The sequence below is a fragment of the Poecile atricapillus genome, chromosome Z (genome assembly GCF_030490865.1).
Source record: "Poecile atricapillus isolate bPoeAtr1 chromosome Z, bPoeAtr1.hap1, whole genome shotgun sequence".
In the NCBI taxonomy this organism is placed as follows: Eukaryota; Metazoa; Chordata; class Aves; order Passeriformes; family Paridae; genus Poecile; species Poecile atricapillus.
This window is the reverse complement of record NC_081289.1, coordinates 145,984,078-146,048,226: the sequence shown is the minus strand read 5'-3', so window position 1 is coordinate 146,048,226 and position 64,149 is coordinate 145,984,078. Positions and strand designations below refer to the sequence as shown.

General features: G+C 42.5%; 1 protein-coding gene across 4 annotated transcripts; it reads right to left on the bottom strand.

The window, feature by feature from the left end:
• Positions 1–3,978: 3,978 nt before the first annotated feature.
• Positions 3,979–46,780, bottom strand: ST8SIA5 (ST8 alpha-N-acetyl-neuraminide alpha-2,8-sialyltransferase 5). 4 transcript variants are annotated; one of them, XM_058826249.1, is made up of 9 exons: positions 46,689–46,755; positions 45,802–46,510; positions 30,891–30,998; positions 19,746–19,838; positions 17,232–17,318; positions 13,822–13,966; positions 11,489–11,601; positions 7,980–8,072; positions 3,979–7,008 (listed from the first exon to the last, which is right to left on the bottom strand). In XM_058826249.1, exons 2-9 carry the CDS (start codon positions 45,930–45,932, stop codon positions 6,546–6,548), a joined length of 1,233 nt encoding a protein of 410 aa, XP_058682232.1. In that variant the 5' UTR covers positions 45,933–46,510; positions 46,689–46,755; the 3' UTR covers positions 3,979–6,545. The 4 variants fall into 4 exon arrangements, with proteins under 4 accessions (XP_058682232.1, XP_058682231.1, XP_058682234.1 ...); XM_058826248.1 differs by having other exon boundaries at positions 45,802–46,780; XM_058826251.1 differs by lacking the exons at positions 45,802–46,510; positions 46,689–46,755 and adding an exon at positions 45,104–45,283.
• Positions 46,781–64,149: the final 17,369 nt, after the last annotated feature.

Here is a 64,149-nt window from a genome sequence, read left to right as displayed (position 1 = left end):
CCCTAAATATACTTTCATATATATATATATAAATGATGCTGTATCATAATATAATTCCACAGTGGCATTCTCTAGTTTTGTGAACCAATTTCTACCAGCTGAGCTTCCAACTCCCCCTGTTCAGAGACACAGAACAGCAGAAAATACAAAATCAGTTTGAAGGCACAATAAGTGGCCCAAAGATTGCCTTTCCCAGAAAACTGTTAAAGTGGTTTGTTTATTCAATAGAATTAAATCATCTTTCAAACACAGTGACACAGACCAAAAAAAAAAAACAAACCAAAAACCCAAAAAAACCCTGATTACTGTTCTAGTTATGGCTTACAGCAATTGATAGGCTTTCTATCACAACCATAGTACAGCTACAGAAACAATAATAAGCCAAAATTACAGGGTGTAAGGTTGACAAAGTAAAGGTCAGTCAAAGGACACAAAAGATTAACATCATCATAAAGCCAACATTACTCTGCATGGATTTCTCCACCCCCGCTGCCCCTGGCTTACAGAAACAACAAACATAAAACAACTTTATTTTTGTCATAGCCCAAGCTCCCCTAAAATGGAGACACGAAGTTTTGCTCCAGTATTCCCAAACGAAGCATTTGTTTCCCACCAGGTGAAAACCAGGCATATATTCAAGAAGCAGCAGTTGTTCAGTACACTTTACATGGGCTCAATGCAGAGGCTTCATCAGGAACCTCATGGTTGAGAGCAAGGCCCAAAAATGAAGCAAAAATCACCAGACTTTAGTCCTGTCCCAGACAGGGAAGGGAGTTTTCCTCCTTTCCTCATCTCTAAGGGGACAGGTTCTAATGCACACAAGATTGTGTATCACTTGGCCCAACACAAGGTCAACACAAGGTCAACAAATAGGAATTAATTCTGCCTTTTCCACACTGCTAAGGCAATATCCAGAGTCTTCACAAGTCATATGGAGCACTGGAGATATTTCAGTGTCTCGGTCTCTCAGACAGTTTCAGGTACAACAAACATCTCGAGAAGCAGCCAACACAGTATCTGATTTTTCTGGCTTAATTTGTCACTGTTTTACATGCTAACAGATTTTACAGTGATTAGTACAGTTAAAAATGTACATCAGCTTACCCAAAGATCAAACACTGAGAACATCTATGGCTTCTAAATAGAAAGTCAGACACATTGGTAACATATTTACATCTTTCAATCCTTGAAACACTGAGGCAGATTTGTCTTTCTTTCAGCTTCCCACTATGGCCCAGTCCCTCACTTCTGACATTTCTTGGATGCTCAGAGCCTTGGGGAGCATTGGAGGTGCTGACAGCCTGGGACAACCTAACGCCTCTTGTTACATTTGGATTTCTCTTAAGTTTACTTTAAAAAGCACTTAAGTACAATTTCAATTTTGAATCATTTTTTCCTTTCTTCTTTTTTTTTTCTTTTTCTTATTTTTCTTTTTAATACCATGCAGACAACACAGGATGCCAAGCAGGCTCACCCACATTAGACAGGATGATAACAAGACACAAAATGATGATAATCTGGGAGGTTTTTTTGGGAGATGCAGGTTATTGTATTGACTTACAAGCACAGACATAAGGCCTGAATTCTCTTTCTGCTGAACTCAAATGTGAATATTGTGGTGGCTTCAAAGGTAGTGGGCTGCATCCTGCCTTGAACACATTCATACCACTGACAAATTCCATGCTGGTATTTTAAAGTAAGCAGAAAAAACCCCTCTTTTCCTGAGGCCTGTGGTTTACACACATACTGTCAGGTACAGAGGGTTCGTGTATGATTTACAACTACCACGATGAAATGCTTTGCATAGATGAGTTTGAAAAGATAAATTGATGAAATCTGGAAGGGAGAGTGACAGTCACAACACTTCTGCTTCCAGAGAAGCTTGTTCTTTACTCACACCATTAAAAACGTGGTATTGCAGCTGCACTGTCTCTAAAGCATATTAAAAAGTGTATCTGAAATGAAGTGAGGGGGAAACAAGAGGCTGCTCTTCTTGCCCATGATTAGGGCCCATTTCTGGAGCACATCAAAATTTCCGCATGCTTCAGTGGATTTTGTAAAGGCCCTAAGCATAAAAACTGACTTCTCTGGAGTGAACTGAAACCTCAGCTCACTCCAGAATTTCCCAGGGAACTTGGCCCTTTAGGGATTGCTGAATTTCGCTATTTCCTTTTTCCTGTACTTGCAAAAGCTCCAAGGCTCTCTGCACACTCAAATGTGAGTGAGGTCAGGAAAAAGGCCAATTTCAGAGCGCTCACAAGCGGACAAGCCACCTGGGCTCAGAAGATCAGAAAGCACAGATTCCTTCCCTCTCCACCTCTGTGCTTTTTGAAACCTCAGTTTCCCTCCCAGACAAAGCAGAGATTGCTCCTCACTGCCAGGGAGGGCTGAGCACGGGCAGCCCACCCACGCAGCTGCGTCACCACCAGCGCTCCTGCCTTCAAGGCTTGAGCAACGCTTCCACTGATTCACCAAACTCCCACAGCGGGGACTATTCTCAGAGCTGGTCTCTTTCCATCTGCTGCATCTGGCCATCCCGAGTCACCTTTAATTCATCATCAGCCGAGGCCGCAAGAGGGTAGATTTTTGCAGGACTGGAGGAGCTACCCCTGATTGCTGCAAGATGTGAAAGTTCATTTGTCATCTGTGTTATTCCACAGCACTAAAGGCTCTGGAGCAGCTCTGTGCTTGCAGTCACCCGTGCTCCCTTCACATTGTTTCTTCAGGAGACCACAGACCTACTCAGCACAGTGCCTCTTCTCTTGGAGACAGCAGCAGGAGGAGCTGTCACGGCATGGTTCTCCCTTTTGCAATTCATGAGCTGGCTTTGGCAGCTCTCTTGCAATCACAGGAAATATGCTAAAATATTATAATGGCCCTATCGCCATTGATGCCGTTCTGTCCGACAGCAAAGTTGGATTTCATAAATCAAAAGCAATCAGCTAAACTATTCCAGCTAAATACTTCCTTCCCTTTGATGACAGCACTGCCAGATTCATAAGCCTCCTCTGTTGACCTGACAATAAAGTCAAAGCAATCCTAGTTATGAATTCCAACTGAACTTGCACTGCCAGTGTATGCAGATATCAGGAACTTCTTAAGGGATTCTCCTAAATAATGTGAGGAATTGGGGATTAAACTACAACATTTTCTCTCTCCCTGTCTCAGGCTTCATATCTTCAGGAGCAGAGCTGAGATTACAGCCCAAGCTCAGGATGTGGTACCAGACAGCTGACAGCCTTTCTTCATGGACAGATCAGAATTATTGGTGGGGGGCATTTCTCTGCAGCCTGAAGCCTTTTCTCTGGCAAAGCACAAAGTGCTACAGACATCCTTTACTTGCAGCAAACACACCTGACAGCAGCAAAAACACACTTCTTATCAGTCAAGTATCCAGTTGTTCAAAGGCTAAGATTGGATATTTGGAGCTTTGACTGAATGGGAGAAGGGAAAACAAAAACAGCCCCAAACTCAGACAAATGCTTGACTCAGTCAAAAGAATATTTTCTTATGCTTTACACACAAAAGAATGATGGCAGAAAACAAGGAGGGCCCTTCTTTCTGCAAAAGCCCTTCTGCATATGGCATTTCTGACAAATGCCATAGCTTTGCAATCATTTTTTGAGCAAAACCTGAAAAAGGAATCAGAAAGTGAGCATGCTGCGATATGCACTTCATCTCAAGGACTATTTTATATATATTTCATTAATCATCTTTCTGGCTTGTGAATCCCTCCTTATATCTAAATGTACACCTATGTACACCTTCACAGAAATATCTGGGCCTGTTTCTGCAGTCCCTACACAAATAAAATACCCACCCACCTGAACGGGGGCTCTTTTCAGATAAATGTGGCAAGATTGGGCCTTTGGTGTATACGTGCAAGTATCCTGCACACACTTCTTAAAATCATTAAAAAAATATAGTAGCTATAGATTTATAAGCAATCAAAATCTAAACACAGTAAGACTGCACTTATTACAGTGAATTTACATTGCTCATCTACATGAAGCAAACAATGGAAAGGAAATGTCTGTGACCCTGTAATTACAGATTAACTGTAAATGCAGTTTTGCTTATCCTTTTGTCTGTCCAAAAGGATTTCTTGCAACTAAAAAGAGGGATTTGCACTATTTCTGTCAACATATGGATGCTTCTCAAGTGCTTTCCCATCTTTTTTGAAGTGCCTTTTGCAACGTCTCAAACTCCTTTCAGTTGATTTTGTTCACTTCAATCACCATAGTAAAGAACTATCTCTTACTAAAGAGGGTAACCTTAGCAGAGCAGCAGCAGCAAAGCAAACCTGAAGTCACTACTAGTCCCAAACTCAGGCAGAGTAAGGAGTAAGGGCTCTAAGTACCAGCTTCAGTGTCATTAATGTTATCATAAAACTTAATGCACAGCGAGACGGCCAACCTGCAGTGTCACATTGCTCTCTAAAAAGCACTTTCATCACAGCACTTCATTGTCAAAGCCCTTTGCACACAAATTTACAGAACACAGCAAAGACAAAGATCTCTTTTGCATATTGAATCAAGGAAACCATTTCACCTGCAGGTTTTTGGGTGTGCTGCCTATTTCACAGGTAGACAATACGAGGGGGTGCTCAATAACACACAGTGTAACTCTAAGACCTAAAACACAACACCACAAATAATATATTAAGCTTAAGCACTGGTCCTTCACCTGCCCCTGGCTGGTGCTTCCCAGGTGAGTTCTGACACCTTCATCAAGGATATGGGTTACTTCTAAGGCAATCAGACCTTGGGAGTCTAGTGTAAATTAAATACACTCTCACACACCAGCCAGGTTACTGCTGGCCAGCAGGGACTTTTGAAATGGTGACCATCGTGCTTTCACTTTCTTTGTGATCATTTTATCTGTAGTGTGAGCAAGTTGCACAGCTCTTAGCACAGCACAGACGCTTTTAAAAGAAGCTTTGTGCATTCATGCATTGTAAAATCAAAATCCAAGTCCACATTTGGATTTAAACCCTCTCCCGGCAGCGCAAAAAAAAGATATCCCTCATACAGAAATTTAAACTTCAAATCCTTGATCAAAGATCTTGTAATCTACATAAGACAAGACAAGGCAACAGCCCTAGTGCTTCAGACTAAGAACTTAGACAGGGAAACTCTGTTCATTTAACTATGCCAGCACAGCTGAAACAGCAAACCTCACCCCCTGTGTATGCAGCCATACCAGTATGAAGGGGCACATACCGGTGGCCTACTACAATAAAATAAACTCCAGCAGCTTATGGCATCTTTTCTGCTTCAGGATTTTGGCAGCTGTAACAGGTGAAAAATTAGCTTTGGCATACCTCACAGAGCTACACTGATGACATTTAAAGAATATACCACCAGCCCTTTTACTATCCTAATAACATTCTCAATATACTAAAACACCACGTTAAGACATTTGATGTCTCAAGATGCATTATTTTAAAATAAGCATCATAATCTAAGCCACAAAATAACTTCTCTGAATTTTAACTTCATTTCCTGACATCAACTTATTACAGATACCTGAAAGTGTTAACCCCACCTGCACAACAGAGAATCAACATTCAGGTACTTTTACAAAGTCTTCAATAAAAGTCAATGAGGAAACGGGTTTTTCTCCTATCTTATGCTGAACCAAAAAATCAACTTGTAAAATATAACCATGTAATCCCCTTGCTCTTCATCTCAAGAAAACCTTGTGAAGGAGCTTGCTTCTTCAGCAAGGACTCCAATGTGATGCTGAGATGGTGGCTGTAGGAGGAAGTGCACACATTGCCATGTGTTAGCCAGAAGGAAAGCATCACAGACAAGGAGAAAGGAAGCACAATCAGCAGAGGAGAACAGAAATGCAAGATGCAAGAAGGAAGAAGAAATAATCTCTAAAACAATATCGCAACACAATTCACACAGTTACCTGATGCTGTGAATGGGAGTTCAATGTTCTGTTCTATCCTGACTGAAAAAATTCATAAAGTGATTTTGTTTATTCCTAACGCATCTATCTGCTATTTTTGATCAACACTTTGTGACATTACAGAATAAAGATTTTAAGTTATATATCCCCATTAAGCTATAATGCTAAAGAGTATTTTCAAAAACCTAAAGGCCAGAGAACAGAGTGTTCAATAAAATCTGGCAATACCCCAAGGTACTCGATTCAGAAACCTATGTAAAGTCATACAGTCTATGCTAAAATTCTCCACCACTGTTTTTCCTCAAAAGTTTGGTGCTTTTCTCCATAGTGAAATGGTAAATATATTAATGTGCTCTATTTATCCCTAAATGTATTGTAAATGTGCTTCTAATCCGATTTGCTTTCTAGGACAGCGTGTACCCTGGGGCACGGGAGTTTTGCTTCTCCTACACTGTTATGGACCCAACTCTGCTAGCAGGAAAGATGCTGGTGTCCTAGATCTTATGGGATTCTATGCCTTGAGGAAATTTATATCAAACAATTATTGCATAATCTCGGGGTGTAACAAAACCTCCTACACCTTACACAGGCCATCGAGCTCCCGCCACACCTTCTCAGTGTCCCTGTCAGCTGCAGGTCCCCGTGTGAACCCGCAGGATCCCCTTGCTGTGCATGTGGAGGAAATTGAATATTTCCGAGGGCATGGCGTGGAAGCCGGGGCGAGGCTTCACGTTGTCGTAGTAGTGGTGAGTTATAAAAATCCCTGAGGGGTTCATGGGGAAGGCCCAGAAGCCGAAGAGGTGCACCTCCTGGCAGAGCTCCATGGCCGCAGTCACCAGGATCAGCCCGGTGCTGACCCGCTTGGCCCGCACGCCCTGGCCGAGCCAGTAGCGCGAGACGTTGATGAGATACTGGGGGTGGAAGTAATAAACAGCCTGCTGGGACTCGAAGTCGTCCAGGACGTACTTGACCCGGATGGACACGTCCGTGTTGCGCGTGTTGTAGAAGGCCGGCAGCAGCACGGACGCGTTCTCGTACACCTGGAGCACGTCGTAGAAGGGCTTCCTCCACTTCTCCAGCTTGTGGAATCTGAAGGAGAGAGGGTGCGAGGGGTGGTCAGCCCATTCCCAGCAAGAAAACCCCCAATGGGCTTTTATTGAGATATTGCTGACATGGAGCAATTGAGATAATAATTATTGAGATAATAATAATTGAGATGATGCTTCAGTTATCAACGGGAATGTACTTAGATTTGTAGCTACAGCATCAGCATGAAATGTAGATTGAAAATTCAGGCCATAAAAAAATTCACAATAACCTTGTGGGCATTTCTGATCATGTCTCAGTTCTCATGGTATTATTAGAAGTATGTAATTTTTCCACACTACGCAGTGCACCATGCAGTGCAGAGCTGTATAAAGAAGTGCCGAGCACCAAAGCTAGCATTTAAAATATCTAAGTTTAACATTTTTAATAGAAATCCAAAATCAAAGAAATTATTTTATGTTGCTTGAGAAAAGAAACATATTCCCCCATCAAAAAAGGAAAGCAGTCATGGTCCCAGATACGTCACAAGGTAGCATTGGGACATTAACAAATTCAAAATTAAAATCACCTAGGCAGTCTTGTCTACAGTAAAGTTTCACTGACATTTCTTTAAAACGTGACAATTTGTGCTACTTTATTTACTTCATGATCTTAATTTTCCAGTGTTTATGACTCTGATTCTATGACTTCAGCATTTCAGGTGGGATCCAGTTTCTTTCACCCTGAATGTTTCTAAGACATTTGACTGGGACTTGCAAGCAGAGCAGTGGAAGGATGGATCAGTTATTTCAATTTTAGCTCACTGCCTTTCCATTTTCTATCACCAAAGTGCAGGTTTAAGTGTTTAACACATTTCTACAACTTGTTACTTATTCAATTCAGGATGAAATGTATGATTCATAGTGATGGTATAAAGTAGGATTTGGGAAAAAATATTGTGTAACAGAATGAAGTTAAAGGTAAATTTGGGAAATCAAGAGAAATGGAAATAATAAAAAAAATCCAGAAATAACCTCTCAGTGATTATACTGGGATTGACAGTCACGACATCTGTCTTCACCCCAACGTCCATGAAGTATTTCTCAGATATAGGAGGCAAATTGCATCTATAAAAGAGAGAAATTAGTAAAAAAGTTAAAAATTTCCTTTCACCCTTTCAGGACTAGAAAATATAATTTATTTAAGCATTTCTGTCAAGCGACAAATCTACAAACAGAGTGAGAATTTAAAATTGTATCAAAGCACGCTGATGCCCAAACTATGCAATAATCTAACAAATTCTTGAGGGCTGTGCAAAGACCTCTCTTGTTCCCTCACCAGTGAGAGATGACCCCTCTTTGCAGGTGTAGCCAATGCTCATTTTGCCTCCTAAATAGCAATTTACCTATTTACTCTGGCAGTTTAGGATGTAAAATGGTTTGAAGCTCCAAGGCCAATCAGCCCGTGAAATCAAAGGATTGCTCTGCAGTAGCTGAGATGTATTCAATAATTAATAAACTATATCTAAAACACTGCCTTTAAGATGTTTTGGTTTATACCCAGGAGAATTTAGGGGAAATGTTCCACAAGAGACAAATCAATCCAGACCTAATTAATCCCAAACTATCTGCTTCGTTTCCTTTTCCATTTATAAGCATTTCCCAACACGGCAATAATAGCAGCAATTCTGACTCTACAAGTTCACCACAGGACATCAAAGTTATTGGAAGCAAACTGGAGAGATTTGCAAGCCCTGACTTTGCCCAACCTCCATTCACCTTGGCCTTGTCCTAGATACAGCATCTCACAAAATTTAGAGCATCCCTCAAGAGATGCTGAAGTTACTGAAACTCACACTCACAAGCTACCACACTGTCTTTGCTTCCAAAGGAAATCCAGCTGAGGAAAAACATCACCATGTGCTTTCAGGGATAAAACATGTGGCCTGGAAACTGGTTTTAAACTCAGTTTAAGCTCGAGTTAGGCACAGAGTAACATTTTGAAAGCTTTTTGAAGTGATCTGCAAGCCTCCATGAAGACCATCACTGTCAAGAATGGAACATATCAAAAATACTGCTGTGCCTAATTCTCAAAGTTGTCCATACTTCTGAAGAACAGGGGTGAGCAAGACAGGGAGCAAACTGTGATGGTATTTAGGATAAGAGATGCTTACTGTTTTCACAATACCACAGTTCAGCTGTCAGGATAATATCTCAGTCAAAGACAGAGGACAGTTTGGGGAGCAGAAGAGTGCACAAAATTCCTTCAAGGTCCTTCTCACACTCAGAAGGTTCACATCCACCGTACAGACAGTCCATCTCTGTCAGGTCAGAGAATTGTTTTTGGCTCTCCTTTTCACAGACAATACCATTTCTAGCACTTTCCTCTGCTGCAATTCAAGTCCTTGGGCACCCAAGCACTGGGCACTGTGCTTATTAGATTGTATTTGAGGAAGGTTTTCAAATAATCAGCTTCAATATTTCTGAACAGGAAATTCACACCAGGAGTGAGAGTGACTGAGTTTGCTGAAGGCAATAATGCCTTATAAAAACTGTCCCATCTGCACAAACTGTACTTTTCTCATAAAACTACAAAATCTCATCCCCTCCAAGCGGAATCCCATCTCTAAATTCAGTGTTTCACCACAGAGCTCTGCTCTGGCCAGTAGATGGAGACAGACAATAACTACTAGTAAATGCAATTCTAGTGTGTATTTTATATATTCTATTGTAGTATATCTAATTGCTTTCAGAATTGACTTCCCAGAACAATTCTAGTTGCATGCTGCTGGCTGCAAGAAATGATTTCCCCAAGTGTCCTGAAGGTATTGCTGAATGTAATCAGGGCTGCATAAGCAGCTTGTGAAATGTTTTAAATTATTTCACTGGTGGCCAGGATGATGATTTCTGATAGTTTGTCAAGTGGTGACTGGAAAGCAGATGTGTTCAGACCTGACCTTGAACACAAGCTTTACTTTAAAACTGATGTCAGCAGACCTTAAGATTTAAAATACTGGCACATATTTGTGTATAATCCACATCGTGGAGATGGCAAACCAGGGTTTTTTTTATAACTGATATATTTATTCATATTCCAGTTCTGACTAAACCTCTATTTAATTGTTACTGTTACCAAACACAACTAAATTTCTAAGTTCTGTAATAGTCTCTTTTTTTTACCAGTTTTGATACAGTTCAAGGAAGAGTAGCAGTAGTAAAGCAGGACATCTATTAAGAGTCCTTAAACATAAATGATATTTGCCAGACATATTTCAGATTCTGCTTAAAAACTTGCCATCTCCATGTGTCACATGGGCTGCTCTTTTCATCCTTACTTATGGTTGTGGTCCAACACAACAGCAGGGAATCCACAGTAATTATTTAATGCATATGGAGTACATTAGGCTTTTAAGAAAAAAAATTATGTGAAGCCTGGACTTTCCTGCAGACTTTTTTTTTTTCATTGAAAAGTAAGGTAATAGTTTTCTGTAAAGTTGAAGTAAGAGGCAGACCCAAGGGTCTGAAAACAATGAATGCTGAATGTAGGACCTGTAAAGTTTTTCATATGATGTCAAATTAAATTAAGACTGCACTGAACCAAAATCTGATCTAATTTTTGCTGGTGTGAAGTCAGAGACATTGATTGTTTTATGCATAGTTATTCTAAACTATGACAACAACACAACCAAGATCAGAAAATAGGCCAACTGAAATAAAGAGATTTTTCTTTTCTAGAGAACAAGTCATGAATCTGTGAGCTAGTGGTCATATGCCATGACCCAGGCAAAGAGCTTAACAGGATTTAGAGAGAGATTAGTCATGCATATGAATAATAAAAAAATCTTTCTCATATATATTAAGGATTATAAAACTGCTGCTAGACTCTCTTATCCAGGGACACTCATCATGGGACATCCCAGTTTGTGCAAAACCTGGATAATTCCACATATAGTGAGGAGCAATGAAGGCTCTTAAGCTTTAAAGTTATTCTGGTGACTCTGGAGGCTCTGGGTTGATTATTGATTACACCAAGTCCTGTTACTGAGCACCTGAGCTCTGCACCAGTCCAGAAACACACCTCTGAGGCACATCAGCTGTGAGCTATTAACATCTCACCAAGCTGCCTGTCACTCAATAGAGGCTGTACCTCTGGCTCAGGCCTGCCCCAAAAAATTATGCCCAGGTTCATGGGACACTGCTTATAGGCTAATATCCATAGAAGGATAAATCCACAACCTCAGTGGAAGGGGATATCCTGAAAAAAAGCAACACACTTTGCCAAAATGTCAGTTATTAGCCTTATGGAGTTAGGGAGAAATAATTCCTCAAAGCTTATTAAAAAAAAAAAAAATAAATTGTAAATTAAGACGATTTGGGGTTTTTGGGTGTTTTTTTTTTAAACATGTCTTTTTGTGCAAGAAGCAAGCTTGACATAGCCAATTTAGCAAATGTCATGTTTCCACGTGAGAGAAAATAGCTTTTCAATGTTCTATTGTCGTTAGGAAAGGCAAAAAAAAGGAGAACACTGGAGCTGTGGTGGTTACCGAAAGACGAAGTCTGCACTGTCAATCTCCCGGCCACATCTGCTGTTCTTCAGAATTCCTCCATTCCCAACCACTGCACATCTCTTAAACTGGGAGCGGTGGTACGGCATGTCCTGCAACAGCACGGCAAGGAAACAGTTAAAGACCCCAAAACATGCAGCCAGAAATTCTCTTTTTCACTTTTTCCTTTTTTTCCTCTGCAGCTGCACCTTGATGCATTCACCACAGGATGCTGGCATTGGTTCTGGGGTGCAATATTGCCTGTACACAAAGTGATGGGATATTTTGCAGCACAGGCAGCAAACCCAAGTGGGAAGAAACCCATAACCTGTTCTTTTTCCCCAGGTTCAGTAGCACAAGGAGTAATTTTAGACATTTGTTTTCCCCTTTGATTTCCACCTCAGGGCACAAACCATAAATTAGTGTAGTTCAGCTGTTTTCTGAGCTGCTTGCAAACTGCTGGCTCCTCAGGCTCTGTTGTCCTGCTTTTGGGAAGTCTGTGCACAGAGCTTCAGGAAAGCCCAAGAATTCTGTCAGCACATCACAAAAAGCAGCCCAAATTTTAGTGCTGACCAACTCTAATTGCACTAATAGCATTAATGATTATTAATTAGCATTTGCACTACCAGCACTTTGTTCAGGCACCTTTTTGGACTCGTGGAGGAGGAATCATTAGGCAGAGTCCTGCCTTTTACACACACAGAGATGCAGCTGCTGCCGAAGCCAGAGAGAGTGAAAATCACATCTTGAGAACAAACTGGGCTGTTAGGGTGAGAGGGCTGTGACGCAGAACTGAGCCACGCTACACCTTATGAATATGTAGGGATGTGCTTATATAAGCATGAGAGTGCTCGTTTTTGGTACATACATATTTTATCAATAATCTCATGCTGCAAACTACAGAGGGATGCAGGAGTGGCTTGACATTTCTGGGTGATTATTCCCAGGATCTTTCCACGGCATCCATAAGCCGTGAGGCAAAAAGGGCATGCAATTACACCTGTCTGAGAAAAGCAGCAGCTGTCTGGCAGAGAGGAAATATGGAGCTGTCTGTGCTTTATGCAGTGATTTCTTAACACAAGGTGCCTCAGCAGCCCTGGAAGGGAAATCAGAAGCCAGGTGCCCATGCTTAGCACAAGGCTCTTGCCTGTAGAGCATTGCTTCTGTGTTTTTAGCCCTTTATTTCCTACATGTGCCAGGCTGCAGTCCTGCTCCTGTGCAGGGAGGTGGCTCTGGTCACTGCCCAGTGACTCCCAAAGGCATTTTGGCATGTAATGACACCTTCACAGCATCCTGATCACACCTGGACAAAAACCACATCAGCTCTAGCACACTCCTAGCAGATCTCAGGGATCCAGACTTTCATGCACTCATCTGCCTAATCAGGCAGGGTTTTGAGGATAATACTCCTGGACTTAGATGCATCCATTATTTTCATGTCTCCAGATGCCAAAGTGCTCTCCTGGATCCAGGCCTTTCCCCTGCTGCTGCCCCAGTTCCCCAGGAGCACGTTCAGATAGCAGCACTTCCCTGCCTCTCAGCAGTGCTCGGAAAGCCAAAGGATTAGAAGTGGTTGTACCCTGAAGGACAGGTTAAACATCACAAATCTAACTGCTTAACCTGAATATACATCTGACTTTTCCACAGGGATAAATTTCAGCTAGCCCCTCCAAGTATGCTGTTGCAAATTGAAGGGGTGTGCCTTGTGATGAAGCCACATCAGCCCATTCCTGCATATTAGTCACTATGTGCAGAGGGAATTGCCCACTGATTATAACCTTGAATACCCCTGGAGGTCAAGTGTTATTTGCTGGAAAGGTTTTGAATAATAATGATGAATACATTTAAAAATTATGAAGCCTGTTCACAGATAATCTGCAAACAGAAGTATAAAAATAGTCACTGTGAATATGTATTATAAAATAAACATGCCAAAAAGAAAAGCAGACCTACCCCCAAATGTTGGATTTATTATATGTGAATATTATACTTTAAAAGAGTTCTGATCAGTAAGTCTCTCTTTTATATAGCTTTCTTATTTCATTATCCACTTTGCTTCTAAGTCAGCAATATTCTGTAGGAAATTACACACACACACACATATATATATGTATGTATGTATGCATTGTATGTATATATTTTGCAGATGACCACCAGAAAACAGGATAAGCATCTAAAGTATTTTATCAAAAAATAAACATTTTCAAAATACAAGCAGTGAAAAAAAATGTCAAACAAGTCCTAAATGCCTGGCTATAGGATAGTGCCTAATGCACTAAGTGTCTAAATGCCTGAAGTACAGTGAAGCTGATGCTGCAAGTGGGCAGAGGCACCTTTGGAAACATTTTGAAGATTTCTTGGTTGATATGAAAGATTCCACTCGTGTCCACTTCATATTTCAGTTTAGTTCCCAAAGGAGTATTTTTCTGGGTGGTGAACAGAAAGGATGGGGCGTTGCAACACCTCGACAGAGTAGACCTGTGAAAGGAAAAAGAAATAAGATCAAGGAGCTGATGGCATGATATGGGATTTGTTGCTACTCCTAACAAGGTATTTTTCACTAAAAAGAATCTTTTAGCTCTAGGATGGGTAAAATGGTGGTTTGCTGGATTTTAATTTAAAAAACTTCAGATTCAGGGAAACTTTCTTTGATTGAGAAAATTATGGCAAAACAAAAAGAAAAGAGAGTAAATGAGACACCTCATTTGTCTCTTCTAGGCTGTGGGAAATACATGTGCAAATTCTGCCCTGCTCTAGTCCCTAAAGATGGGGTTCTACCTCCAACATCCTGGCAAAACCACTTAATGAATTAATCCCTCTCTACCTTAGAGGTCTTCAACATTTTATAAATTATATACTTGTCTCTGGGCAGGAAATGTAGGGGGTTAAAGAGTCCCTCTGGGGATGTGGAAATATGGCAGGGCAGTATTTAAACACAGCAATACCCAAAGACACTGCCCCACTTACCAGATTGCTGTGGAGCACAGCATGCTTTGATTACAACAAAAAAACTTTCAAATATCTTAGTTTTGCCCTTGGCCTTGCACATGTGTGTATCAGGAAGGTGATGTGGCCCCAACAGATGGGTACCAGGCAAACTGGTCATGCCTAAAACTCCAGATTCTCAGACAAATTACCAATATTTTCTTCATCCCAGGGACAAAATGGAAGAAATTCCAGTGCAAACAAGAGCAGAACAAAATCCCAACCATGGGATTCAGAGTAAGAGAGAAAAAAAACATTCAGCTCTGATCCCTTTGCCATGTTCCATGTGAAATGTTAATGGGAAAAGCAGCTCTGCAAAGAAGATTCCCTTTGCCAGGTTCCATCATTCCCTGAATGCTTTAGTTCTTTTACTGGTGGCACTGAAAGCCCTGACTTCTGCTCACTCTTATTCCAGAGATGGTTTCTTTCTCAGTCAACACATTTGATACCTTTAACGAAAAATACATGTCATGCTGAATGTACAAGCACATGAGGACAAGGCCAAATGGCTCTCAAACAACCCAGATTAAATACCTTGCCTCTAGGGTGTGTGGCCTCATATTCTAAGTCAGAAGACTTCTTTATGGGCTTTATTACAAGCACAAGAAAGCAAATAGAGAATTATGCAAACATTTCAGTGATGTCCAATTACTCTCATATACTTGAGTCATGCAGGATGGCACAAAATGACCGTCAGATCAAGGCAGCAAATGAGACTGAGAAAGTCAATGAATAATGTCTAACAGCAAAAATAATTACAAGCAGATAGTGGAATTGAATTGTTATAGTTGGGATATGAGAAAAATCTCTTCACTGGCTGCTCCTTAAGGAATTGAAAGAGATGTTCTTCCTTAATGTCCAGCTGGTTTTCCAGAGGCACAGTCCTTTACGTGAATGCCTAATATCTGATGGAAGAAGACTCTCAAGGAAATTGCTTTCCTTAGTCTCCAGATACAAACTCTATTGTGACTTTTGCCCTTCCTCCCTCTCTGCTGCTTAAGTAGCTGCCATTTAAAATCTGCTGGATTCTCCCCATCTCACATGATGGTCCAGGGCTGGCAAAGCTCAAAATCCCACAGCTCAGAGGGTTAGACATTTCAGCCTCCTCCTAAAGAACCTCCAAACTCAGAGACTTTGGTTTGCTTTTAAGGGACAGCAGCTTCCCCACACATTCACACACTGATGTCTCTGCCCCATTGAACACAGATGAAACAGACTTTAGACATCTTTTTCTTTTTAATTACAAGCACTACTGTTCCTGAAACCAGCTGACAAAGATTATGTTAGATCTGGGTGCCAGTTCCTGGAGCAATGATGTATCAGTCAGGCAGGTACAGGCAGTGACAGGAGTCTTTCATCTCTTTTTTCTTTCAGTGCACAGGGTGGAGAGGGGTTCTTTGTTTAATGTGCTGGTGTTGGTGGCCTGAGATAGATTGATGGTCCTCCTGGTGGTCTTTGGATAGTTCTTTCTCATTGCTCCCACCTCTGCTCTGGCCCCCAAACCTCAAAGGGCACTTTCCCATACCTCAAAGGGCTGCTTGCTCTCTGGGCACAATCATTACTCCTCTCACTCCAGCTGTTTTTTAAAATAATGAGCTATAATCCTGAATGACTCCTCTCTTTAAAATGGCTCTGATAATTGCCTATCAAGTAATTTCCAGGAAAAATACAGAAAAACAACAACAACAACAAAAAACCCCAACCAAACAAAAAACCGAAAATAAAATAAAACAAACCCTCCTCCCCCCAAAACCCCCAAAAAACCAACCAAAAAACCTCGAACACCTAAAAAACTTAGGTGTGGAGATCATGTTGGAGAAACTGTTATAAGCCTGAGACTATACATGTTATTTTTAAAGATGTCAATGACTAACTTAGCACATGCATTCTCACATTCTCTCATTAACTCCTGACAGCTATTTCCTGGAATCACGCAAGAGAATTTGGGATAAAGCTGTGGGCCTTATTATAAACAACAGCTCTGAATTGTACCAGTGACTTGCAGACTTCAGTCTACAGCACTTTTCTTGAAATAGTGTGTTCTCTCAAAACCTACTCAAATATGCCACTGGAATATATAACATTCAAAAATTGTTTTGGCTTCAGTCTACTGTTGCCTTCACAAGGCCAGTTTCAAAAGCTGTGTCTTGAGAGGATGATGGAGGACCTTCAGCAGAGAAGTCACACAAAGAAAGACAGAACACTACAGAAACAAACTGAGAGGTCTCTGAAGACCAGAAAAAAATATGTAGATAATCTGTGAGTAATAGCTGAGAAGCCATTAAAATAAAAACAAAAACCAAACAACAAGAGGAAGTCATTAACAAGGTCTGACAGTACCTAAAACACCCAGAAGAAAACCAGTTTGAGTATTTTGTAGGCCAAATTTTCAGTATCACCAGTGATTTTACCATTCCAAGCCAGAGTTAGGTTGACATGTTAGGTGCAGCCATTAAACCTCATCTCCATCCTCATTGCTCACCCAAATAACACTTGGAAATGTTCCCCACACCAAATTCCTTGCCTTTCCTGGAAGACTGTTCCACATGCCAGAAAAGCATTCTTTTACTCCTGCTGCTGTTGTTTGTTTTTTTTTTAAAGTAGGGGGAAAAGTCTACATTTATTCAAAAGGATGGTACTCCAAATGTTGTCATGCTTACTCTTGCTATCCATAGGAAATTTTGATCTCTCTCTGCAGGAAGCTAAACTCAAACTAAAGTAAATTTTAGTCAGTCTCATTAATGTGAGCTATTCTTACTTGAATAAATTGGCTTCTGTGACATTCATCTCCCATTTGCACATCTGTAGGCTCTTCCATCTGTCAAACAATTCAGTTTGTTTCACCCTAAAATATAAAAAAGAAAGAAAAACATAAAAATTTAGTTTATTACAAGGGCTTAATTTCCTAAAACAGCTGCAGATAGAGTACCATGCAAATTGATGGGGCAAATCAGTCAGTCTAGACAGTACAAAATTTATAATTTTTCTTCCTTTTTCTGCTCAGACATAGCCACTCTAAGCCCCATGTATGCAAGAATTGATGTTGGGGACTGATTTCTTCTCCCTGAAAGGCTTTCTCCATTTTTTTTCAGGATAAAAAATGCAATATTGAGCAAGAAGCATGTACTCTACCAAAATCTGCTGGAAAGCAAATGGGTTTAGGAGAAAAGGTGCACAAAGCAGCAGAGCCCAGGAGAGGATTACTAGAAAAGGGGATTAATTTGGCCAACACATTTTGGTGAGGTTAACTTAATCTGTGAGATCCTACAGCACAACATTGTAGGTAAATTTATTTTATGAGCAATTTATGAGCTCACATGCAGGGATGAGTCTGTGATAGTAAGAGGAAATGAAAAGATCTTTACATAAGGATCTCTACCACCTCCTCTGCTAATCAATATACCTGTAGTCACATTAAAAAAAAAAAAAAAAAAAAAAAAAAAAGAAGAAGAACATTCCTATTTCAGCTAGGCTGATACAGGATGACTCATTTTTTGATGATATCACCAATTCCAAGAACTTCCACACTGAAGTTCGCACATATTCTTGTGCGTTTGGACAACAGAGATAATGAAGGCTTTGCAAATATCTAGAGGTAGGAAGCAACTGCATAATCTGGCTAAGAAATTTGGAAGTGTGTGATTTCTGCTAGATTGATAGGTCTTAATGCGTTCTCTTCAGGCTTGAGGGCTTTTAATGTTTGAATAAAGCAAAGACTTTTAAGATAATTATATATTTAGTGTGAGTAGAACATAGCTTTTCCCAGGCTGAGGAAGTTACAGGAAAGAATTAGGTCATATTGTACTTTCTGTAGCCCACCAGAGCACATTAACTTGGAAATCTTCCATTACCATAAGGGCTGACTTGGGAAACATAGCACATTTGAATCAAGAACATCAGAAGAGACCAGCAGGGTAGAAGAGTTTAATGTCAAGTGGCATCTACTGTGGAATTAACTCGTATCTAGCTGAGCAGGACTCCACAACTTTCCTTGGGCCACTGGGTAAGGTTGAAGAAAAATTAGGAATTCTCTGTGTCCTCTGATAAGTATGTGAGGGGGAAAAAAAAAAAAAAAAGCAATTCAGAACTCCCCATCTTCAGCAGAACATTGGCAGAAGTGTGACATTCTCGCCCCTCCTATTTATTTTAAGTGCTGCTAGTCAGCAAGCAGTGCAGTGTGTTACTCGTGTATCCTTCATCCAGTGCAGAAGGCAAGGACATAACCTACATTTTGCTGTGCACAAAGTCAGTGAGGGAGACATGCTCAGATTCATGCAGACCTGGAGCAACAAACTGTATTTTCTGTAGCCCTGGCTGATTAATGTTAAGCACCTGTGGAGATGCACTTTGAACTGACGTTCCCAATGCACTTTGCAGACCTTGTGTGTTGCCTGTAACATTACTAAACTACTGGCTTTAGACATGGTGAGGGATTAGGCATGATGTAAGCACCTCAGCTCAGTGAAATGCTGAAAATGCAAAAGGGTAACACTAAAATTACCCAGCTGTGCACTGATGCACTGTCAAACTCACTTTTTTCACCCAATTCCTTTGCTTTGGCTTCATGTATATATCTCATTCAACTTATTGGTTTCCTGACATGCTTGTTGGACCACAAGACACAATTCAGAGATATTTTATTGTTTCCCAAAATCACATTTTCTTACCTTTTCATTGAGGGGTTTTGAGTTGTGAAACTCTCTGCTGTTTGCAGAGGTCAAAAACAAAAATACTCAGAAAATATTTAAACAAATTAATATAAAGGTCTATTGTCCACTCTGATTACTCCACTCTGGACTCCTTCTACCAGTCCACAAGTCCCCATGCCAGTATTTGTTATCAAGAAGGGCTGAGAGTTTTCTTCTTTTCTTACCCTTCACTACTGGCCAATGCCAATGAAAGAGCCTTAAGCTAGATGAACACTTGCATGAGTCAGTCTGGCTGTTCTTACTCTTTTATTACTGGAAATATGATCTTACAAATGCTGTATTTAATTCCCAGCAATACTTCTGGGCCTGAACAAAATGCCTGAATGTATGGGAAAAGCTTTTATGTTTTGTAAATGCACTTCAGATCAAATTCAAACACTGCTTGCACAGGAAAGAGAAGGTCAGGGATCCCTTCTGAGGTCTCTGTTGACATGATCTCTTGAGCCTTGAATCTTTTGACAGTGTCATTGTAAGATACCATTCCATCCTGCCTCAGAATTAACATTCTTAGCAATGCTTTTATTGCTAAATACTTCTGCTTTTTACATTTAGTTCATACTTACATAGACAAGACCTTCACCTCAATGATGTCCTGCCTTAATTCCAGGCATTTTGTAGAGTTGTATTCCAAAGGCCCTTCATAAAACTCAAAATACCTGAGGAAGGATAAGAAAATATATCATAAATAAGGTTTAGGCTAGAATAATTGTCTTGGACATCAACATAATTTTGCTGAAAATTGTCATTTATGACTTTTGCCAAACTTGAGGCTGCACTGCCTGGCCCACAGGCAGCGTTTTGCTTCATAGGAGAGCACAGATGACCCTGCTGGTCCCAGAGCAGTCTCCCACGCCCAGCTTGTCCATTCCTACAGGAGTTCACCTATCTTGAATCAACAACAAGGACCAGCTACCTTTTCCAGCAGTCAGCACTTGACAGCTGGAACTGAAAGTCACAGCAAAAGCACTGATCATTCAAGGAACACCTTTCCCATCTTTTGGGACCTGACTGTGCTGGGTTGGAAAAAACACTACCATAAAAGTGGCAGAGGTTGTATTCTGTCAGTGGAGGCTACTCCATAGCTCCTGAGCTTTTCACTGGGATTTACTCTTTTGGTCTGTTTGGAAGGGAATGGAAACAGGGATTATATTCTGGGGAAAAAAAATTTGAGAACAAAAGGATTTGAATGCTCGGACACAGCACAAGTAACACTGATATTCTTGATTAAAATATAGGCATAAATATTTACTTTATTGGCTAATTTCTTTACCTTAGTCACTGGACTGAAGGGGAAGAAAAACACAATGTTTTTACTTGTGTCTGGGGAAAAAAAAAAGCCCAAGCTGTCAAGTAAACTCAATGAGTCTGTGTTGAAATGACAAATAAGATTTAGAGTTTAAACCAAGCTCTGCAGCAGTTTCACTCCTAATCATTAGAAGTCTGTATTAAAACCTAATTCCTAAGAATATATACATATACATACCCATGAAGCACTTGAGAGGACAATGAAAACTTAAAAGAAGATGACCTGGAGGAATAGGCAATATGAACAAGGCTAGAGGAAGCTCTTTTGATAGATCCTTTAAAATCCTGGAAGTCATGAGGTTGTAACTCCAAGAACTCCATTTTTGAATCTTCATTGAGAAATATAAGATTTCTGGAAAAGCTTAATTTAAGCCATCACTGGAAATGTAATATTTGAGGTTTGTGTCACTGCAAAATAATTTCAAAATTCGTGTTTGACCCATGTGTGACTTGAAAAATTCCACAAGCCTCCCAAAGCAAAAACAAAATTTGCTTTCAACTGGGAATGTTTCTGTCCTACCAAATGCTGCTTTAGAAAGTGTCTCCTCCACCTCTCCCTAAGGTTTTCACCACCTCAGCTTTGTCAAACCCCAAATCAAACATTTCTGTGATCCAGTGAGAGGCACAAACCTTGAGACTGAAAGGAGGAAGCCCATGCTTAAAAGGTGGAAGAAGTAGAACAAAAACATTCCTAATAAAGAAGTCGGAATAACCCAATGGCTCATCTTTAAAAAATGTGGCTATTTGTAAATGTGTTTGTATAGCCTTCTAGGCATTAAATATGAATTTTTATAAGTTTTATAGAGGAATGTAGTTAAAGTATTCCAAAATCAGTGAGAACTCTATGGAAATACTTTCTTAGCCTGCTGAAGGGAGACCTAACATGAATCTTCACCTGGGCTTTCCAAAAAGCTCCCACTCTCCCTCCCTCAGCTGAATTATTCACCTGGACATTCAGCAATTGCTAAGGAGCAGCTGAAAGCCACTGCCCTGACACGTCTCCCATGTGCTTGTCTTGTTGAACTGGAGCTGAGCAACTTGTGAAAAGGTTTCAACTGGGTTTGGATTAAGAGCCCACCTGCTTGCACCAGGCCAAAGCCCTGTGTGGATGTAACTTCCCCAAACTAAACCAAAATATCTCTTTACACAGCACCAGAGAACTTCTTACCGATCACAGAATTTTCCAGGGCTGAATGAGTCCCCGCTGGCTACCAGTACAGACTGCATTTTAATCCTCTGAAATAATAGTTTTTCTGACTTTCTTTTGCAGTGTCAATCCTTTTCTTTGGCTCTTTGAGTCAGACAATGTGGCACCCTGGATGTGCGTGTTCTACACAGTAACTAGGGGCAGGTCACACCCCCACACAAAACTCAGCACCTTACACACCCCTCCTGCTTCATAGGGTGTGCAGAAGTGAGCAGTGCCTATCAGCCTCATCCTCACCTGTCACCTAACGCTTCATTTCAGTACCTTGAATGTGCCTCAGGACAGATAAGCGGAGCAAAAATCTAGATTAACATTTATTTTTATCTTTCCTGTGCACTTCTGGCTGTGCTGCTAAGCTAGAGAGCGGCAGCTCAGATGTCAAACAGCACATGCTGTCACGTGGGAACACCACAGCACGGGAAAAACTGCCTTCAGCCCGTGGCATTGGAGTCAAATATGTCATTTTATGAAATGGAGATGAAATTTCCTGCGTCCCAGCCATTCCCTTTGATCGCTGCCTGTTTACTCAATCCACAAACCAAAAATAGAAATGAAAAATGATGTGTTACCAAAGCAGCAGAAGGTTAAGGAGGAAAGGACTGGGTCAAAAATAAACCACTTCTGGATCTGAAAGGAAATCAATCCATGAAACAACACTGTGTTTCTAGGAGAGCTATTCCATGAGCCTATAATTGAGAAAGCACAGGACTGTCCTGCAAATCTCTAACTCTCACACCAGCTTCAGCTTTCCCAACAGAGGCACTAGGAGCACTGAATTCACCATTTTCTACCTCGTGGAAGTGCAGAGGGAGGACCCATGGGCCAGGCTGGATGGCACATTGCTGACAGGACACGAGCAGCAAAGGCAGGGGACACCAGTGGCAGTGTCACTCTGCACAGAGAGGGGAGAAGACGCTGCTGGCCATGGCTTCATGATGACTGAAGAGAGCTCAGTGATCCCAAGCCACTGAATAAACATCCTTTGGGCTGTCCTCCATCAGTCCTGAACCTGGCTGGAGCAGACAGACAGCCACTAAACCCTCCTTACTCGTAATGCCACAGATGCCCCTGCACGTCGGCTGCAAGTGATAACGGTGCTCCAACAGCATTAGGAATTTTTCAAGACAGTGGCTGGTCAATAGACTCAGGGGAAAAGGGTTCCTCTTTTCCTCCCATGAGTGTTCATGCTATTTATTTGCTTCAGAGAGATTCCTCCTGCTGCAGACATGGTGGGATATTAGCAGAGGCCATTCCCTGGAGCACTGGACAACCTCCTCCCACAGAGGTGCTGCACATTATGCTTTCCTAGAATGCAGCTTTTGCACAACACCAGGCCCTAGCACAAGCAACATGGGCTCCCTCAACCTCCAGAGATGTCCTTTAAACCCACGTCCTCATCTTGCAAGGGTCTGGTCCTGCAGGGAGTGTTTGGAGATCAGGCCCCCGCACTTTCCCAGAGGAAGCATCAGTCTCACCCACTCGCTGGTCTCTGAGAGCTCTTTCTGCCTATTAACTCCCACTCTAAAACATGTAGTTCCCTTTGAGCAAAGATACATTTGCCTGTCAGAAAGCTTAATTAGCAGGAATGGAGACTGTCCTCCCCATCATCCTCCTCAGTCTGGTCTCCAGCTAAGAAACAAGGGTATAGTTCAGTTTATTTTGATTTATGTTCTTGACTAGATCCAAGTGACAAACCTGACTATACACTTACTCCTTTTGCTAAAGAAAAGGTCTGTGTTTTGTCTTGACAAGAATGAAAGTCAAGTTTTATTATCCATAAAACAAAGTTATCTGTCACCACCATAAGGTCCTCTCCCTGCATTTTTCCACTTTCCCAGATGAAACATAAATAACTTCTATCCCTTCAAAGGTCACAAGCCTACAGGAAAACCAATACAAGAATTCATGATACTTTACCTTAAGAACACAACTGAAAATGAATTACAACACACTGTTCAATTGCATGTAGAACTGTGCTTTCCCAGGGCACTGGGCACTACACACCTCTCACTGCTCTGTGTCCACTCACGTCGATCTCAGCTTTCAAACCTAAAGCACTTTTCCAGGATCAAATCCTGTGCCTGAACACCACACAAACTGAAAGTGCTCAGAGGGGACTGGTTTTTTACAGCCCACTGCACTGAGTGCCCTGAAATTAGATGCTACTCACTCTGTAATTTTCCATTTTTGACTGACTGAAACTTTGTTCTTTTCTAACCTTCATGTCCCCTGTTGCAACCTCACCTCCAGCTGAGCTGCCTACTGAGCTCACTAGTGAGAGACACATTTGGTTTCTCAGTACATCAGCTAACACTTAGGTCTTTGATCATCTGCAGTTGGGCTGCTCCTGCTTTGATCAGAAGTAAGCTTTTCTTGATCATACTACATGAATTAAAAAGCCCAAGACTTCAATCCTGCCTTCAAGTGATGCTTGGGTTGAGACACTGATTTGTCTGATATATTGAACAAAGGTTTTAAAGTATAATTTAGTGCAATGGTCAGGCATCTTTTAACCAGGACCATTTTCTCAAGCTGCCTTCCCATTCATTCTGCCTGTTCCTGCAGTGCCAGCTCTCGGCACTGCAGCGAGGCTGCAGCGCTTGCGTGGCAAGAGCATTGCAGGAAGGATTCCACCTACCCTGCAGGAAAAACAAAGATCTTTCCAAAAATATACATTATCTAGTGACTAAGAAATGAGAATAAATGAACCAAGCCCTGCAGGCTTCTACTAAATGCTTATTAAGAGTGCTGTCCAATTAGCAGTGCCTGCGCTCATCAGTATGGGCTGATCTATGGATCTATGGATCTGAACTTGGGTGGAGATTCACCTTCCTTACCAAGGAACATTCCAAATGTGCCAGAGCACATTCCCCAAACACAGGGGTCTCACATCATCTGGCAAGGCCTTCATGGAATCTTCAGGTTCCTGGAGCAAAAATACTGCTGGGGTGGAACCTACCACAGCTAGAGAGGCCCTGGAAAATTAATCCAGAGTAGAACACAGTAGGTGTTGACTTCATCAGAGCCCACTCTGAGAGACCAAATCCCTCTGGCCTTTGCTTCTCTTAATGCTCCTTTGTGATAATATCAAAACCCACAACAGCTCTTCTGAATAAGAAGAAGCTCTTCTTACTGCATCCAGTTCTGACATTTCATCTTTGGGAGTCTGAGACACTGGTGAGTTACAAAAGGACCTGCAGAAATTATCTGGATTCTAAAACATTATGAGAGGCGTGTGAAGCTTAATCTAAACATATGGTGACTGAGTAAGGAGATACTGCACCAGGAAGCAATTACCAGTGGCAGGAAGGTTCTCAATACAGTATAGCAAGGAAAAATAGTATTCAATGCCTGGAAGCTAAAGATAGAGATGGCATCTTTAGTTGAAGACTGGCTTTCTTTCTAGAAGTACCAGAGTAACTAAAAATCAGGACCTGGAATTCTTGTACAGGGACTCAAGTTTTCCAGGGGATTCTTGTAGCTGAGGTTAAAAGTCATTGATTCATGAACCCAGTGATCATTCACTTAGGATATTTTGATATGTTTAGTCTTACAAAGTTGTAAGTTTTTCTGGGGTTTGATAATAGATGACATTAGATAGGTCCATCCATCAAGACAAGGACTGTTTACCAAGGTACTGTGCCTGTCTTCTAAGTTAAAATTTTTGCTTTCAAAAAACCAAAAGTGCCATGGACCAGCCCTAAATTCCTAAGTTTGGTCTTCTACAGAGGAAGAGTGGCTTTTATACTTCTGTCCTTTAAAGGCTGTTCATGGATAGCTCACTGAACATCCCCAGAAAAGTGGAAAGTGCACAAATTCTTTTCCTCAGAGGTGTTCCTTTTCTGGATTCTTTTTTTGACCTGCTCCCATGACTCCACAGTATCTTACACATCTGTGCAGCCAAGATTATGGTTGTGATGACCTGAAGATATATTGTTCATCACAACTATGGAAGCTCCTGGCAAACTGGCACTGGCTGTTCACTGCCATTCTGATTATGATCTCCCATTTCCAAGTCTCTACACAAACAGATCACTTGGAATTGCTTGGCTCTGCTTCTCATTACCTCATTAGCAATGTGAATTGACCAAGCATCCTGCCAAGGCCACGTTGATCCTTTCCAATCTGCCCACTGGCTTGGGACACAAGCCTCTCCCCGGTTTCAGCCAAGCACAGCACCACAGTTAAGTTGCAAAACACAGCTCCACTGCAGCAGCCGTGGGTGTAGCAGCAGGAGCTCCAGCAAAGACAGCCCTAAATGGCACAGCAAAGTCCAGGCTGCCTCCTGCTTCTCCCTGGAAGAAAGCCCACCTTGCAGTCCACCAACACCACCACTGCCTGTGCTTCCCAGCTCCTCTCTGACACAGACTGACACTCATCTTCATTTAGAGGTTTTCCCACTGTGCAGTGTGTGAATGATTTATTGGAGATTACATTGAAATCGAGTTTCTTGTCTTTCACTGTATCAAGCCAACGCTGTCTGCTGACAAGCAGCAGTGGAGTATGCTGCAGGAGGCCCTATTTTCCCAATTTCATTTCAAAACTCTCCAATTTTTAATAAGCTGCTACCTGGGTGTTTTAATCAAGCCCTTTCCCATTCACTCTGACTGAAATAATCTGCTGATGTTGTTATCCATATGACCACCCACCTAGAAGGCATAGCAAAACTCATGACAACACTTACACATCTGTGACATCTCAAAACCCACATTTTAGTTTATTGCAAGCAACTGCCTTTTTTTTTCTTTTTTTTTTTTTCCCCCTTGTGAATTTTAGATTTTAGGATCTTTGTATGAGGAACTCAGAAATGTGACTTAAGCAATATTCTAAGCCCTTATGTTCACTCTAGTAAGATACGTATTTGATAAATCAAATTGATTCTACTTTTTATTTTTTAGTCCGTGGGAACAAAGCTTCAGATTTTTCATACTGGAGAATTCAGTGTACAAACTGACAGGCCTGAAAGTATAATCTCCTCTCACCCATCAAAGGCTTCTGTGGTGTCACCACAAAAGCTCTACGCTGAATCTTGTCTTCAGCTCCAGTAGAGTGAAGAGAACACCAGAAACCAACTAATATGGCAGATAAGTCGTCCTGTCATTAAGGCAGCTTCCTGCCAGTGAAAAATTATTTAAGCATGACGACTCACAATCTCAGTAAGTTGCAAAACATATTAAAAGGAGAGCAGAATAATCACGGCTCTGGGAAGGCGTTGTATATATCACTTCTCATAACCAGCATTAGATAAAACCTTTTACCTGATTTTCCACAAGGATGCTGTAAGGTTTAAAGATGCTTTGCACAAGGTAAAATGTAAAAGAAATATGATTAATGGGTGATGCACAAGAATCAAAAATATGCCAGTGTTCAACAACTGGTTTTTATTGCATCTGTGTGGGTAGTCATTCTTTGGATGAAATCCCTATGCTTTGGGGGGGGGGTCCTATGTTTCACTTTTACTTCTTGCTAGTATTCACAATTTTCTTGCTACCTTGAAGGCCCTCAGCAACGTAATCTGAGTCGAAATGAAGGCTCTGCTGCCCAAAAAGACCCAGCAAATGGACATCTGTCAAGTGTCTGCCCAGAGAGTTAGGTTTTAGTATTCGGTGACACAAACAGGATCCACACTCTTGGTTGCACCACATATATGACGTAAGATTTTATTTCCATGGGCTGCTTCTACACAGTCTGAAAAACTGTCTTAAGCCCTCTGATGAAAACCTGAGTTAGCTGAGTTATCCCAGCACAGCAGAGCTGTCAGAGCAGGGCTCAGTGACAAAAGTGTGTTTGATTTCAGACCTCAGCCACAATAGGGCTGGAGCCCCTCTGCTCTGGAGCCAGCCTGGGAGAGCTGGGGCTGCTCCCCTGCACAAGAGAAGGCTCCAGGGAGAGCTGAGAGCCCCTGGCAGGGCCTAAAGGGGCTCCAGGAGAGCTGCCCAGGGACTGGGGACAAGGCCTGCAGGGACAGCAGCCAGGCAATGGCTTCCCAGTGCCAGAGGGCAGGCCCAGCTGGGATATTGGGAAGGAATTGCTGGCTGGGAGGGTGGGCAGGCCCTGGCACAGGGTGCCCAGAGCAGCTGGGGCTGGCCCTGGATCCCTGCAGTGTCCAAGGCCAGGCTGGACAGGGCTGGGAGCAGCCTGGGACACTGGAAGGTGTCACTGCCCATGGCAGGGGGTGAAATGGGCTGAGCTTCAAGGTCCCTCCCAACCCAAACTATTGTTTGTGAAGAGTGACTCAGTGTTTACTGAAATCACATAACACGATAATCTTCATCTCTTTCTTACCTGATCATTTTCATGCAGTGTTTAAACTTCACTGTTCATTGGTTTCCCCTAAGGCCATGATTGTCATGAAGTTTGGCTGACTTGCAATTCTAATGCACTCATTCTTTCAGCGTGCCTTTGCTTTGAAAGCCCCTCATTTTCATCTAAAACTTCACTCCTACAGGATGAGTTGTCAACATCTCTACACCCTGCATTAAGTTATGTAATTAAAAGATAAAGAGTAGTTCTAGAATATGTTCGAGTTGATACCACACATGCATGAATAAACATGTGTCTCTCTCTATATATATAAATGGTACAGATTAATGGAAATCATATTCATATCTATTTCAATTAATATCTTTAATCACCAAACCTTTGACAAGAAGGTGATGACACAGAAAACTGCAGAGCTGTGCAGTGAAAGGTATTCTCTATGCTTATGCTGATATACAATTAGTTTTGTGCACTTCAGACATCTCTCTGGAGTCCTGTAAATATATACAAATAAAATCAGTTCTGTGAAATGTACTCTGAAAGTTTTCCATTCAGTGGGAAGAATTATTCATTAGAGAAAGACTTGTTCTCATTTTATATCAACAGCCTAAAGTTGAGTGTCAGATTAAGATTCTCAGGAGATGTCTGGTGACAACACAGGCTGAAAGGTGATCAAAGGTAAATAGTAAACAATTTTGACAGAGCTCTGCAATAGTCACAACACAGTCTCACCTCCACACTTACAGAGTACTTTTTTATTTTCCTATATTCCCAGTTTTCATACAGTTGACAAAAGGATAAATAATATCTCTAACACCCTTAGGTGTGAAATATGTTGCGGGTAAACTTATTCCTGACTGGAAAGGTTTCAGCTCCGCTGTCAGTAGCACAGAACCATGGAATGTCCTGAGATGGAAGAGACCCACGAGGATCATCAAAGTCCAGACCTGCCCCTGCACAGACACCCCAACAATCCCAGCCTGGGCACCCCTGGCAGCACTGTCCAAGTGCTCCTGGAGCTCTGGCAGCCTTGGGAATGTCACCATTCCCTGGGTTGCCTGGGCAGTGGAGATACACCACTAACATATCTCATAACACAGGCTTTGAAAGACACTTTTTTTCCCCAGTGATATTATAACTTTTTCCAGTTTCTATCTAGCTTGAGCAGTTTGTTTGTGTAAAAACCACTTGTACCTTGAACCTCTTTGTCTTTGAAGAGGCTGAAGAGAATGAGAGCAGCACTGTGCTTCAGCCCCTCGTGACCATGTCTTTTGTATTCAAGGGTTTTGATTCCCAGTCATGCAATCAGTGATGGTTCAATTGTCTCAGTCAAAGGTGTCTAGAGGAGGAAATCTATATTTGTTTATTTCCTCATGCCTTCAAGATGATGTGTGGCTTTGTGTCACACTGAGTTCTTTTATATGCCAAGTGCCTAAATTGAAGACTTTGTAAATAGAGTGTATATGCAGACACTAAAAAGACAACAAGAGTAGAAGATTAGATGATAGATAGATAGATAGATAGATAGATAGATAGATAGATAGATAGATAGATAGATAGATAGACAGATAGATAGACAGATAGATAGACAGAGAGATAGATAGATAGATAGATAGATAGATAGATAGATAGATAGATAGATAGATAGATAGATAGATAATAGATAGATAGATAGATAGATAGATAGATAGATAGATAGATAGATAGATAGATAGACAGATAGATAGACAGATGGATAGATAGATAGATAGATAGATAGATAGATAGATAGATAGATAGATAGATAGATAGACAGACAGACATATACACACAAACCTTTTTTCCCCCTGCTCTAAGTGAAAAACTGCAGTGGGGGTTGGTTGCTCTTTTAAAGAACCTTTACAAGACCAGCCAGCAGAGCAGCAGGCAGCATTCGTACAGGATCACATTACAGCAAGAGCCTGAACAGGAACTGCAGCATTGCTGTGGTTCAGTGACAGGATGATTTCTGGCAGGTTAGACTCTGCAACTTCTGCTTGCCTTTGAAGTGCTATCAGCTGCACAGCTGTAGCAGTGTACGGTTACAAAATGATGATATTTAAAATAAAATGGGAAATTTACCCAGAGTTTTTTTTTATACACAAGTATTAAGTGTAAGGTTCTTCTAATTGTTTTTAGGTTTTTTTCTTTATTTTACAGTTCTTTCTAAGATTTCCCTGCTGCTTACTGAACTTGATGCTACACATGACTCATGATTTTTAACCCCTGTGACTAGTGTTCCAGGAAGACAGCCCAAATATCCAGTGCCTGTGCTGGTGCCTGGATTTGTGCAGATGGCCTGGAATAGCTGTGGAGCTCTTTAGGCACAACTGCTGCCAATTTTCTGAGTCTGCACATGACCCTGCAGACATCTGAGCCCATGTCAAGCTAGGAAGTACAAAGAGTGCAGCAGCACATCAGTGCTTCTCACATTGCCAAATACTGTAAATAAAATAAATACTCCAGTCTTATCTTGACAGAAAACTTTACCCCTGCTAGGCCCTGAAAAAAATTCAAATTAAACTATGTTTTCATGGAACACATGTTTTATTCTAAAGACCACATACCCCAGTGTGCTCTGTATGCACCAATACTGTCATGTTGGGACATTCTCTGCTGAAGTCCCATTCTCCCATACTGCCACACCTTGACACACAGCATTGGTAGGGAAACAGGAGAGGCTAGGACACAGCAGCCATGGATGGATGCTTATGGCATATTCCAAAATGTTCCCAAGGCTTGCAAGGGGGAAAACAGCACAGTGTTTGGACATCCCTGATATCTTCTGTACTGTGGGGAGCAGTGCCAAGAAGCCAAAGCACACTGCAAATCTCATTTTTCATACAGCCTGTGCTCACATTTGTGGTTCATACAATGAGAGAGAGATCTCTACAGTCATTCCCCTGGGTGTTGGTACCTGGTGCCTGTGTCACTGCCACTCTTCACTGCTCCGTCATCCGTGAAATTAAAGGTGCCGGTCCAATTTGCCAATTCCTCTCCATTCTGCCAGCTAAACTGCAGCCCTCTAGCAAGAAAACGAGGCAGTTGATATTTGGTATCATTCATTAGATTAAGTCTATCAGCATGAGTTCTCATGTCCTATTTCTTAACATACAAACGTGACTATGACACATTCATCAAAAACAATTAAAAGATACCAAGAGCAATGACATATCACCTTACTAGGGTAAACAATTAATTTTTACTTCCCATAGACTCTGCAAGTCTTTGCATGAAAACAATACTAGGCTCCCCATACAGAACTGAAGGCCAGTAATTATCTGTGCTCGTAAACAACACACACGCATGAGGAGGCAGAAATTTCATTCTACAAAACACAAGGGCAAAAAGCTGGAGACATGGAAAATCACAGGGCCAAAGAAGTAAAAGCTCCAAACTTCAGATTTACATCTACAATACTTGCTAAATGTGGTGGGCACTGGGTCCTTTCTCTGATTTGTTGGCTCTGCTAGCAAAGGATGTGTCATTTGATGACATATCTAAAGTCACAATATAATGCTTCCTTTGCCTGTTGGGAAAGACGGCATTTTTTAAGCCTATGCATAAACACAGTCATCACAAGTCTCTGTTTTCCAGACTCTCACAGATTTGTTCCAATCCCCATGATGCCTGCCGTCTTCTGGAAACTACACCAATAGCAGGGTAGAAATTTAAAAATGCTGGGGAAATATTTGACAACACAAGTCAAAACCCTTCCCTTATCTCAGAAGCCAACAAGAAAGGATCTTGCAGATTGCTATTTTTAAACTTGTCCTTTTTAACCTAATTCCATTATTTCAGAAGCCTGGCAAGCTGAGTTGTGAACATTTGGTGCTGCCAATACTGAAAGTTAACTTCCCAGTTGGGGTATGTGGGGACAGCCAGGAAGCAATCCGCCAGCACACTTTGTCCGAAGAAAAGGGCATCCAGGACCCCAATAGTTTTGCTGGTCACTAGGCTAATGACAAGGGCTGGTAAAATCTCACATCCCTCCTCTAGTCTAATTGGCAGCAATTATTAGCACAGGGAATTAAGAAGGAACGACATTGGGTGTTAAAATATGCCCAGGGGAATCTCATGAGGTTTAACAAGGCTGAGCTGCAGCTGGGTCAGGGCAGCCCCGGGATCAATCCAGGCTGGGGATGAGCAGAGGGAGCAGCCCTGGGAGAAGGACCTGGGGGTGCTGGGGGGGAGAGCTGGACCTGCCCCAGCCCTGAGCCCCCTGCCCTGGGCTGATCCCCCAGCGTGGGCAGCAGGGGAGGGGGGATTCTGCCCCTGTGCCCCTGTGCTCAGGTGAGACCCCACCTGCAGAGCTGCCCCAGCCCTGGGCAACAACAGCACAAGGACGTGGAGCTGCTGGAGCCAGCCCAGAGGAGGCCACGCAGCTGCTGCCAGGGCTGGAGCCCCTCTGCTCTGGAGCCAGCCTGGGAGAGCTGGGGCTGCTCCCCTGCACAAGAGAAGGCTCCAGGGAGAGCTGAGAGCCCCTGGCAGGGCCTAAAGGGGCTCCAGGAGAGCTGCCCAGGGACTGGGGACAAGGCCTGCAGGGACAGCAGCCAGGCAATGGCTTCCCAGTGCCAGAGGGCAGGCCCAGCTGGGATATTGGGAAGGAATTGCTGGCTGGGAGGGTGGGCAGGCCCTGGCACAGGGTGCCCAGAGCAGCTGGGGCTGGCCCTGGATCCCTGCAGTGTCCAAGGCCAGGCTGGACAGGGCTTGGAGCAGCCTGGGACACTGGAAGGTGTCACTACCATGGCAGGAGGTGGGACTGGATGAGGTTTCTTCCCACCCAAACCACCCTGTGATTCTGTGATTCATATCAGAGTGTGTATACATTATGCTATAATGGCCATAGGATAATGCAGTGCTCTGGATTATCGGGCAGTCCCATAACTTGTGTTTCTCTGGCAATTTTTAATCAGCTGATCTGCCCAAGGAACAATTTATGAGTGGATTATTAGTGTGAAGAAAACATAAGAAAATTACTCAGACACCCTCACTTTGAGGCTTGTTGAAACAAACACTTTTGGTTCTCTCCCATATACCACATTTTTTGCTGCATTGTAACTGGTATAGAAACATGGTTTCTTCAAATATATATCTTTATAAAAGACATTTAAGTATATAGCTGTAAAAATACCTTTTAATCTAATTTGCTAAAGGCATCACTGAATGATACATTGGGAGAGAGGATAAAAGTGGGGGGAAACCAAGCTGGAATTGTGCTTTTTAATTGGATTTAAATTCTGTTTGAGGCTTAGATATTTGGTTGAAAACTGAAGTAGAGAGCATTAATCCAGATAAATGGCTGGTGTTAGTGTGTCCTCCACAGTTGAACTCTCCTACACCATAGCAAAGATTCATGTGGCTTAAATGAAGAATTAAAACCTGCAGGAAAATCCTTTCCCTATGTCTTTACTCTGCATATAACAGCTGAAGGGAAACCTAAGTAAATGTTCCAAGGGGAATGAATGAGTAAATGTTCCCAGGTGGAGGGGGGGTGAATCTGTCCATCAGGCAAAACAAATTGTAAAATCACCCTTTAATGCCTCCCTTTCATCAAGCTGTTTTTGGGGAAGGGCGTGCACCTCAGCAGAGGCACCAAATGTAAAGGACATTCACATTTTGGGTAAGATCCAAGGGGAGATTGGAAGACTAACCCTGAGGAATGGCAGATATGTCTTATGATGACCAGCTTAATATACTTAGCTTTGAAGTGGCAGGGTGGGGATCTAATTGAGGTACAAAAATATTCCGTGAGGGACAGTCCTCTGTGGTTAAGGACAAAGTACAAAGCTGTGAGCTGAGCTTAGGGTCAGTTAGAAGTTAAGTGTCCAGCTCTGAACAGACCACACGCCTTCTTTCAACAGGTACTCCAGAGATTAACAGAATACAGACTCATAAATACACAAAACATCCCACCAAAGAAATTTTGCACTGCTTGTAGGGCTGTCTGCCTCACTGTGGCTGTGTGAGTCTGCAAGACTGAGACCAAGCTGCTGCTCTGCATTTTTTGCAGGGGTGGTACAATAAATGTCTTTCTTGAGAACAACTTCCATAAATAATGGTTTGTAGTATTAGGACTGAGTAGAAACCAAGGTTGAGACATTTAAAAATGCTGAATTTATTCTGTTGCTAAACAGGATTACAGAGAGCTGTACCATTTATTTCAATCAGACTTGAGTTGGGAGAATTTATTTTTTGAAATATAACATTTTCTAATCCTCTCAGTTTTGAGTTGTATGTATCCATGAAAATTGTCTGGCCAAATGTGCAAACAGCCTGAGAAAAGAGAAAAGATACTTGAACCGCTTCATCAGTGTATTTGTTTGGTATTCTATTTCAGTCAAATTCTACCATGATCATTCTCAGCACTAACTGCATTTAAACAGGTAAACAAATTAAGGTTCTGTGAATAGAATTGCAATACAAAAGCACACATAGGATGGAAACACAGAAAAGGAAGAGGAAAAGCATCAGAGCAAAACCAAGAGGGTAAGGAATGATTAAAAGAAGGTGAGAAAAGCTGAGGAAATTACTTAGACATAAAGGTCTACTATGTAATTTACATAGTTCATGTAAATTACAGTTAAAAAAATAAAAGTTAAAAGAAAAAATAAAAGAAAAAAAGGAAAAAATAAAGAAAAGCTAATTTTAAATATGGAATCATTGCCAATTATTGCCAAGTGGAACTTTGCCATTTTCTCAATTTGCCCTAATATAACAAGTGCCAAAATTGGTATGTGTCCCCAGTGTGTGATGCTGATGACGGCAAGGAAAGAATTCATAAAAGGTAATAACCAGAAAGTCTCTTAGTGCAGAGATTCCTTGTTTTGTCCATGCATGTAAGCAAATTGTTCATCAAGGAAGATGTACGTCAGTTATGGACACCACTGATCGCAAGACTAACCCCTAACAAATAAAAGTATGAGCAATGCTCTGCCTTGTTTTGGAGAAACTCTGTGAAGTTGGATGTCTTAGCAACAGAGACCTTCAGTTTCAGGTAAATGTCAAAGCAATATCTTGATCCTAATTGGTAACTGTAAGTGTTGAATCAGTGTGTGGTCAAATAAACATCAGCGTAAAGTAATAATAGGAGGAGGGGGTGAAAAGCCAGAAAATTAACAAAGCAGCAGTGACTCTGAAGGGCTTGTCAAAACCTCTGTCAGGAAGCAGCAGGAAGCAAAGACTGAAAGCCTGTTGCTGCAATCCAAACAAAAAACAACTCCTACACAAGAAGAGGTTTTAATAGCAGAGGATGTCAGATAATTATGAGGTTTTTGAACTACAAGGCAAGAATGAGCAAGCGGATGAATTGCAGAGAGCAGCTTTGCACCAGTCCTGGTGTCACGCTGAGATCCCCCCTCAGCAATGTCTATTGTCCTTCTGAAAGGGAAAGAAAGGTGAAAATTCATTTCAGACCAGAAGGCAAGGCTTATAAAAGGGAGCTGCTAAATGAAGGAGACCCAAAAGTCCCCAAAGCACAGCTAGAGGTCATGTCTGGGCTCTACCCAGAGAGTGGGCCATGACCATGTATGCAGCAGAATTTGCTCAGGACAGATCCGTGTGTTTTCCAGGCACAAGAGCAGTTTGGTGCAGGTGGCACACTCAGTTTGCTGAGTGACACAGTGATCAGCACCTCTGGGTGACAGCGACTGAGTGGCAGCAGGGGCATCACTCCAGCCACAATCTCTTCCACACATACCACCAGTTCATCCCATTTAATCCCAGGCAGCAGGCGATTTCCACTCATCTTTAGAAGGTGACAGCTACCACGACCCTCATTTGGCATCTATCACAGCCAGACTAAATCCAAACCCAAGCAAAACCAGGCAGAAAGAAATATTTTATAATGGTGAAGCTTAGCCAAAGTCTGACTCAGCTGTTGGCCTACACACATGGGCAAGGAAGGAGAAGCAGAGGATGGGAAGGAAGATATGGATGTCTCCAAGAAAAAGGCAAATTATTTAATTGTCCTTCTGAGCTATTATTTGTCTTCACTATTCCTGCTTTTGCTATCCAGCAGTTCTCATATCCCTTCTCTATATGCACTCTCCCTAACAAAGAGGCCATTAGGAGGTGACAGGAAACCCAGGTTTTGTGACTCTGGCTCCTGTCAGAGTTATAAGCATATTATGTATTCATTAATTCTATATATATCATTAGTAATTTTATAATCCTATTTCTGCAGGCCTGTTCATGGTGCTGTGCTTCCCTGTTACACACTATTCAGATATAGAAGCCACATGCAGTCCCTGTTCTGATGACCAACAGTCCAGGCCACCTGGCCTAAAGTCACTGGAAAATCACTTTCACTGTACCTCAGTTGCCCTGTTTTGTAATTCTTGTGACCTTGAGGAGGAAGAACTGAAGACTTTCGTGTTAAATGATCATTCTGCTCTCTGAAAATGGAAAGTGATGCCCCTAGCCTATTAACAGGGATGTCACAGAGGTGTTGGAAAGTCAGATGGTTAATCTTGCTTGAGATCCAGTTCCTTCTTTCTGCAAAATGAGGAAACTATGACTCACTGTGTCCACAGGGTGTACGGAAAATAAAACTAAAACCGTGGTATGCATAAGTGACCTGCAGATGAGAGTGATTGGAAACACTCACTAAAATGGTTCAGGGAGTGAGAGGAGCTTGGGTGAGGGAGATATCAGGAATCTCCAGCATGTCAGACTGCTGCACAAGTGAAGAGAAGCACAGCAGCCTGCAGAGACAGAGGTAAGAAGAGTTTTGGAGCAAAAACAAGGATCCCTTTCCATTTTGCACAGGCCAGAAGCAGCAAGTTTTTTTACACTGCCCTTGAAAAGACATCAAAGGGGCCCAAAAGGAGTAAAGGACTAAAGTTACCACAGAGAACAGGGAGACACTGAGATCAACAGTGCCTAGCCTGTGTCCACAACCTTTTTCCTGACAAAAGGGCCAGACCTAGTCCCTGAAGACAATGAAGCCAGATGACAAGAACAAGGCAAATGCTTACTTGCATAGTTAAATATCACTTTAAATACCCCAACCCATTTTGAGATAAATATGCAAGGCACAACAAGTTAAAAGATGAATCACAGTGGGAAGGAGCGGGGGAAGGGGAGGAAAGGGAAAGGGAAAGGGAAAGGGAAAGGGAAAGGGAAAGGGAAAGGGAAAGGGAAAGGGAAAGGGAAAGGGAAAGGGAAAGGGAAAGGGAAAGGGAAAGGGAAAGGGAAAGGGAAAGGGAAAGGGAAATCTGCCTCTAGCAGTCCAGGTCCAATTCATCCATATGCTTGCTGGCCTCTTTCAGTCCAGAATCCAGGGCCATAAAACTGCCAGGCAGGGCACAACTAAATAAAAAATTCCTGGGGCCAGCTCATGTTCTTGAGCAAGATGCTCTCCTTCTTATGTGAGTCCATAAAAAAAAATAATATTTTTCAGTGGAAGCAGTGCTGAATCTGACCAGTTAAGTTTAGAGAAATACTTTTTTTTGCAGAGAAATTAGCAAAATACAAGTTTTAGTCCTGACGCAAGCCAACACACACTTCTGCTCGCTGCATTAATAGAGACCAACCTTTGTCTCAGTGACCTACAGCTTTGCAAATTGACTGACAGTGAGTAATTACTGATCTGATCACTTGCCATCTCACAGGGACAAGATTATTAAAAGGTTTTGAAAATTGTATGAAAATATGTGAAAGAGCAGGAATGGTATATTCACAACAAAAGGAAGAAATTGAATAACACAGGCCCCATGAAAAACAAAATATGGATGGAGGATGTGGGAAAGGAGCATGTCTGGTTTCACCACACTCTTGGCCTCACAGAATTATACCAGGGACAAGTTTGGCTCTTTATGTTAGAGGGAAATAATAGTATTAAAATGGTGGAGGAGTATATTTTGACTAGTACAAAAAGCAGAATTGGAAACATAGGTGGGAAGCTTCTGGATTATAACCATTATTACACAGAAAAGAGGTTTTGTTTCACGTAGCACATTTCACATTTGGGTTAAATCTTGCATCAGATATTCACAAGCAATATCTGAGAAAACTTGGTCTAAAATCACTTCCCAGGAAGGAAGTGATAAAACACGTTCAAATAGTTGGATTAAACTGGACTTAATGTTGACCAAGACATCAAGAACATCAAAGGATACCTTCCATACCATTACAATCTTACCTTTTCTCATTTGTGACTGGAAGATAAACATTTTAGGAGTAATAGATAATCTCTATCAACCCTACTGGTAATAATTATTCACAATTTTAGTTAATTATAATTATTCATAATTGAAATATAATTATTTGTAATACTGAGGGGTAGCACAAAACCAACAGCAGAATGAAATGATAGTGAGGCAGGAGGTTTTCAAGAAAAGAAAACAAAATAAAAACAACCAAGCCCTGAGCACAGAGACTCACAGGAAACATTTTAAGATACAGCAAATTCTGACATTTGAGATGGTAGATGCCTGATGCAGCGTGGGTTCCAAATCTCACCACACCACAAGAGATCTGACTAAAATAATTGCACTGCATCTCAAGTTTCCAGTATTAATATATTCAGCATCAGGTCAAGTGCCCCTACACTGCCCTGAGGGCTCATGCTGAAGAGCAAAATGCATTCACAATGAGTATGTACCCAGTGCCAGGCACAGGAGGAGCAAATATTCCCTCTCTCCATCTCCATTCCATCTCTCCAGGAGTGGATGGCACAGTCTTCTCCTGCCACTTATACAACCCCTCCAAAATACTTACAGCCTAAGATGTTCAGTTAGGACAGTCAAAACCCCGAATTTGGCTGTATTTGTGCCAGTGACAGAGGCTGCTTTTAAGGTTTTCACCCTGAGAGCTAAAGCATGAACCCAACTAAAGAAAAAGGAAGGACATGTAACTATCTGCCGGGCTGATGGAAAAGCAAAATGGATGCGAGCAACAGAGGGCAAGCATGCCCCAAAGAAATTAGAGGTTAAGTCCATGATTTGCCTGAAGGAGACATGGACTGCTGAGCAATGAATACACTTGAATTAAAAATTGAGAAATGAAATGAAAAAGCAATCAGGGGTAAGAATGAAGCACAGTGGAAGTAAGAAAATACAAAGCTTTGCACAGTGATTATGCCTGAACCAAATCCAGCAAGTGTAAGAATGATCAGGAAACTCCAACTGGGTCAAAAATAAAAGACCAAGTGACCAGGTCATCAACACTGGCCACAGAGGTCAGTGGTCAAGGGTGTGATCCATCACAGCTGGGGCTGTGGGGAACATGGGTGGAGAACAACCCAAAATGGGAGCACAGAGCTCTGGATTTGGCTTTTTACAAGTGGAGGCAAGACTGAACTTTATACCTGCCCACACACGTAGAGGCCAGGCAGGTAATTATTTTCAAAACATCATGAAACAAGTTGATGGCATTTCTTCTCTAAAAGAAATGCCACAACAGTTAAATCACATTGGGTGAAAAGGTGCTGGATGCTGGGCATTGATGGAACTCAACAACTGCTTTGTCACACTGAGGCAACAGATCTGTGTAAAATGAGGATTTAACCCAAATATTCAACCAAATACACAGGAGGAATTGTTTGCATGGACAGAGGCAGGTCTAGATCTTCACACAACCAAGTTAGACTGAAGGAAGCTGGTACTGGGTACTGTGTGATTAGAATCAGCACTGAATTGTCTCTATTAATCAGTAAGGACAATGGCCACTTTTTGGCTGGTAAACAGGATACCTATAATTCACTGCTCAAGGGAAAAAAGTTTCTGGAGACCTCCTACAGCCCAACATGATCTAAACCAACCACAGGGTGGGCTTGTGGACACTGGCCTAGGAGCTGCTGGATGGTCACAGCCACAATAAAAGGGGCAAGTGTCCAAAGGCCACTCTGTAGTGACACATCCGTCATAACCTGGGGTCAGGAAGGACCATGGTATAACACACCAGGGTGTGACACGCTTGGGATAATGCAGTTTGCACATGTGAAACACTGAAATAACAGATGTTCATTACCTTCATTTACTGCCATCTGAAGGGTGGAGAAGGACTGGCAAGTCACAGACCAGCAGGTGGTTTTGCCATCTCAGCAGCAGAGGTGAAACAAAACAGTGCTAGAAATACAGCACAGAGGGAGCAGGGATGCAAACCCTGCTGGTTTTCTGCATCAGGGCCATGGGGAGCACTGCCAGCGAGCACAGTAGAGGAAATAACATTTCCTCACACTCTAGTACTAAAACTCAGCCAAATGATGCTCTCCTTTAAAAGCAAATTAAAATTATGGTTAAAAATTCTCAGACCTCTAAGTAGAAGAAGGAAAAAAATTTTGATTCAGGAGAATTGGCTTAAGCAACCAACAGCAGCAGTGCAAAAAGGAATGGGATAACCAGTGGGATGGGATGACTGCATCCAGCTTCTAGATGGGGGAACATCAATGTGTTGGAGCCAGTACAGAGGAAACAACGAGGATGATCAGAGGGATGGAGCAGCTCTGCCATGAGGAAAGGCTGAGAGAATTGGGATTGTTTAGCCTGGAAAAGAGAAGCTTTGGGGTGACCTAATTGTGGCCTTTCAGCTCCTGAAGGGAGCCAACAAGAAAGATGAGAGACTAGGGCCTGGTGTGACAGGACAAGGGGAAGTGGCCTCAAATTGATGTAGGGTAAGTTTAGGGTAGATGTTGGGAGAAATGGTTCCCTGTGAGAGTGGTGGCACTGGGTTCCCAGAGCAGCTGGGGCTGGCCCTGGATCCCTGCAGTGTCCAAGGCCAGGCTGGACAGGGCTTGGAGCAGCCTGGGACAGTGGAAGGTGTCCCTGCCATGGCAGGGGGTGGGACTGGATGAGCTTTAAGGTCCCCCCTCCAACCCAAACTGTTCAGTGATTCTGTGATCCCATGACTTTGGGGACAGCAGAATTAATCTATCAGCACTCTGTTATTTCTGCCCTCTCCACCCCATTGCCAACAGGGATGCCTGGCATCCCATGAAATGGTCCTGGGAATGCCCTGGAGCAGGAACAGCATGGCAGGAGTCTCAGCTTCTCCTGCTGTGCTCTGCTAGATCTGGCCACTTTAAGGTGATGGCTATATCCCATAAACACATTTTTTTGTGTGTGTGTTCTGTATCATTTGAAGACTTTGCTTTGTTCTGAAGTTCCCAGCACTCTTCTCTGCATAAAACATCCCAAACCCAAGAGCTGCCCAGTGCCTTGTCAGGGATTCATCCAGATGACTCACAGGATACGTGTAATTTCTGTGGGGTAGTAATTCCCTCTAGCTAGAACTGGATGCATAGAGCTGTGTGACCAGAGAGAGATGACTCACTAGATGACCTTCAGATTACGTCTCTTGGGGAAGATATTTAAATTGAAGAAGAGTTTTTACACAGGAATAGAAGGTCTTAGGTTATGGTTAACACATCCATGGGGTGTTATGAGCTGGCCAGAGGAGTGTGTGCCAGGGATGGGGCAGGAGCTCTCAAGTGACCTGAGCTGGCTGTAGTTAGGACACAAAAACAATTTAAGACAAAATACAGCTTGGGCTACACGTAGCCTCCATGCAATTTCTGATGTCCCTGCTGTAAGAAAAACATGATTTTAGGGTACAGACTAAATAATCTCTGAAATATGTAGTCCAGGTTTATTTTCTCTGGGTTTATTCCTTTAGTCCATGCAGTATAGAAGGTGATCACAAATAATCTTGTAAGGAAAGAAGTAAAGTTACCTGGGAATTGACTTGCAGCTGTTGAATAAAAGCTGCCTAAGATATTCAAAAATGGTGGGCTTACTTCAGGTCATGAGATTGTGATATCAGTAAAAGGGCACACATACATGAGTGATGTTTTAGTCTCATTTAGAAGGTGCAAAGCTTTCAGATAATGCAGACTGCCTCCATGGGAAGGTTTGCTGACTCTTGCTGTGTGATTCTTTGAGATCTTTTATTTACCCTCTGGCAGGCCCTGGGGTAATATTTGTTTAGAGTCTTTAATAGTTTTGGAAATGTGTTCTCCTCACTCAGCTGAAAAAAAAAAAAAAAAGGAGTTTTAAAGGTGCAGATTCTGTTCTTCAGCTGACACTTTTCCTATGCAGAAGTCAGTCTGTTAAAACACCCAGAATTTAGTGAATTTCCTACCAACAGAATATTGGTATATAGCAAAGTATTGCTCTGATATTTTTCCTTGCCAAAGGGGAGGACTGTCCTATTGATCTCTCCCATGCTACAGGTTGGGAGATGAAGACAGATTTCAACATTTTTTTACAGTAGTGGCAGTTTCCTGATGTAATCCAGGATTATTCCCTGCTGGCCATACAAGAGCTGACAAAAAAAGGCCAGCCCTCAGCCGAGCATCTGATTCAAAAGAAAATTCAGCGGAAAGGCGAGCATTGGAAAGATGAGTCAATACAAAAGCAAGTGGCGGCTCTGGATTTAAGCAGAAGTCCACAGCATTTAACCTACTTTAGCAGATCAATGCAGTGGATTTTTAATCATCACATTAATCCTAAAATAAAAATAATTACCCCAGAGATCGGTATTAAAGCCCCTTAATTATATCTCATTTCATCATCCTTTTCACTCGGGATCAGACACTACAGAGACCAGAGCTTCCCGATGTTATTTCTCCAGCTTGCAGTTTGACTCTCCTGTTAGGACTTCAGCTGCAACTACAGGGATGAGGCATTGGCCTTGGTGAGAGCCCCACATCCATCCCACCTGGGAGAAAACTGAAAAAGGGAAAAAAAAAAAAAAAAGGTGGGCAGGATTCTGCTGTCCAATGACTGTATAAAATTGCAAAGGAAGGAGTGGAGAATATTACACAGCAGGTGGAAAATGTGTGAATGCCTAGAAATTAGATCTCTGCACTGTCCCCTTCTTCCAGCAATGCCAGGAGCCCATTAACATCCCATAAAGGGAAAGAGAGAACTTTGACCAGGGGCTGGGCCCCTTATCAAATTTCACTCAGCAGCTTATTTCCTGGAGCATCCTTTCCCATCCACAGTCCTGCCAGCCCCACAGAAGCTCTGGGAACAAGCCTAGGGGCAAGTGCAGGACCCCAAGCCTCCATGGACAGCCTCAGGGGGGATTTCATGGCCATCAAACCAGCCTGTTCCCTGCTTATGAGGGCAAGTGGCATGGCACAGCTTACAGCCATGCAGCAAACTTTTCCATCTTTCTCCCAGAACAGGGAACATTTCTCCACCCTGCTCTTTGGGACCAGTCCTGAGTCTGTGCTGTCACCTGCATCGTGCCCAAGCTGCTTGTTTTACATCACACTTCCCTGCCTTGCTGGCCTTTACCCATTTCCACCATCTTCTAGCAGAGGAAAGAGCTACCCTGGTGATATATTTAGACTTAAAAGCACTGTACATTTACTGAAATAGTACTTTAGGGCAATTTTCAGGTTTCTCCAAATACACGGGGGATTTTCTTCCTGCTGCCTTGGGAAGAGGCCGTGGGGCCTGCTGTTGCTGCAGGTGTTGGGATGCAGGGAAAGGTATCCCAAAAAAGGAGCACCTGGAATCTGAGAGAGTAAATGGCTGCAGGTTCAGGGAGCATCCCCAAGCTCCAGCTTGGCAAGGGGCACCAGGGCTATAAACACCCCACTTCCCCTCTCCAAGGAGCCTCTCCAAAACCACCAGCTACAAGTCACAACATGTCCAAGGAGCCTCACAGCCGGAATCAGCTCCTGGCAGGGGGCTTAACACCGGAGGTTTGTGAAATGCAAGAGTAAATAAAGGTTACAGCTGCCCCTGCACGGAGCTCACTGGCAATCAGACTGCCCTGGAATGCTCACCAGAAGGTACTGCAGGGCATTAAGAGTGAGGGAGGGAAAGGAAAGCTAAAGGAAAAAGTACCTTCATAATAATATTGTGGTAACAACGCAGGCCGCTGCTTAAATAACCTTTCCCTGACCAAAATCTTACAGCCACATGCTGCATTTTTATTTCCATGGAAAGTGGGAACTGCCAATTCCCAGCAGAAAGGTGCTAAGGTGCTTTATTTTTCCTGTACTGAGTTAGGGGAGCCCTCTGTGAGACTATTTTCACATGATTAATAAAAAATAAATTTAAAAAAAAAAATCATTGCAAGCTGGAGTTAAAAAAAAAACACCAAAAACAGCGTTTTCCAGTCCAAGGGGCAAAATATATGGTCATCTCCCTGCTTGAGAGTTTTTGATGGCAGAGGGCTCAGAACAAGACTTTCTCCTAACCAGACTTTTTCCTTTCAATCCAGGGAATTGGACATCAGCCCTTTTTCATTCCCTGATGATGACAGGAGAGGTTCCCAGGGCATGAGGCAGGACAGAGGCAGGCCACAGAGATCACTCAGTGGAAGAGTTTTTGGTTGCATCTTCTCATCATTTTATCTTTACTCTGCCATTTTTCATTTCAGTTCGTACTTGGGATTTATTTTTCCTCTCTCTAATCCTCTTGCAATCATTTTGTCTTGTAAAAGAAAGGATTGGTAGGGCTGCCACACCTCCAGGACAAATGAGAAAAACTGAGAAAATAAGGCAAGATGAGATCTCAACCTGGTCATAAAGTAGTATTCTTAACACTGAGGAAGCTTAGTACTATCCTTGTCCACCTACCAGGTTTCTGAAACCCCCCAAATATGGCGATTTTATGCCTCTTCAAGTAACTATTTTCTTTAAATGTTCCCCATTATGGTTAAATCCAAACCTTCCCTGCTATAACATTTTGTCACTTTGTGAGTGTTTAGAGAGATGTATTCATTGCGTTCTTCTTCTAAGATTTAATTTAGGTATTTCAAGTCAGTTATCCTTTCTCTCCTCAATTTTCTCCAAGCCAAATAAACCCTATGTTTTCTACACTTCTGCTCACTCCTGCTTCTTCCAGCTGAGGAAGTCACATCTTTCTGGAGCTGAGGTGCCCAAAAATCAGAGTCCCCCAGACAAGGCCTTGTGCTTCACAAGACACACAAATTGCTCTGTGGATAAACAACACCCCTGTCTAAACATATTAATATCACTCTTGCTTTTCCCTCCCAGAGAGAAACGTTTGCTGATTTGCCAGCATTTTGCTTGCTCTTGGCACAAGGCAAACAACTACATGAGTTGCAAGCAAGGCAAGAACCAAACCATTGATCTCTCCTGGCAGAATGCAGCTTAATTCCAGTAAAAAATTCCACAGCAGCTGCCTACACAGCTGAAACGCTTACCTCAAAGCATGTAAGGGAAACATTCATCTTCATAAAATCATGCAAGCTGTAACTTCTCAAACTAGGTTTAAGTAAAATAAACTCTGCATGGGTCAAGGGTAAACATTTATAGAGCCCCATTGGTGTTTGCTGTGGAAAGAGCATTTTCAGATCAAAGGCTGATGTGCTCTACAGCGAAGCAGTCTCGGCAGCAATTCACAAGAACACAGCAGTGCAAAAATAAAGTGCTCTCTCGGTTATCTGGAACACTAATATTGATTTTAGGAGCTGCATCTGCATGTTTGTTTCTAAAGACATTGAAGTTTCAGCAATGAACGTGCTACCTCAGTTCAACCTCTCGAGCCATTTTAGCCTGAACTTACACAGAGTGGGAAGCCTTGTAGGGCAGGGTCTGTTCAGGGGCAAATACTCAGGTGGCACGACTCTGATTAAGTTGAATTAAAAACCTGTATTTTTGCTGCAGCTGAGGATTAAAACACAATCCAGGAAACTCACAAAACATTACATTCTGCCTAACCTTCTCCTGCATTCATAATCTAACAGACATTACAGATGCTGGGTGCACCTTCCCAGACTGACAAGATATTATTATCATCAGCAAAACACTGAGAGGTGGTTTGAACTGCTGTAATGGTTTGCCTGGAGCTCCATCTGAACCGATCAGACAACTTTTCCTATTCCCTCTGATCCCCCCTTACCTCTTGAGATAGTTTCTTCCGTAGAGGATCTGCTGCAGCAAGGTGACCACGGCAAAGGCGCAGATGAAGATGAAGAACAAAGTTCTGTTTCCCAGCAAATCCCGGCTTGACGAAGGGTCAGTGTATCCCATCCTTCTTAAAAGCCACTGAAGCTTCACTGGGTAAAATTCAGTTCATCGCCACCTTCATGCCCTTTTTGCTGGGGAGCGGAGGGGAATGCCTGCTGGCTTATTTGTGACCAGTCCAAGGACAAGGTATCCCATTGTCTGGCCCTGCTGCCCCTTCCTTGCCCCTTTTGGATGTTAGCTCCAGGACTGTGCGCAATGGCTTGCTTCCATGGTAAAGTTTCCAGGAGATTCAGACGTGGGTAACATCTAAAATCATCTCTCAGAGCTCTCTCAGCGCAGGCAGCCTGTGCTGTGTGAGAGGCATTCTGTTCCCTCTAAGCCTCTCTTGAAAACCCGCTGCTAGCAATTATCTACTTCAATCCCATTTTCATATTCCAGATGGGGGAAGCTGCACACAAACCAGAAAACTGCAGCCAATGGCAAACACGGGGCTCCGGCAACCTGCGTTGGAAGCACATAGTCGTCAGCTCTTCTCTGCTTCTGCTCAGTGATTCCGACCAAATGTGCTCGCAAGGAGACGTGACTGGGGCGTGCTATTATTGAGCAAGCATGCAACAATCATGAGGATTTCATTCAGAACCCTGCAGGAAGAGGAAAAAAAAAATAAAAGGAAAGAAAAAAAAAAAAAAAAAAGAAGAAACACAGCAGTAGCAGCAGTCTGGTCAGGAAAGCTGCATTCTGTGCAGCAGCGTGCCGTCCGTGCCGGGGCTCCGGTGCTGTGGCATTTGCATGCAGAATGCAGAGCCTTCAGTCACACACCGCTCACTATTTGGGCTCCTCTGTTTCCCCTGTTCCTCCAGAGTAAGCATAAGCAAGGTCACTGTGCATCCCTTCAAGGACAGAGCTCTCAGTGCCTGCACGCTGATTTATTGGAGGCTCTGAGTAGCCTCACAGCCGCAGAGAGGGAGCCTGCCTCTCAGTGCAGGCTCTAAGAATCATTCATTTAAAGAGACAAATATTCTGATTGTTCCTCCACTAGACACAGTTCTCTTTTGAAAGGGCAGAGCAGCAAGACCTTGTCCACAGCCATCATAACTCCACTAAAAAACCCCTCATTTTCAGGAGAGTCTCAATTCAGCTCGCAGGGAGTTTTGTCGCTCATTTCACCGTGAGCAAAATCTGCCCCAACCCTAAAAGAAGTTCCAATGAAATCTTTATCCATGAATGAAACATCCAGACTAGGAGGTTGTTTTGCCACAATAACAGATGGGAAAAGGATTTTGACAACAAAATGGGGGGGGGGGGGATCCTTTGTCTAAGAGAATAGGAAGATTTTTATGTGAATAGATTTTCCAACAGTTAAATCAGTGTATGCAAATTGCTCTAGCATGCCAGCAGCCCAGCTGTGTGGAGCAGAAAACAGGGAGTGTTCATGGACTTTGTTTCAGCTGTAACTGATGCTCCATGCACAGAAGGGCCAAAGGTAACTTCGTGCAAACCTCTCAAGACAGTCCTTGAAGAAAGGGTTAGTCCTCAGCATGACCTACAGAAATTTAGGTAAGCTTTCCCTTGCCTAATTTTAAGCAACAAAAGTCACAAAAAATATTTAAGGCATGAAGCTGAGTTCACCCTGAACTCCTGCAGGCTGGAGAGCAGCACTTTAGACACAACTGACTTTGCAGAGAAGGTGTAGGGATCCAGCCCCTGATATGTCCTGCCTCAGTGCCTCTCACATCTCCCACACCTCTGTATCTGATTCCTGCTAAATGCTTCCATTATCGCCTTGCATATAAATAGAGTGGAGACCCCGGGTCAGATCAAAGATTATCCAGGGAAAAGTAGAGGCAGAGGGCAAGGACATATTGAGGCTTCCTTGGAAACACTCTTCTACAATTTTGTCATTCAGGGTCTTCCAGAACCAAGGAAAGTAAATCAATATTTAGGTTAGAAAAATAATTCAGTGGAATGCACTGTACTGGGAATAATAAACATACCAAGGGACTGCAGGTTAAAGTAGTTTGATTCCCTATTGTCAAAGCCGTCAGCTCTGGGGCCAAATATGTTTCTTCAAATGATCAGTTCACGTAAGCTCACACCATATGAGACTGTTCCATATAGGAGCTGTACCATTTAGATGGATCTAACCATAAATCCTCTCAGTAAAAGGAAAAGCTGCATGGCCGTCAAAATTCCCAGGCTGAGGCCCCACAAGATACTACACAGGCAGATTTGTATGCAGGAGCTTAGTCAAGGCCAGTAAGTTTGGACATGAAGGAAAATTTACTGAATGATTTGAGCTGTTTGATTTCTACTGATAGCTTTGAAAACTCAGAGAAATTTGGCTTAGTTGTGCTGGGAGTCATTTTACAATGACAGTAAAGTATCAGAAAGTAGAAATTTGGCTTCCTATGATTTTCTGTAGGTGTGACACTGATTTTGCAGATTCTTGTATCACCTAGGTTTTGGTGAAAACACTTTCAGCTTTTCTACTTTTACTGCCCTCCATTCAATGGGATTTTTTTTTTTCTTGAGATCTGTGCAGTAATGCCCCAAATTCCTGAGCCTAGCAGAAGCTCTTTCTCCTGGAGTGATGGTGAACCTGAGCTGCAGCAAACAGCCTATGTATTCCATCAGTCTTTAATTTTCTGTGTCCTCTCATCATTCTCTGCTATATCAGGACTGCCCAGAAGATGCAGCACCTGAGAGACCGATGAGCAGGAGAGCTGCAGATTCAAAGAGCAAAGTACAAAGGTATCTGCAAAAAATAGGAAAGGTTTTCTGTGCCAGAGCTTGCACAGGTATCATTCCTGATGTCACATGCAGAAGAAATCTGTTTGCTGTACCTCAGCCCAGTACAACAACACTGCAGAACTGGAACCAGACCAGCTCTGTGCAAGCACAGAGAAATAGCATGTCTATTGACAAATTTTCACTGGATGTTCAAGGTTGCCTGCAATATTTATAGTGAGTGAAACACACAATAAATATTAGAGTGGAGAAGAAGGGCTGAAGAAGCAGTGTCAGCACTCATTCCTGGGGCCCTTTGACTTGTAAACTACAGGCCCCCTTGAAAGCATCAGCATTTCTCAGCAGAGAAAAAAAATATATTTCTTTAAAATAATTTTACATGCTGCATTTAAACAAGTATCAGACAACAACAGATCCCCTCCAGAGTCTGAGAAGGATTGGAAAAGCCCTCTAAGACCATTGAGCCCAACTATTCCCCCAACACTGACAGGTCCACATTAATCCATGTCCCCAGGTGCTGCATCCAACTGCTTTCATAACATTTCCAGCATGACAGAAACAAGCTCAGAACGGGTATTCATGCATCCGTTCTTGGAGCACAGACTTCAAAGTCTAAAGCAAATCTGGCAAAATGGATCTTAATACGAAGCTGCCAGAAGCAGTCAGTCTTACACGTGTCTGGCCTTTATTTGTTGCATGTGAGCTGCTTGCTAAATATCACCAGAGATAATCTGTCACAAGAAACTCCTCCAGCCTGAGCAGCGAGACTGAGTGCTGTAACACAAACACAAACATGCTCCTTACAGTGGCACCCTCCAATGGGAGCTCATCATTTGCTCTTAGGGCCCAATGAACCAGCTTTGAATTTATTAATTTTTTTAAAAAGAAGATAGCATTAAATCTCAAAGACAAAGAAGCCAAGACCGTGCTACTGAAGCTGTACATGAGGAAAAATTAATTGGCAAGAGGACAAAATCTGGTAGGGGTCAGACTCTAATTCTGTTGAGAAGGGAATAAGTTCACCTCTCTCTCTCTCTCTCTCTGTTCAAAGGACAATACTCAAACCTTCCTACTGACCTGCAGTTTATTTTTTAATGCAAATGAACTAGAAAAATTCATTTTTGATAAGCAAGTCTGATTGGGAATTTTTTAAGTGTCTTTCACTGAACCTGTCATTTGAATCAGTGTTTGACCGATCATGCATTCTAATTTCAGCTGAAAGCAAGGGTATTTGGTGTCTGGGACAGCAGATCTGTCTGTTGGTTGTTTAAAGCACAGAACACATAACTGAACATGTTAAACTCACAGAATCATACACCTTCAGGGTAAAACAAGACATGCTTCACATTCCCCTTCAGGATTTTTTCTCTTCCTGCTTGCTCAGCCACTCTCATCTTCATGGCTGTTATCCAGACCAAAGAAATTCACAGCCAGCATTGCAGACTACTATGGGCTGTAAACAGTTTGAGCAGAACATTTTTTACACCTATTTTCCCCCCCTAAATTAAAATTAAGTCATGTCTATTTACAGTTTCTACAATGCTTGTGTAAACTGCTAGAATCCTGATTTTGCAAAGAGCTGGCACATAGGTGTATGGCTGGAAGGTTCTGCTGAATACAAAACTCATAAGCATATGCTTATCAATATTAATTCTTTTGCAGATATAAAACATGAATTTATTAGCATAATCGAGTGCTTAACACAATGTCTAGTTCCCCATCACTGCCACAAATCCGTATGTCTTAAACTGAGAAAGTGAAGGAAGCTGAAAGGATTCAGCTAAAATGTAAACACTTATTTTTTTCTGAGTTGGGTTCAGCCACGTGGAGATGACAGTGGCTAATCTGGCACCAGTCTCCTACCTGTGAAGACAGCTGAATTAGAGGACATGTCCTGAACATCACATATGGTCTGTACATTGGGTATACATTACATCATCTCTTTAATCATGACCAATTTTCTTCCAATTACGGGTCACATAGGGCCCCATATGGGGGAAAAAATGACCCAGTGCATAACATACCCATTTTTTACCCTGCTGACATCATCTCTTTTGGAAAAGGAACAATGTCTTCCTCAAAGGAATAAGGTCTTCTGGCAGGAAGATCTGCAGAGGCTGCCTTGGCTGCAGTACTGTACATTTACTGTTGACAGTTCCTTATAGCAAAGCCTGGTAAAATGTGCAGTAAAATGCAAAACTCAGTGCTGAGGACATCTCTGCTTTCCCAGTGGCATTTCCATATTCCTAAAAAATACAGGAAGTTAAGTGTGATTGTTATGGTCCTGTTCTGGTTCACAGCCCTGGAAGTAACTAAGAACAGTGGAAGCCCAGACTTTCTGCAGAGGAAAAGAAACAGGATCCAAATTACAGGAATGATCAGTAATAAACATTAGTTTTATTTTGGAGCACTGCATGGGAGCCCTGGGTTTACCAACAAATCAAAGGGACTGAGATGTTGGCAGAGCCACAGAGGGGCCAAAGGGTTTCCATGGCCAGCAGTTGCTCTCAAAGAAGAAATGTGATCCTCCCTCTATTCCAAACAAGTCATAACTTCAACCTAGTTCACCAAAACCACCTTAAAAACCTCCCAGTGAAAGTCTGGAAAGTGCTGGAATTAGTGGTACTCACTTTAATGGGTAATGAAAGATTGGTATTTCTCTTGGATGAAAATATTTCAAAAGTAACACCACAATGAACAAATATTTCCCCTGGCCAGAATGAGGATCACACATTTTCTAATGCTGAAAACCACAATTTATAATTATTTCACTATTCCAACAATATATTTTTACAGCAAAAGTGAAAATTTTAATCTCAGATATTTTAAAAAATACGTATTATGGCATATAAAGTCAGATTAATTCAGAGAGAGAGCATATCAGATTTTGGAATACATTTTGCTCTGTCAGTGAGTGGCATTAATCAGAATGGATGTAAACTCTGAACCATCAGCTAATTAAAACCTTCATATTTTTACGCTACTCTTATAATCAAAATGTAAAAGAGACCTATTATAGAAAATTATTTAGGAAAAGTTACAAGGGTAACTTTTTATCTCAGTTCTGCAATGATTTTGTATTCTAAGAAATGAAGTATATTCCTCTTGAATTAACCATCAGCCTCAGTTCCCAAGACCTTTCAAGTAGCCCAGAAATTCAGGTTTTGAGCCATTTCTCATTCTACCCTCCAACAGCACTAGTTACAATGCTGGCTACACACATTACTAACCACTAGCCTAACTGTTCACCTGAGATACTCTCCTAGCCAAAGCCAGTATGCATTCAGACACACCATAATTTTTAAAATAACCCATGCTAGTCCATGTTTAGTTCAGTCCATGACAAAAATTATTAATGTAAAAAAAAAAAAAAAAAATAAAAATCCATCTGACTTCTGTGGTCTTCAAAAATCCCTATTCTTCATGAGGCATATTTTATTTTGCTTTTCTAGCAGTGTGAAAATGCCCACTGGAACCTGGACAAGGGACCTGGAAGGCAGACATCTCTACCCTTATAGCACTGTGACCAGACACATCTTTCTGCCCCTCCTGGGGCAGTGTAGATTCTGCTTTTAAGCCCTGCACAGTGTCTGGTCTGACCTGAAAGTGGCCACAGAGGTGGCTATTAATAAAACTGGCAGCCTTTTCAAATTCCTTCCTTTGGATCTGCGATGTGCCATGAATGCCTTGTGCTTTCCTGTGTTAGGGTAACAAGCAAAGATCATTCCTGGAACAGTCAGGCACTGCAGCCGGGCATCAGCTGAGTCAGCTCCTGCCATGGGCATTTGTAATTTACCCAGGCAAGAAGGAAAGGTGAGAGTGGGATTTATTAGCCCATTTGGCAGACAGCAGGAATTGCAATTTGGAAGTCTTGTTTGGTAGCATGGAAACAGCTCAGCTTGCAAACAAGTGCAAAGCCAAGACAACAATGGTCCATTTTGCTGCCAGATGAGTCTGAGAGTCTCAAGGGCAGCTCCAGCCACCCAGATGGATAAACTCCAACCACAGGCAGGGCCTGGATCAGTGCTTTTACAGCACTGTTACAGGCGGTGCTGGCATGGGCAGGGAGATGGAGGGCCACAGCCTAAAACGTATTTATGCATCTTCCACCTCTCAGGATGCTGGGAGTTAAATGAAAATCATTGTTTGACTCTTGGCTGCAAGTGGATTGTCCAGGGCTATGTTTTGAGTAAAGACTTACAGTGAGATCTTAAACTCAGCCTGGGATAGTGGGAAGTGTCCCTGTCGATGGCAGTGGTTGGAACAAGACGGTCTTTAAGCTCCTTTTCAACCCAAATTGTGATACTATGATTTATTATGACCCTTTGGACGGTAGCTATATTTCAGCTACTTCCAGTGCTGTATTCCACATATTTCTTTCTATTATAGGACCACCAGTACATCCATCAGTCAGAAAATTTTCCACTTTTATCCACAATCTTTGGTGGTGGTGTTGACCTCTTGCTGGAGACCCTGCAACAATTATTCATTTAAATAGCTGAGTACAGTCAATTGGAGGTGCTTTTTTTTTAATCTTAAGAACCTAAAATGGGGAAGACAGAATGGTAGTTTATCCACAGCCAATATTAACATCTAACACCATACGGCCTACAGGATCCAGTGCTCTGCTAGCAGATATTAAAGAAATGTCTTTGACAGGGAGAGACATCCTCAGAAGAGTGGGGAAGAGGAGAGGCAAGCACAGCATGGCATTCAGCCAGAATAGGGTTGTTTTGGTTTTTTTCCAGAACATTCCCATCAGCATCACCTTTATTTAAACATCATTTTCAATCAGGTTTTTAATTTTCTTCCAGGTGTATCCAGCAGCTCCTCTGGAGCTAAAAAATTTGTGCGTGGGTTTTCTTTCACGCACTGTGGGTAGGAAGGTATGTGGGAACTATAATTCAGTCACTCTAAATCACATGTAGCTGAAGCTTGAAAGAAAAATAATAATAAATGGTTCAGATTGTCAGGCTCAGTGCAATTCTCAATCAATTAAAGCTTATTTTAGCACCAGGGCAGTTTATTTTTGTAATGTTCTCCTGGCATTTTGATGCTTTCATGTTACTGTGTAGGTAAAAGGTCTTGCTGGGAACAAATTACTCTCGGTAAAGCATTCTTTGAACTACAATTTCAGTTTCAATGATAATAAATATCAAATGATAATAAATAATATCCACAAGAGCAAACAGCAGGAAGAAAAGGGGTACTGGCAGTGAGAGCAAAAGACTCTGGACCTGGCTGAAGGAGGAAGATAAACCAAGGGCTCAAGCACAATAAAGCCACGGTTGTTTGGGCTCAGAGTCTACAAAGTATTCTTCAATGTACACTACTTCCAAATTTAATTCAAGATATTGAGACATTAAACAGTGAAAAGTCAACAGAGAAGGTATTCCTCCAGCAGCTTACTGCTTCTTTTCATGAATGGTTAAAATTGAATACTTTGTCTGCACTTTAGATCTGCATTTTGTGTTGTTATCATGGCTCCCCTTTCACAGATATGGATTACCCAAATCAGAATTTCTCTTTTACTACACTTGAGAATTTGAACCACAGTGTCAGAGACACACTGAAGGTTTCAGAGCTTCAAAAGTTGCTTAATTGATGAGGAGAGCTCTTCCCTGATGTGACAACAAAACCCATAGCTAGTACTGTTTCTGGGTCCTTGCAGTGCAAGGAGAAGATGGCAAACAAGAACAATGCTGTGAGTTCACCTCTGCTGGAATCACAGACAAAATATTTGTTTAATAAGAGGAGCAATAATCACAATAAGTTGTTATTTTCTTTTTTTCACTGTGGCAAAGGCAAAGATATTACAGGGGATATATCCTAGACTGTTGCACACTGTCTTTGTAAATTGATTCAACTTTTGCTCTAAGCTTTAGCAGGCAAGGCAATTAAAAGCAAAGTGGGAAGGGTGTGTGAAGAAAGTCCCTTGCCCCTTTTTAGTTCACAGATCTAGCCTCCTAGTTGCTCTTGCTTTTCCTCATTTGGAGCCATACCTCACAATACATTGCTCCAGGTAGAGGTTTTTTATTTTCCTTTCCCAGCTGGAAAAAATGGACCATATAAAATACAAATAATAGGAAAATTAGGTCTTTTCAGGGCAGGAGGGAGCTATGGCAGGGTCATCAGCTTCCCTCTGGCAGCTCATGCTCGGGTGCTGGCCCCTCACCTTGGACACCACTACAGGTTTGGCTTGGAAATCCAAGGAAGCTGCAATTCAGATCTGTACATTCAGCATCCTTCTGCTCTGGACAAAGGAAGGACAAACCTTTTCCTCAGCACATCTCCTTCCAGCTGATGAAGCAGAACCAGCTGGCACAGCAAAAATCAATGTTTTCACAACAAACACTGTGCTGTGACACATCACCTTAGCAAAGACAGTCACCTGCTCCACAGGAATACACGCCTTGCTCTGGGCCACACACCTGGCAAATCCCTGCAGGCTCTGACCAGCCCAACACGGAGCTCCAGACTTGAGTTCACCAGCTGCTGCCTGGAACAAGCTCATCACCTTCCCTAACATAAGGCACTTTTTATCCACACTGCAATCTCCACTCATCCTCACAACAGATCAGTGCTCCAGAATTTAACGTGTTCCTGTTAACATTTTTATCTCCCCACCACTGCTGAAGAGTTAAACAGCTACAAAAAGTTATAAAAAGTTACAAAAAGTTCAATATCCGTCCAAGGTGACTTCAAACTAGGGCTTCAAATGTTTCATACCCCACTGGCTTTAATAGGTATTATATTAAATATAAAAGTTTCAATTAAAGGATCATTAATGATTTTGCTACTTTTGCAGAACTATCCTGTCTTATTTTAATGTAAAACCCTGAACTTCCTCCCAGCAGGCTAAAAAACAAGTCCATCCTTATCTTCATTGGAGTGGGGATAACATCATCATATTATTTGCTAATTAGCTGTAGGTTTGGGCTCAGCTCCATGTTTTACCAGGCTTCCCTCCTGGCTTCAGGCAGAGCTGTACCACACTGCTGAGATCTCCAGGCTGGCTTGGCAAGGCAGGACGGGACTTTTGTGATAGCATGGCTGCTTCCAGAATCTGAACTGTGACTTCTGCATGGAAGAAGGGGGAGATATCTGCCACCTAGTCAGCTCACCCCACCCTCCACATGCAGTGCAGGTGGGCACCCTTGACCTCCTCAGCACCTCTTCCCTCATTTCTGAGCCAGCAATCACAGCATTTCTTGGTTTTGCAGGTGTACTGCAGAAGGACCAAGGACATCTTTCCACTTACTGTGTAAGGCAAAAAAACCCAAAAAACCCTGCTGCCTTTTAACATATGAATTTGCCAGCTTAAGATTCTAAGATCTCGCTCTTGCAAGAGTAGGATCCACCTGACTGAGCACAGGATCCACTTCCCTGTGCAATCCCATTCCAAACTCCTTGACATGTCTGCTGAAGATGGGAAGCATCATGCACAGCTCTTGGAAAAGAAGAAATCTTAGTGTTAAGGGGACTGAACAGAGTCTGACTCCCACAACCAATGAATGTGCCTACAATCACCAAAACCCTCCAGGCACTTACCTGGGATTTAGTCAACACAATCTGTGGAGAATAAGAGCTCTTTTAATCCCAAAGTATCCCAAAGATGCGTCAAATGAGTCACATCCCAAAACCACCTTTTTCTTTCCTGAGAATAGCAGGAGCTTTGGATGACCATTTCAGCTGCAGGTGGGATGACAAGAGAGCCAAGTGTGAAAGCAGCAAGGAGATGAGCTGATGCCAGGTAAATAACTTTAGGAAGTGAGCTATGATTTTTTCCCCCTTAATATTTAATCCACTCCAAGTGCCAGTCTTAAATCCAGTCAATATGTCACAGAAAATCGTATTTCCTGTAGCCACTTACCACTGAAGGGGGATGGGGCTACAGAACTCTGGTTCTCTTGTTTCTCTCCCATAGCTGCTGCAGATGATCATCAGCAAATGAATAAAACATACTTCCATGTGAATGGAACAACATGTGCCAGCTTTGCTGCTGGCACTCTGTTCACATGACTTAGCACTCCCCTTTGCTAACCCTTCTTCCCTCTTCTGCTGTTAACACTCCACTCATAGACAAAAGGAAAACAAAGCAAACCTTGGGTACTTCTTCCCCCTCAGTGACATCAAAAAATGGTCTGGGATGAGGAGATGGGGGCAGTTATATTTCCATACAACATAAGAGAATCAGATACTTTAAAATAATATGTCTCCTAGATCTGAAAGTTTTTTTAAAAAACAAGTAAAATGAAATAATTTGAAACTATATAGAGGAAATTCCCAGTTATATAGAAGGTAGCTTTTGGACCCCCCAGCCACAAGACAAAGTGCTTGCTGAGCTTCAAAAACTGCTCTGATGATCCATGCAAAGGGTAAGATCATTGACAGCTTCACAGACTGCATACAAACACCTCAGAATCACTGTGTGAGCCACTCAGACTTCCCTCAGCTCAGCTATTCTGTATTCATCTGCCAAGAAGGTGGGACACAGGGACAGCTTGCATGACCTGAAGCATTTATTATTCAATATTATTCTGTATTTTCATGTTCTTTAATAAGATGCCTGACCTCCAGGTTACCCCACAGGGATGGCAGGGAATGACAACAGGAATATAAAATGAAAAAATACTAATGTTTGCATAATTTGGCCCCTGGATGAAATCTCAGAGTGAAATCAGAGGATCTAAAGATTATTAAGAGAGTCTGCCCTGTTTTTTAGGTTATATTTCACCCTTTGGCCATCTCACTTGGCTGCAGAATAAATATCACCTGCTGTGGCAATAACAAATACAGTTTTCTGGGGCTAAAGTTCCTGGTACAGTGCTTTATTTGCCTTGAACACTTTAGGAAAAGGAATTAGAATGCCGGCAAAAGAAATCTTCATTTATTGCACCATTTGAAGGCCAGCAGAGAAACCATCGAACAACAAGCAGCTAACATCTGGGTAAATTCCAGATTTCACTGAGCTGTGCCAGGGATGTATTTGGCCATGTATTTTTTTTGTTTGTGCATCTCCCATAAAGTTGAATCATTGGACAAATTTTGCTTAATCAAGAGCCTAAGCCAGAATATGTTTAAATAAATGGGAGCCAATCTTGATTTCCAAGGGAGGAATGGGAATCTAAATCACTTTATTATCAACTCAGACTCACATTTTTTGTTCTCACAGTAAAATCTATTGCTCAAGTGGCTTTAACCTACCCTTGTTACCATGAGTAATAGAGATCCTTAATCCAGCAAGTGGCCAAGCACCACCCACAAGCTTTTAAAGCCCTAGGGAAAGCTTAGAGCAACGTTGGGAAGCATCCAATACCATACTGGACTGATATGTAGAATAGCTATTTCAAGCTCTTTTCCCTATTTGTTACCATCCTGGATAAAAAGGCATTAACTAATTATTTTAATTGCACTTTTTGTAGTATTTCTCATGGGACCTGGACTGCAGCTGCCTCAGCTTGATCCCATCTGGCTGGGGGATGGGATGCTATTATAAAGTGCCTTTTCCCCAGAGTGAATGGGGCTTTCTGCTGCAGCTGTCTGTGTCGAGGTGGGGGAGTTACTGGAACAGGTGTGTGGCACAGAAATTGAAACTATCAATTTAGTTTGAAACTATCTAATAGAAAGTTTGAAACTATCTAATAGAAAGGAAAACTTCAGCCAGCTCCACAGGAGCAAACCCAGATGAACTCTCCCCTCTGCCTTTTCAGTGGGGAGGAAAGCTCACAGTGATTACTTTTAAAGGAACAAACACCTTTGTGGGACCAGTGCCTTGAAAAACATATTGATGTGATTTTTTTTTTTCCAACCAGAATTTTCTTAAGTTTCTGAGGGCAAAATATTGCAACTGCCTGGAAGAGCCATGATCTCGCAGGCAATGAGTTTTCTGCAGCCAGATTCAGATCACTTATGGAAAAATATCCTGTTAGGAGAGGAGTGAAGGAAAACATCTCCACAGAAACCTGATTAATCAAGTGCAATTGGTGGTGAGCACAGAAGAGAGATTGTGCTCTTTAGGAGGCATTTGTCCTGTTTTCCCTACCCCCATTCCTGTTTCAGGCCTGCTGGAACTGTTGGTGCCTCAAACCCCACACACATTTTTCTTGGGTTGCAGTCTTTTACAGGCTCTTGTTGAGAGGTAAGAGAGAAAAGGTCATTGGGATTTCCAATGAAGCTATCACTGCTAAAAAATCTGGGTTTCCTCCTGAAAATCCTGCTCAGGATAAAGATGAGTTAGATCACTATCAGAGACACTGAGGTGGGTCAGATCCTGTTTTGCAAAGGTCTCATGATATCGTCCTATTCTAAACTTGATACTGGGAACCCTTTTATTCATGGTGGACAAAGGGAGTGATGTTTTCCTCCAAAACAATCAGAATGTGATAACCAGAAATGGACATCACTCCTTTTCCATGTGTGATGTTAGGGAGTTAACTTTCCTCCCCCTCTGTTATTTCATTTCATTTTCTGAAAAAATAACAGACATGCCCAGAGACCAGAAGAGGAGCTTTGGGATATATTCCTGTTTTTTTCACTAAACAAATTCTGACAAGTTGAACATCCAAAGTACAGCCGCTCCTTTCCCCTCTCTGACCTTTGCCTTCCAGCTTGGGGAGGTTGTCAAAGGCCTCTCCTCCTCCCCTCACAATTTCTGCATCTGCAGCTTGGTCTGTGCATTTGCTTGCAAGCTACCCTGGGGTGAAACAGCATCTCCTGACTCTGGAAGAGACTAAATTGTATCATTATATTATATTTTAGGAGCAGATAGGGTTTTCTTTGATTCTCCTACATCTGCGCAGTTGCTTAATGAAAGTGCAGCATCTGGTCCAATGGGCCCTAATTAAAAATAAAATAAAATATAAAAAAATACTACTTTCTCAAACAGTTCCAGCTCGCTGTTCCAGACTACATTATTTTATGGGAAAGTTCATGGTGTGCCAGGGCAGAATGGTTTTTTTAATGAAGGAAATATGAAGCTGCACCACTACAATCCCTACAACCTGGCTTGAACTGGAACATCAGTGGAAGAATCAAACCTGTCCTTCTCTCAGCCAGTTGTGTTTGTTGTTGCACTGCTCCTCATCTTGTACAGCATTAGTGTTTGCATGGGTTTTCCATGATTAACTGAGAGGTAATCCAGTTTATTTTAAACCCAGCAGGAAAAGAATTTTAAAGGTTAGTTTTCAAATTGATCAGCTTCCCAGCAAACAAACAGACCCAGAAAGAGGAGAAGGGATGCTACACTGGAATTTGGAGATAAAGGGGTGAGAAGGCTGGATGCTTTTGGCAGTGGTTCTGCTTCCTGTCAGTTGAAAGTGCCTGCAAAGTGATGGCTTGAAAAAGTGACTTGTGGCACTCTCGAGCAAGCCCCACTGAAATCTTCAGACAGCATCGCATCTCTTTATTTTTGCACACCACAGGCTTGTTGTCCAACAGAGCCAGTTCTGTTCAAGCATGCAGGAGGATAAAGAAGTGTCACACAAGTGTGCAAGACAGAAAGCCCCAGAGCCACGTAGAGATGGAGGATTTTAAGCGCAGGAAAGCTGCTGCCTCGCCGTGTCCCCTCGGGAGAGGCGCGGGGCCTGCGTTCCCTTGGGAAGGCGGTGGGGAGGGATGTGCAGGGAGCCCTGCTGGGCTGGATGTTGTGTAACAGGGCTGGATGTTGTGTAGCTGCTCATGGGCAATTATGTACAAACTCACAACAGTGATGCTAGAAAGCTCCAGGCATCTTCACCAGATTTTGCTGGCCATTAATCCAACAGAAGGCTGCTAATGGCATCTGATCGCTTTCTTTGTGCTACTGCTATTTAAGGCCACTCTGAAGGGCAGAAACTCTTCCCTATTATACAATGTGAGATTCAGGCAAAATGATAACCCTGTGTTTCAGAAGGATGAGTTCTCAAAATGACAATAAGCTAACGAGATGTGAACTTTATTTTTTAAGTCTTCAGCCGTGAACTGGAAAGGAATCAACTCCTGCAAAGCAAGGATCTCTGATAATAAATGAAATATCATCTAGATAGAGGGGATGAAAAATTCACCCATGACATTCCATTACTAAAAGCCTTTAGAACAACACTGTAGTTATGAACCTTTCCCACTGCAAAGGTCTATTGCACTGCAGCTCCTGCACATGGAAAACCACACAGCATCCCCTGGGAAGTTTATGGCATGCCAGTGCATGAGGAGCAGAGGTTTTTAATGTGGGTCAGAAAGAGATATGGCAGCACAGGAAAATGGGCAGCCAGGAGTGTCCTTCATTTCATCCATGCAAAGAGAGATACTGGAGTAGGTTCAGGGGTGGGTGACACAGGTGATGGAAGGATTGAAGCATCTCCTGTGAGGAAAGGCTGAGGGACCTGAGGCTTTTCAGCCTTGGGAGGAGCTCCAACCTAGAGGGGCCTCAGCCCTGGGTGTTCCTGGATGTCCGTGGCTGTCCCTGGGTGCAGGGAGGTCACAGCAGAGCCCAGGCTCTGCTCCAGGGTCCAGCAATGGCACCAGAGCAATGGGCAGGGACTGAGCCCAGGAACTGCCCCTCCACAGGAGGAACAACCTCTGCCCTGAGCAGAGACCAGAGAGGGTGTGGAGCCTCCCTCCCAGGGAATATTCCAGACCCTTCTGGGCACAATCCTGTGCCCTGTACTATGCGATGATCCTGCTGGAGCAGGGAGGTGGGGTCAGATGTGCTTCCCTCTGGTCCCTTCCAAACTTACCCAGTCTGGGATTCTGGGATCCTGTGAGACAACCAGACACACCAGCTCCAGCTGGGCAAACTTTCAACATCCAGAAGTGGTATCAAGCTTATGAGGCTTTCAGTCCATCTTTGCAGTGAAGGCTCTTTAGTGTGGGTATGCAATGGTCAATCCTGGCTCTAGCCAGATGTTATTATGATTTGTTCCCCTCCAGAAAAAATAAGACAGGTAGTTCATTGACTGGGAAAGGGTTCACACAACAACCCACAGCCACTGACTGAGAATTGCCCAAGTGCTGGCCTCACATTAAGAGGTAATAGAACTTTCTCAAAGTCAGGAGAGTTATCTTTTATGAGCAAAAGCTGAGCCAAGCTGTTGGTAGAGGCAAGGACTCTGCTTATCTTCACACTTAGGCAGCTCCTTCCAGCCTCAAGGAAAGAGTTCACCTGGCTCAGGAAGGATGGTGAGCATCATTTTAGTTACCAAAGAGATGTAGTTTCCCTGTACCATAAGACAGTGACATCGAAATTGTGTCACTCAGCAAGTGTCTCACTGCCTGCCTTCCTGCCTGTCCCCGGGAGGGACTAAGCCAGAAGCCCAGCATGGTCCCTCCTGCCCTGAATAAGGAAAACTCTGGGGTGAAAGCTGAAAGAGGGTAGGAGGGTACTGGGAGTCAGAGGCACAACCACAAACCATCCAGACTGAAAAATCCCCCATCCTATTGAACCACTCCAACACTGGGCAAGGTTAGGAAAAATGACTCAGCTTTGTTCAGATCCCTTAAAAACACACTGAAAACACATTCTAAAACACCTATAAAATGGTTGGGTTTATACAGGCTAGTGAATATCTAGAGGGAAATCTAATCAGCTTGTACAGCAAGTGAGTCAAATGCAGTTTTTCATTTGGCTTGCAGTCAAAAGAAGATCAAATGATGTACCAAATCCTACCTTCACAAGTACACAGGACAGCAGTGTGGTGAGAGCAGAATTTGATTGGAAAAAAAAGGAGTGAACTGGTCATTTCAATCCCTGCTGTGAGCATTCCTGATTAACGCCAGCTGATACTTTTAGAATAGCAGGTCTGAGGATTAAAGTATTATGTAGGCTGAAAACACTACGTCACATCTCTAAAATTACTTCTCTTTGTATCATTTAATACTCTGCATTCTCTTAGGTTCAATTCTTAGGTCCTCATTCACTTAATGAGAACCTCCACCTCAAATCCAGTTAGCATTTAGGGTTACTCACTCACTCTCAGAGGCTTCTATAAGTGATTTTTCCTCCAACTCTGTTTCATCACATTTTTTCATTTGTATTCTTCAAATCCTACCTTAATGGTTTCCCTGTGAACCAATGGGATGTCCCATATGTAGATTAAGGAGAACTGCTATTTTTGTTTTATTCTGATAGTTCTTAACAGAAAATAGTAATGTGATGTTCATTCACTAATATATCTAAACTCCAAATAATACATTAGACTACCAGACTACCTTCTGACAAAAAAAACCAAATTGCATTAAAACAAAAAAAAATTACTCAGATCCTAAAGTTCACAATCCAAATGTCCTCTCTTCAGATCTTTACCTTCCAGAGTTCAGGCACCATACTGCTTTACCTGCCACTGCTCTGTTTACTGCAAATAATAGGAAAAAAAATTTGGGATGTCACATTATTCAGAAAGACTTAAAAAAAAAAAAAGCATATTAAATTAAAAGTGGCAAATAAAAAAATCTGATTAATGCTCTATCTTCATATCATTATTACATATACATCTAATTAAGGACATCTTCTGTGCTCTTTCTGAACTAAGATGTATAAAAATTGAGTCCAGCTTGAAATGTGCCCTGGTTCTGTTCAGAACATGACTGTGGTACATAAAAGCCAAAATTCCTCTGATAGATTGTTAGCTCTTTTAGTGAAAGATCTGTAGAAAAGCTGTTCAGAAGACACATGCTATAAACAGCAGAGAACAGGCATCTCTGGAAAAGTTTCATTGCTTTTTAAGGCAGCTAGTCTGGCAAATCAGCCCTTGGGTGAGATCCTCTCTCCCCACTCATTATAGAAAGTGCTTAAATGATCAGTTTAGACATGGACAGCAGGTTGAGGGAGGGGATCCTGCTCCTCTCCTCCTGTGCTCAGGTGAGACCCCACCTGCAGAGCTGCCCCAGCCCTGGGCAACAACAGCACAAGGACGTGGAGCTGCTGGAGCCAGCCCAGAGGAGGCCACGCAGCTGCTGCCAGGGCTGGAGCCCCTCTGCTCTGGAGCCAGCCTGGGAGAGCTGGGGCTGCTCCCCTGCACAAGAGAAGGCTCCAGGGAGAGCTGAGAGCCCCTGGCAGGGCCTAAAGGGGGGCTGATAAAAAAGATGGAGAACAACTTTTTACAAGGACAGATAGTGACAGGATAAAATGAATGGTTTTAACCTAAAAGATGAATGATTTAAATGAGCTGTTAGGACGATATTCCATCTTAGTTTTAATCTCACTTAGTTGTTGGAAAGAAGCTGGAGCTCTCAGCTCATCACAGAATCCCAGAATGGTTTGGGTGGGAAGGACCTTGAAGCTTACCCAGTGCCACCCCCTGCCATGGGCAGGGATATCCACCATCCCAGGCTGCTCCACGCCCTGTCCAGCCTGGCCTTGGACACTGCAGGGATCCAGGGCCAGCCCCAGCTGCTCTGGGCACCCTGTGCCAGGGCCTGCCCACCCTCCCAGCCAGCAATTCCTTCCTAACATCCAATCTGAATCCACCCCGGCCACAGGCAGGGGCAGTTTATTGAAGGCAGGAATTTCTGGTGATCCTCTGTTCCTACTCAGTGCCATCTGGAGAAGGCCTAC

Bases quoted from the DNA above. Each gene is read 5' to 3' on its own strand.
- ST8SIA5 (XM_058826248.1), bottom strand. From the start codon at position 45,932: ATGGGATACACTGACCCTTCGTCAAGCCGGGATTTGCTGGGAAACAGA. The intron at 30,999-45,801 runs GTAAGGGGGGAT...TTTTCTTGCTAG, and splicing joins GGAAGAAACTATCTCAAGAG to AGGGCTGCAGTTTAGCTGGC. The intron at 17,319-19,745 runs GTAAGTATGAAC...TTTATATTTTAG, and splicing joins GAGGTGAAGGTCTTGTCTAT to GGTGAAACAAACTGAATTGT.